At 47.4% G+C, this 60,948-nt stretch overlaps 1 protein-coding gene, 1 non-coding gene and 1 pseudogene across 2 annotated transcripts; 1 reads left to right on the forward strand and 2 right to left on the reverse strand.

The window, feature by feature from the left end:
• Positions 1–11,141: 11,141 nt before the first annotated feature.
• On the forward strand, positions 11,142–11,281 carry LOC115308905. The gene has a single exon (XR_003916600.3). It is a non-coding gene; the product is annotated as a U4 spliceosomal RNA (small nuclear RNA).
• Positions 11,282–35,762: 24,481 nt separating this feature from the next.
• On the reverse strand, positions 35,763–44,137 carry LOC121836979 (regulator of G-protein signaling 8-like). The gene is made up of 5 exons (XM_042292182.1): positions 43,921–44,137; positions 40,016–40,101; positions 38,150–38,283; positions 37,152–37,315; positions 35,763–36,468 (listed from the first exon to the last, which is right to left on the reverse strand). The coding sequence occupies exons 1-5, from the start codon at positions 43,957–43,959 to the stop codon at positions 36,274–36,276; spliced, it is 618 nt and encodes a 205-aa protein (XP_042148116.1). The 5' UTR covers positions 43,960–44,137; the 3' UTR covers positions 35,763–36,273.
• Positions 44,138–44,796: 659 nt separating this feature from the next.
• On the reverse strand, positions 44,797–57,551 carry LOC121836980 (annotated as a pseudogene).
• Between the last annotated feature and the right edge of the window lie 3,397 nt (positions 57,552–60,948).

Raw genomic sequence — 60,948 nt, forward strand, 5'->3', positions numbered from 1 at the left:
TACGCGTCATGTCTTCGCTCTTGCAGCCGGGCCAACTGAAGTGATGGTTGGAACTGATCCGTTTCATAACGCTGGGATCCGGTGACGTCACAGCTGATGGCACCTTCCATTGGTCCGCGCATCGCCCGCCGATTGCTGATGAGAAATTCGATTCCCAGGTTGACTCAGCGAAGGGAGCCAGACCTCGGGTCGTAGTTCCGTGGGTGCGTTGATATCTGGCAGGGCAATCCCCGATGTGCGCGTCAGCAAGCAGGAGCTTAGCGCAAAAAAGAACGATCTGATTAGGTGTCATGTCTTCGCTGCTGCAGCCAGGCCAACTGAAGTGATGGTTGGAATTGATCCGTTTCATAACGCTGGGATCCGGTGACGTCACAGCTGATGGCACCTTCCATTGGTCCACTCATCGCCCGCCGATTGCTGATGAGCAAGGCGATTCCCAGGTTGACTCAGCGAAAGGAGCCAAACCTCGGGTCGTAGTTCCGTGGGTGCGTTGATATCTGGCAGGGCAATCCCCGATGTGCGCGTCAGCAAGCAGGAGCTTAACGCAAAAAAGAACGATCTGATTAGGCGTTATGTCTTCGCTGCTGCAGCCAGGCCAACTGAAGTGATGGTTGGAATTGATCCGCTTCATAACGCTGGGATCCGGTGACGTCACAGCTGATGGCACCTTCCATTGGTCCACTCATCGCCCGCCGATTGCTGATGAGCAAGGCGATTCCCAGGTTGACTCAGCGAAAGGAGCCAGACCTCGGGTCGTAGTTCCGTGGGTGCGTTGATATCTGGCAGGGCCATCCCCGATGTGCGCGTCAGCAAGCAGGAGCTTAACGCAAAAAAGAACGATCTGATTAGGCGTCATGTCTTCGCTGCTGCAGCCAGGCCAACTGAAGTGATGGTTGGAATTGATCCGTTTCATAACGCTGGGATCCGGTGACGTCACAGCTGATGGCACCTTCCATTGGTCCACTCATCGCCCGCGGATTGCTGATGAGCAAGGCGATTCCCAGGTTGACTCAGCGAAAGGAGCCAGACCTCGGGTCGTAGTTCCGTGGGTGCGTTGATATCTGGCAGGGCAATCCCCGATGTGCGCGTCAGCAAGCAGGAGCTTAACGCAAAAAAGAACGATCTGATTAGGCGTCATGTCTTCGCTGCTGCAGCCAGGCCAACTGAAGTGATGGTTGGAATTGATCCGTTTCATAACGCTGGGATCCGGTGACGTCACAGCTGATGGCACCTTCCATTGGTCCACTCATCGCCCGCCGATTGCTGATGAGCAAGGCGATTCCCAGGTTGACTCAGCGAAAGGAGCCAGACCTCGGGTCGTAGTTCCGTGGGTGCGTTGATATCTGGCAGGGCAATCCCCGATGTGCGCGTCAGCAAGCAGGAGCTTAACGCAAAAAAGAACGATCTGATTAGGCGTCATGTCTTCGCTGCTGCAGCCAGGCCAACTGAAGTGATGGTTGGAATTGATCCGTTTCATAACGCTGGGATCCGGTGACGTCACAGCTGATGGCACCTTCCATTGGTCCACTCATCGCCCGCCGATTGCTGATGAGCAAGGCGATTCCCAGGTTGACTCAGCGAAAGGAGCCAGACCTCGGGTCGTAGTTCCGTGGGTGCGTTGATATCTGGCAGGGCAATCCCCGATGTGCGCGTCAGCAAGCAGGAGCTTAACGCAAAAAAGAACGATCTGATTAGGCGTCATGTCTTCGCTGCTGCAGCCAGGCCAACTGAAGTGATGGTTGGAATTGATCCGTTTCATAACGCTGGGATCCGGTGACGTCACAGCTGATGGCACCTTCCATTGGTCCACTCATCGCCCGCCGATTGCTTATGAGCAAGGCGATTCCCAGGTTGACTCAGCGAAAGGAGCCAAACCTCGGGTCGTAGTTCCGTGGGTGCGTTGATATCTTGCACGGTCATCCCCGATGAGCGCGTCAGCAAGCAGGAGCTTAACACAAAAAAGGACGATCTGATTACGCGTCATGTCTTCGCTCTTGCAGCCGGGCCAACTGAAGTGATGGTTGGAACTGATCCGTTTCATAACGCTGGGATCCGGTGACGTCACAGCTGATGGCACCTTCCATTGGTCCGCGCATCGCCCGCCGATTGCTGATGAGAAATTCGATTCCCAGGTTGACTCAGCGAAGGGAGCCAGACTTCGGGTCGTAGTTCCGTGGGTGCGTTGATATCTGGCAGGGCAATCCCCGATGTGCGCGTCAGCAAGCAGGAGCTTAACGCAAAAAAGAACGATCTGATTAGGTGTCATGTCTTCGCTGCTGCAGCCAGGCCAACTGAAGTGATGGTTGGAATTGATCCGTTTCATAACGCTGGGATCCGGTGACGTCACAGCTGATGGCACCTTCCATTGGTCCACTCATCGCCCGCCGATTGCTGATGAGCAAGGCGATTCCCAGGTTGACTCAGCGAAAGGAGCCAAACCTCGGGTCGTAGTTCCGTGGGTGCGTTGATATCTGGCAGGGCAATCCCCGATGTGCGCGTCAGCAAGCAGGAGCTTAACGCAAAAAAGAACGATCTGATTAGGCGTTATGTCTTCGCTGCTGCAGCCAGGCCAACTGAAGTGATGGTTGGAATTGATCCGCTTCATAACGCTGGGATCCGGTGACGTCACAGCTGATGGCACCTTCCATTGGTCCACTCAGCGCCCGCCGATTGCTGATGAGCAAGGCGATTCCCAGGTTGACTCAGCGAAAGGAGCCAGACCTCGGGTCGTAGTTCCGTGGGTGCGTTGATATCTGGCAGGGCCATCCCCGATGTGCGCGTCAGCAAGCAGGAGCTTAACGCAAAAAAGAACGATCTGATTAGGCGTCATGTCTTCGCTGCTGCAGCCAGGCCAACTGAAGTGATGGTTGGAATTGATCCGTTTCATAACGCTGGGATCCGGTGACGTCACAGCTGATGGCACCTTCCATTGGTCCACTCATCGCCCGCGGATTGCTGATGAGCAAGGCGATTCCCAGGTTGACTCAGCGAAAGGAGCCAGACCTCGGGTCGTAGTTCCGTGGGTGCGTTGATATCTGGCAGGGCAATCCCCGATGTGCGCGTCAGCAAGCAGGAGCTTAACGCAAAAAAGAACGATCTGATTAGGCGTCATGTCTTCGCTGCTGCAGCCAGGCCAACTGAAGTGATGGTTGGAATTGATCCGTTTCATAACGCTGGGATCCGGTGACGTCACAGCTGATGGCACCTTCCATTGGTCCACTCATCGCCCGCCGATTGCTGATGAGCAAGGCGATTCCCAGGTTGACTCAGCGAAAGGAGCCAGACCTCGGGTCGTAGTTCCGTGGGTGCGTTGATATCTGGCAGGGCAATCCCCGATGTGCGCGTCAGCAAGCAGGAGCTTAACGCAAAAAAGAACGATCTGATTAGGCGTCATGTCTTCGCTGCTGCAGCCAGGCCAACTGAAGTGATGGTTGGAAATGATCCGTTTCATAACGCTGGGATCCGGTGACGTCACAGCTGATGGCACCTTCCATTGGTCCACTCATCGCCCGCCGATTGCTGATGAGCAAGGCGATTCCCAGGTTGACTCAGCGAAAGGAGCCAGACCTCGGGTCGTAGTTCCGTGGGTGCGTTGATATCTGGCATGCTTTCATATCCACAACTCATAAGAAGTGCTTAGGTGTACTTCGAGCTTTTTTGGACCATTTCATTTATACGTGATTTACTTCAGAAACTCTGTATGTTTAATAAGAAACAGATACATCAATAAATGAATATAAAGGGGTTCGGCATATCGTACAATTCGTAATCGATTTTTAGCGGAACCAAGTCAACAAAATCTTTCCACACGGAACATGCTAAATGATTCATTCGCTTCACGCCGACTCTAGCAAGGGAAGTAAGTGCACAAATACATAACTCATCGCTTTTATTAGCAGTCCCAAGAGCATAATACGAGTGCGAGGCACACATAGGAAAAAAATTAAGTCTCAATTTCCGTCTAACGTAAAATGCACGAATTGGCATAGCCTGAAACTCACTGTGGGCGAGACATTACCACTCTATTTGGAATCTGACAAGATGAAACATCCCTAAATATTTTCCGAAATACAGTCGTTCAGAAAAAAAAAATATTGCTAGTGCAGCATCCATCGACAGGCACAACAGAAACAGAAGCCCAATTTCAGATAACATAACAATATTTTAACTCATGAAAAAGCCAAACCGGCATTGCAACAGTACATAACCCGTGTTCATTACATATGGCACACAACACACCCCTTTAAAATTTTACGAACAAAAGCTGAAATCAAGTACACAGTGTTCTAAACAGGTGGGACCAGCATTAAGCAGGACGTAAATAGACAAATGAAGGTTCAACACAAATGCCACGCATGTACGCGCAAGAGGGCTTTGTGTAATTAAGATACTGATGTCATATACAGTCATATTTCGTTAACGTAGAGATCTACATTCAACAGAAAAAGCATCCATTATGTGAGCCGTTCATAATAACCAATCGAGGTCAAGATCACAAATAATAAACAACCAGCGTTCCACAAAAACCTAGCAGAGCATATCCACGACTTCGACTTGCAAACTTCATCACCTACACTATGCATACTGAAGGTGAAGAGGCCAAAAAAGTACGAAATGCTTTCTCAGATTTTCACATTGTTAGTTTTTGAGTCGCTAGGCGAAATGTTAAGTGCTTGTACTTAAGATGGATTTTCTATTTACTGCTGAGCGGTGCAACATGGCTAAACAAACAGCGCTCATCTGTTCTGAGCCTACTAAAACATAGTCAATTTTCAGCTCTTGGCGAGGTAACCTTACAAGATAGTTTTCATCGGAGCATAAAATAAATCTATGCATTTTTGTCATTGCTTGAATGTGACAACACAAACTGAATTGGCATCGAAGAAAATATTCTTTATATATCTTGTCTACATTTCATGAGGTTCGCTCTGCGAAGCATTGAGGGCAAAGTTTTACTTTGTGACAACAAAGTTTTTAACTCATGTTCGTTCTTTTTAACTGAAGCTGCACTTTCTAACTGGGGAAGAACTGACGGTTCTTATAGTGGCCGGTAATATGTAATTTATAGCGATAATTGTAGCTGCCGAGTTAATATTGAAAAAACAATGTCCTCGCGAATATTATTTTTTTAGCTTCACTGAGTGTTGGCTTCGAGTTACATGCCTTGGGTCATATGGAATCCGAAAAAAAATTGCGGTGGCTTAGTTTGGCTATGCCAGGATGTACAGTCTCCGGCAATATGAAAGACCCACTGGGAGCGCGTGGCCGAGGCGGTGGCTGGTGGGGGCGCTGCGAGCGCTCTGGGCAATTCCATTCTGCTTCGAGGAAAGGACGCTCACTCGGGCTCAGCTGAAGCGAAACGCGCTTATCAGATTGTGCTGAGCCCCGAGTGAGTGTCCTCCCCTCGAAGCAGAATGGAATTGCCCGGAGCGCCCGCAGCGCCCCCGCCAGCCACCGCCTCGGCCACGCGCTCCCAGTGGGTCTTTCATATCGCCGGGGACTGTACGTAGTGTGAGCTTATGCGCACAAAATGAGAGGCGCTATCAAGGAGCTCCGGTGCAGCGTCAGACTTGGCTACTGCACAACGGAGGCACACAGCTTTGGCACGCGGCGGCGCCAGTGCGTTTGCCGTGGCTTTGACGTCACTCCTCTGGAATGCGAAGACCGGCGAGGCGCGCGCGGTGGCGGCGGCTCCGGCACGCCAGCTGTGCGCCGTGTGACGTCACTGCTCCTCGCGCTTGCGCAGACCGGCGAGGCGCGCGAGGTGACGGCGGAGCCCGCGCGACGGCGGCTCCGCCCCGCCAGCTGTGCGCCGTGTGACGTCACTGCTCCTCGCGCTTGCGCAGCACGGAGCACGGCTCATTACGCGAGCCACGCGAAACTGCTTAACCTCGGCCAGTGTAGCTCACGCTACAAAACTGAGCGCCAGGTTTTTTTTTATGTTTTCCCATTGTTGGCGGACCAGAGGACACAGCAGTAGCTTTTGTAGGACGTCATCTAAGCACGCGAGAGGAGAATAAGATACATCAATTGGATCCTCAACGACGCGTTCCCTCAGTTCATATCGAAAGCATCCAAAATGATCGGCGGCCAGAAGATACGATAATGCACTGTATCAAAAACGCTAATGCGTAGAAATCAATCCGTCGTATCCACGGATCGTCACATTCGAAATTTCGTTTCACTGAAAAACGTTCCGCGTTAGTTTCTACCACACACCTTGACAACCTTTCGAAGTTTTGTCGATCGAACACAACTATTCTGTATTCGCAGGAAACTATTTGCGTCTTGCCTAGATTGGAAGGGGGGGGGGGGGGGGGGGGAGCTTTTTCTTTGATTTGATTGTTCGCTTTCTTTACGCACTTGAAAAAAAGAAATTGAGAAATTTTGTTTTTCTTAATTATATTTTGATCAAGGTAACATCATGCTCTCAAACTTTCGCGTTCTATCCCAACCGCCAGCGTCGCATACTCGCGAGTTTAAGCTTTCTGCGATGCATAGTTTGTTTATTCGGGCAAAAAAAAAAAAAAAAAACTGTTCTCGTTTCTTGGAAAATCTCTGTTTTTGGGTTATGACTTATGACGATAGCAGCGCGACGTGTATATGTGTTGTCAAAAGTTCACAGCGCGTACACCAACTCATGTTTACAAACAAACCCGAGCGCCCCTAGCGGACGCCACCGGCGCCACGCATGCGCGATGGGGGTGTGGGCAAGAAGCTCCCCGTCGCCCATAAACAAACCATTGAAATGCGATGTTGTCAGCGTCGGTGTGAGTCCCCCTGCCCTTTTTCGCGTTCGAATTGTTGATTCTACGTCTTCCTGGCAATGTCTGACTACTTGAGCGGCCTCTGCAAAATTAACGAGGCTGGGTACATCGTAAAACTTCGCGTGAATGATGTGACGGAAATAAACAGCGCGCAAAAAATACACAAGGAAGAAAGGAAGGTGTGAACGACACAAGCGCTGAACTGACAACTAAACATTTATTGAAAAAAAAAAAACACCACCGAAATAAACCGCACTATCGCTTCAGCACGTGTGAAGATAGGTAATTTCTTTTTTTGTGAAGAAAAACCGATGTTTGGCTGACGCATGCATCTTGCCCCTCTTTTGTTATTGCATACGCTTCCCATAATTCCCGGGTAGTTTTATCTGTGCCCCTCCCGATGATGGTGATGTTATTGAATTAGGGCTCGCATTTACAGGCAGCACAATGCAGAGGCAAGTGACCCCCAGCGGTCGACCGGAGTGTCCAGTCATGCTCACGTGCCCTCGACCAGTTTGGCCGATGTACACTCTTCCGCAGCTCAGTGGTATCTTGTAAACCACCCCCACCACACAATCAACATTCTTGTTCCTGTGCCTTACGGCACATTGGCTCCTGCTCCTAGCCTTATCCGCAATTCCAGGGCAGAGTTGCGCCAACTTTCGTGGCGCCGAAAAAACAACAGGGACGTCAAACCGCCCGGCTACCTTTTTCAAATTGTGCGAGAGTTTGTGCATGTAGCGGAGTACCCGGGGTCTCTCTTTTTTCTGACTCGACCCTCCCTTAATCTTTTTTAGCAACGTCTGCACCACTGCCAGAATAACTGACGCTGGGAAGCCGGCATCCGTCAGCCGCTGTACCTGCATCTTAAAACTTTCGTCCTTGTGTATTTTTTGCGCGCTGTTTATTTCCGTTACCATGAACCAACTCGCCTACATCACGACACTAATGATGTGACATGCGGCGATTCATTCCACGTGGACGCCGCAGAATGTACGCTAAAGCCTGATTCGTATGATGAGATTTCGCTCGCAATTTTCAGTCGCGACGTCGCTCGGGCTGTAAAAGCGTGAACCGTAGCTGAGATGGTCGATGTCGATACTTAAAATCGCAAGCAGGATCGAACCAAGTGAATCAGGCATAACAAATCGGTGATAGCCGCTGGTAACAATTATCCACATCTCCATGTATCTACTGTTTACATCGAGCCTGCTTACCAGCCTTCAAACCTAAGTCTTTTGAGGCCTGCACTTCTTATCGCAAGTACCGGGCCCACGTTTGGTCTACGGGCCGGGTTCGTCTAAAAAAGCAGACAACAAGCAGAAACGTTTGAAGAGCAGACGACAGTTCGAACGATCAGGCGGCCGTTTGAAATTGAAGACGCACTGAACGTAGTCCGCAGGTGCTCCATACAACCTGACGGTTTTCCGGCGTTCAGGTTGGAACAAAACAAATGCATCCGATGACCACAAGTATCCGCGAATTAAACCCAAAGTGCTTCCCGCCCAAGCAATCATGGTCCGACGGCGTCTGGTTTTCCCTTTTCACGGCACATATCTACGTTCTCGGACGAACTGAGCACATGAAAACTGACCTTCAAAACTTTCTCGACTGTTTTGGTACAGCCTCAGTCGCGGCTGTGGGACGAAAAGGCAAGTTTTTGTCTAGTTCCTTTCAAAACAACGTAGGAATCAGTGTTGCCAGATGGTCCCACCAAAAACCGCCAAACGACTGGGAGGTATCATAGAGTTATTATAATGTACGCTGGAGGTTCAACTGGCGCTAGTGTCTATGCGACTTCCGGGAGGCAAATTGAAGCAGACAGCAACCAGTCTACTTTTGCGGTGCTCCTGTGCATTCCTATGGGAAAACGCGTGTGAAATTTGTCTCTTCGCCGGAAAATAACATAAATAACTTTTATTATTTCGGTTGTACCGGATAGTGTGTACATTTATTAACATTGTAAAAGTGTAATTGCTTTAATTACAGCATTTTTCTTTACCACTGAACGATGTTAAGCTTCGCTATATTTCAGGCCCAAACCTATGTTTCATGGCAGGTATGTAAAAACGAGCGACGATTCTAAGCAAACTAACGATCGAAAATAATGTAGAGTGTGTTCAAGGTTCGCTAGCATTGCAGTGGCGCTTATATATTGCTAATATGCCCGTCCTGTCACTCTATGAAAATGACTCCTTCGTGCTTCTTTACGACGGTTAAAAAACATTTGAATATAAGAAATAAAGTACGTGGACTACGAAAGGTGTGCCTTTTTATTATTTCCTATGCCGGGCAGTATTTATCGGGCACCTATTCTCTGACTTCTCCCTATTTGCAAAGATTTGGAGCGTGCGCAGGCGTGCGGTTGATGATTGGAACCCAGAACATGCATCTTTGCACATATTCATGAGCAGAAAGAATAAAGAAGTACTTAATTATTGCAAAATTTATTTTGATCACCTGCATGCACAAGGAGTTACTTATCCAGTGTTACTGCATAGTTCTTGCCGCCTCTCTTGGTTTTCCACGTGTCTTTCGTTCGTTTGACACGTATATCCCTTATGGTGGAAAGCGCCGGCCCCGTGTTCGCGCTAACAGTGTCCGACAGTGCACATAAATACATGTACGAAGCGGTTTTAGCACCGCTTTTCATGCCACGAATTTCAAATAAAAACGCCGTAACTGACCAATTATTTTGTCTGCGTGACTGAGAAATGTTTCAATGTGCCTAGTACGTACGAAATACTCGTGATATTTGCTCTTATAACCGAGCGCAGCGAGAAAATGCACTCGCTTTTTCCCATAGAAATGCATTACCGGAAGTCAATTTCGGACTGGTTGCTGTCTGCTTCAATTTGCAGCAGCACGCTAGCGCCAGTTGAACCTCTAGCGTACATTATAATAACTCTATGGGAGGTATAGCCCAAATATAGCCAAAGCCGTAAAAAAGATATAGCCCAAAATAGCCAAGAATAAAAACAATGATTTCGAAGCTTTATATTGACAATTTCTCATACTCATACAATACACGTTACAATCTCTGCTTCAACCCTCGGATGCACCACCTTTTCTGTACATTAAGTTACTTGTAAATTAAAAAAAAAAAAAGAAATTTGCGGGAGGGTGAAAATCTTTTTAAAACTGGCCCTTCGGTTTTCAAAAGTACAAAACACACAAAGACAGCTTTATTGTGAAGCCCGGGAGATATGATCGTACAGTCAAAGAACAAAATACAGAAGCAGAACAGTCAGAACACTGGGTGTTTCAAACCAGAACCACAATATATCAGGTCCTTACCGATATCCCAGCCGTCTCCTTTTCCTTGTGAAGAATATCACCCTTTCATACATAAAATTGAAAGAATAAAACACCGAGTATAAGCACGGGACAACCATTTTCTTTCATTTAGCTTGTCCTCTGAAATTATTCTTTCAATTTTATGTATTCATTCGCCTTCAACAGTCCGCACCCATTCATATTCACGCTATTTCTGATTGCGTTGTCCTTTCTTGGGGTTAAAACGACTGGAAGGCAGTCAAGTGTTTAGCGGTGAAACTGCGGACTCGTCATTTTTACAAACTTGTGTGCCTAAGGATTCTCACAATGGGCACCAAAGCAGCATTTGGTGTGTTCACTCTACGTCAGAGCAGAGCATATGCGTCCGGGTTGGAGGCGCGCTACCGGGCCTGTGGTAAAAGTGCAATATGCTTGGTTTGCTCCACTGCGCTGTAAGGAGGCCACTTGAACTCTGCAAGCATTGCTTCACTGCGCATTGTGAAAACCCCTAAGTTTGTCGAAGTTTAAATGCCTTTCTTCATCTTTCTCCTCTCGATTAGCCAAAAAAGAAACAATTTTTTTTTCGAAACTGAGTAAAAGTTCGGAAATTAACTAGCCGAACCTGAGGTTCGACAAAAGTTCGCCGCATTCTTTGAAATAGCCCCAAATAGCCACATAGCCAACCACAAAATTTTGACGCCGACTAGAAAAAAAAATGCCGCCCAATTTGGCTATATATAGCCCAATCTGGCAACACTGGCAGGAATACACGTCTCACATGGGGCCTTCCGCCCACAGCCCCAGACCGGAAGTGCGCCCGACGCGCCACCACCACACCGTGACGTAACAGAGATGAGTTCCTGTATAGAAATGTCATAGCCTACATTTCCATTTTTCGAGCATAGAATAATGAAGATATTCCGCAATTGAACTCAGACATAAGAGATCAGCATACACTGCACTTAAAAGTGTACTAAGTAGAACTACTATGTACTACACGAAACCCCTTCCACGGTAATACAACTTCTATGGCGTCGGTCAGTGCGTACATGTGATTGCGCGTTTTGACGGGATCGAAATTTCTACCAACAGGCATTCAACTTTGCGCAGAGGCAGTGTCATACCCGATGAAGCTATCTGAGGGGCGACTATTGCTAGTTGAAAACTTTTCCCAATACCCCGCCGGGACGTCGTGCGATACCGACGGCCATGGCAATTTTTGGCAAGCCCCTCGGGGCTCCCTCTTTTCAATCCAAAATCAGAATTTGTTCAGTTTACGGGATTAATGTGAGTGTTTGTTTATGAGGTTTCGTATTTTCCTACGCAATGTGAAAATTAATTTGGACATTTTATAAGAACCTCTTCACGAAGTAAATTCGTGATTGAGCGACGCCATTCTCTAAACACATTTCGGAAAGTTCCGGAAGAACGGCCGAACATCGGTGTGTTTCGGATAGGTCATGATAGTTTCGGAGCATTGCCGTAGTGACCAGACCATTCCCTAAATTCTCCTTGATGCATGGGTAATTTGGAGTTTTCCGGCATTCCGCAACGCTCTCCGCAACCCGCTACGAGATTCCGGTTACTTTAATGAAGGCCAGCGGCGCGCAGGCACAGTAGGCGGCCTTTTCGTTACGGATAGCTTAGTGGAGGCAGGTAAGCGGTTTACGAAAACTCCCTAATAGCTCGACGACGTGTGTGGTGTTCGTTTCAAGCGCCGGAAACGTTGCGGTTTACGTTGACAAAACACAGGTGGCATGTGGAAGGGATGTTGTTGGAAGACCTGCATCATGCAATCGCGAATATGCTCACGTGCTGCGAACCTCCTGTGCCATATACGTGTATCACGTTGTCACAGAATTCGACTATTTTTTAAATCTTTTTTCGAAGTTTTCGCGAGGGAACGCATCCGGTCGTGGGACGCACCCTTGCCCCGCGCGTTGAGCGGCGGGGTTCGGGCACCGTCCGTTTTCTGTTTTATGGCCCCCTGGGCCCCCCTCGTCCCGAGGACGTTTCTCGCGAGGTTTTTAGTTGGTAGCGATGGGTCCCTCGGCTTCCCGGAATGTTGGGAATGGTTTCCAGATGTCCGAGTGGGGGTACGCTTTATGGTTCGCTGGGGTAGGCTCGGCTTGCCAGTGTGACGTGTGTTTTTTTCTATAAGTATTTTGTTGTTGCCACTGCAGAGAAACAATTATTTTTTGGGGGGGCAAGGGGGAGTGGGTGTCTGCCGCTGGAATTCGGGAAAGTGAGGACCTCGGCTTGATTCCGAGCCGAGTCAAGGCAGTGTATGCGAAGACTGGACCGGTGGGTGGACGCGACGCGAAAGTTGGGAGCGACAGCGGGTGCGGCGGAAGGGGGAACGCGGGAAGAGCTTGGAGCGGCTCTGCAGGCCCCCAAGTGTGTGTGCTCGTGGGTGAGTGTGGTGCCGAGGAGCATCTCACGGAGCATCCAAGCACGCACAGACTTCCCCGTTTCGACCAGCGCCGCAACGGGCCCGCGTCACCCACACCACTCTCCGGACCCAGGTTCGCTCACTCACTTTAGTAGAATTGTATAGCATTTAGAGTCATTATTGTGTTCTACATTTTTTTTTTGTTCGTTTGTTCTTGTGTACTGTCCAGTGTGGACAAAGCCTTTAAACCGCTGCTCTGCCGGTTATTATTTTTTTTGTTTTGTTTTGTGAGTAGCGTCTGCGCGATAAGAAAAGCGGTGTGATTTTTTTTAATGTGAATTTCATTATGTGTAAAAGCGCCGCGCGCGAGAAGGGCAGAGTTAGCGTTTGATTATTATTTTGTTTGCGTTTCGTGTGTGCGTTGTCTTGAACGTGAGTCAAGTAAATCCTTCGTTATTTTTAACGCAACGTCTCCGTCTCGTTCCTCGCCCCTCACAGTGAGTCCGTCCACCAGGGCGTGGACCTATCGTCCGGTCAGCGGTCCTAACAAAATTATAAATTTTGTTTGCATGGGGATCATTTGGATCTTTTATTGTTAATTTTCCGAACCTGTGACACACGTTTATAAGAAAGAAACATTGTAGGTCTACGTATACAGTTGGTTTGCAACGAACTTAAGTGCATCATCAACGGGTGTACGTACGACTGTTTTTCACAGCAGCACAGGCTGCACACAAATTGACAGACCTTTGCGAAGCTAAAGCTGTTTGCACAATACAGATTAGTGAGGTTGAAACAAGCAATAGTAATATTACTGTCCGAAATCTGTGTATATAAGCATGACTGATAAGTTGATTGCATATATAGTATCAAAGGCGCAAGGAACGCTTCCAGTACAACGACGATTCATAGCGATATTGGCGCGACTGACTCAGAACAACCCTTTTGAATATTTGAAAGTACCGAATTCGCGATTGTCAGGACATCCGATATCAATCAACCAATCGCCTTGAGAGCGTTTTGTCCTTTTTGTGTTAGTATAGATGCTGGGCCGCCATTGGCACCGAACATCAGGGGGGTAAAGATGGGTGAGGAGGAGTGGCAAATCCCGTGCGCCGACATCCTGGGTCCCGAGTGAAAGATAGCGAAAGAGAGCGACAGAACACGAGAGAAAGAAGCCAATGTTGCCAGCTGAAGGACGACACTCGCAATGGTAATCGCGAAGACTGAAAACTGTCATCAATATAGACAGTAATAATTTAACGTTGTAAACTGAATTCTGAGCTATTCTAACGCTTATACACGGACTCATCTCTGTTACGTCACGGCGCGGTGGTGGCGCGTCGGGCGCATTTCCGGTCTGGGGATTTTGGCGGATTTCCCATGTGAGACGTGTATTTCTGCGTTGTTGTGAAAGGAACCTGACAGAGATCAATTTTCATGTGCTCGGTTCGTCCGAGAACGTGGGTATGTGCCGTGAAAAGGGAAAACCAGAGGCCGACGGACCATGATTGCTTGGGCGGGAAGCACTTTGGGTTGAATTCACGGATACTTGTGGTCATCAGATTTATTTGTTTTGTTCCAACATGAACGCCGGAAAACCGTCAATTTGTACGGACCACCTGCGGATACCTTCAGTGCGTCTTCAAGTTCGAATTGCCGCCTGATCGTTCGAACTGTCGTCTGCTCTCTCAAACGCTTCTGCCTGTCGTCTGCTTTTTTAGACGACCCCGGCCCGTAGACCAGATGTTGGCCCGGTATCTGCGATAAGAAGTAAGTGCAGGCTTCAAAAGACTTAATTCTGAAGGTTGGTAAGCAGGCTTGATGTAAACAGTAGACACAAGGAGATGTTGATCATTGTTACCGGTGGATATCACCGACTTGTTATGCCCGATTCACTTGGTCCGATTCTGCTTGCGATTTTCAGTATCGGCGTCGACCTTCTCAGCTACGGTTCACGCTTTTGCAGCCCGAGCGGCGTCGCGACTGAAAATTGCGAGCGAAATCTCATCATGCGATTCAGGCTTTAGAGTACATTCTGCGGCGTTTCCACTCGGAATGAATCGCCGCATGCCACATTCTTCACGCGAAGTTTTGCGGTGTAGCGAGTGTCGTTAATTTCGCAGAGGCCGCTCAAGTAGTCAGGCATTGCCAGGTAGACGTAGAATCAACAATTCGAATTCGAAAAAGAGCTGGGGTACTCACACCGACGCCGACAACATCGTGTTTCAATGGTTTGTTTATGGGCGACGGCGAGCTGCCCACACTCAATCGCGCATGCGCGGCGCCGGTGGCATCCGCCAGGGTCGCTCCAGTTTGTTTGTAAACATGAGTTGGTGTATAAAATGCAGTATACTCATTACGCTGCATTAACTTCCCTTCTGTCGAAATCTCAAAAATCTGGTGGTTGCGCGGTTTCGTATTCTTGCGGCGCGGCCACCCGCGAAGCCGGTTATCTGGTTTAGCTTAGTGTTGACGGGAGCCCGTACAAACAAAAACTACTGAACTCGTTCTAATGGATATTTGTGTATACTGTATAAACATTCATTTAAAATTTCAAACGCAACGTGTCCAACCTCGCTGAGATAACTGGAGGCGCACGGCGTGTCAGTCCTAAAAATAAACGTACCGCCGGTATACAATGACAGTGTTGCCAGATTGGGCTTAATATAGCCAAATTGGGCTACTTTTGTTTCTAGTTGGCGTCAAAATTTCGTCGTTGGCTGGGTGGCTATTTTCGCTTTTTTTTAAAGATTCTACTAACTTTCGTTGAAACCTCAGGTTCGACTAGTTAATTTTCGAACTTCTTACCGGCTTCAAAGAAAATTGTTTCGCTTTTGTCCAGTCGAGAGAAGAGAGAGGAAGGAGAAAGGCTTCAAACTTCAACAAACTTCGGGGTTTTCACATCGCGCAGAGAACAAATGCTTGCAGAGTTCAAGCGGTCTCCTCACAGCGCAGTGGAGCAACCCAAACAGTTTGCACTATTACCACAGACCCGGTAGCGCGTCTTTTATTCGAACCTAGTCTGAACTCTCTAAACGCTGCTTAGGTGCCCATTGTGAGAACCCTTAGGCACCCAAGTTCCTAAGAATGAGAAGTCCGCAGCTTCACCGCCAAACAATTGACTACCTTCCAGTCGTCGCCCACAAGGACAGTGAACAAGAATGGGGGACACTCATATCCTACACAAAGAAAAAAAAGGGGGGTGGGATATTAATTAGGACTTCAGATATTGGGGTTCAGGTTTGAAACTCCCCGCGTTCTTACTGTTCTGCTTCTATATTTTGTTCTTTAATTGTATGATCATATTTCCCGGGCTTCACAATAAAGCTGTCTTTGTGTGTTTTGTATTTCTGAAGACCTAGAGAGGAAGGCTCATCGCCTGCACGGATTTTCATCCTTCCGAAATATATTCTTGAAAAATTCACAAGTGACACGAAATGTGGCGCATATGAGGGTTAAAAAAGTGAATGCAACGTGTTTTGTATGTGGGTGAAAAATTGTGAATAAAAGGCTTAAAAATATTTGTTTTTAGTCTTGGCTATTTTGGCTATATTTGTTTTACGGCTATACTTCCAAGTCGTTTGGCGGTTTTTATTTGGGCCATCTGGCAACACTGGCTACAAAGACGTTCAGGGGTCTGAAAAAGCCGATATTTCAAAAAAAAAGAAAAAAAGGCTACCGCAAATTGCTTGTAAGAGCCGCGACCAGTTTTTATGAGAGACTTGGCGCTTTTATTCGAAAGTGCAAGGAGTCGTTTTATTCACTTCATGCCAAGGAAGTCACTCCGAATGCAATAATTATCGGGTGTTATGAGCGGGACTTTGTAATGAGCAGGGACCAAGCGTTATCTCTGAGCATCATTAAAACGGTATGCATGAGAGTAAATACCTACTAACGCAGTCTAAAATGCTAAGCCAGTAGAGAAATTCCGAAACACACAACACGCTTCTTCGTCTCCCGGCGGCATCGAATGACTGGCTCGAGAAGCATGACGACTCCGAAGGCTTTTCCTGTGCAAAGCGCACCGTCTCGGCATCCTTTTTACACCCCTCGTGTCAACCTTCATCGGCTGGGGCAGTAACATTACAGCAAACAGGGATTGCCTACCTTGAACTCAAACCACGAACACCAAACCAATCTTGCTCGAAGTCATACCTCCACTTTTCGGCACCGTCGTTGTTGTTCGTGAGACCCACCTGTTGCTAGTTGAGATGGTGATTTTCTAACACTTTCCGTGTCACTCATGGGACTTCAAACAACTTCGCGGACGACAACGTTGTCACGAGAGCGTTCGAGCCGCACACAGCATCGAACCCAAACCGAACCGATGAAACAAGTGGTCACAATATTTACTTTTCCGCCGCTCGCCGCAACGGGCGTTGATCGTTTTTGCTGTCCCGCAACGCTTTCCGCAACCCGCTACGATAGCCGCGACTCTACAGTCAAGACCATAGGCGCTCAGGCGCGGTAGCGCAACACCTCCTAGGAAAAAGGCCTCTTCTCGTGACGTCGCAAAGGAAGGCCATCGGGGGCGCGCGTCGAAGTGAAGGCAACGCGCGTGGATCGACTGTCGTAACGCGTTTTTAGTCACATACGCGTGTCATATTAGCTAAAATGAAAGCTGAACACAGCAACGGGTCTAAGAAACACTTTATTGCACGGGCAAAACATTACATCGCTAAATAATCTATACGAAATGGCACGAGGTATGCGTAGAAGACGTCTATAGAAAAATGTGATTGTTTTAAGTCGAAAACATTGAGCCACGCAATTATTGATGTAATAATGCATATTTTATGCAGATATATTTCGACAAAGGGGCGAGACACGCAGTGATTGGACACAACAATACAGATGAGTTAAAAATCAGGTAGACGTAGCCGACGCGGACACGGCTCGACAAGTGTCGCTTACGATCAAGTAAGCGATGCTATCGCGTGCAGTCACTGAATTAAAATTAATGTAATTTCGATAGAATGACAATATAGGGTCGACAAATCAGCTTGCGACGCTCATATAATCACTCAGGACAGCGAGCTAATTACATCCCGTATGATTTAATCAAGATATATTAACTTTTCTGTGTGGCAGGGGTACTAAACTTGCTATTTACAGTTACCTAATTTACTTCTTCCAATGGGCTCGAGCTGCCCAAGAACAAAATATAACCTATTTTGTATACAATATTACTATTACCTTAATACAGTTAAGATTTTAGTATAAACGCGGTAAAGACAACAAATAACATTAGTATAAATAAACACATAAGCACAAACAACGCACTTTCAATAATCACGCAAACTTGTTATTGACCTTCCAGTAAAAAGTAGAATATTAATTACCACGCATGCTTACATATGTCGACGCGATAGCAAACGGATAACGACGAAGAACAAAATTCCATTCTGTCACGAGATTAAAAAAAAAAAAAAAATCCACTGCAGCACTTTACTTGCGTCTTGACCAAGAAAGCCCGTAAACAAGTTGTTCCTCACCTTTCGATCGTATCCATACGTCCCACACGATCCATCACGAAAACATTTGAACACGAACTTCTAGATTCTAGAAGTCTCTCTCTTTCGAGAGAGAGGTCATCGGCCAGTGTCATCGTTGACTAGTTGCCACACACGTCACTCAAACCGTAGCAGGACTTGTTTCGCGAATCCACGTAAATGCCGTAGTATTAAGCAAAAAAAATAAAAAAATAAAAAAATAAAACTACCCAAAACTGCGGTGACGACAAAAAAAAACAAAAAAAAAAACGACGGGTAGGAGGATTAAAAAAGCCGCACACACACACACACACAAACACACACACACACACACACAACACACACACACACGAGAACTTAACATTGTCGACCCATCTCTTGCTCGTGTGCGCTCCCTCCCTGCGGCGATGACTGTATTTTTTTCGGTTCCTTTCCCTTCTGAAATGTCTCAGCGTTCCTTTGCAGACAATCAGCAGCTCACACACAACGTAACTTTACCAGAATCGGAGCCCGTACGAGGGGAAAAGATGTCGCATCGTAAATTCGCAGCCGGTTCATTCGAAAAGTATGGGGAGCTGCGGGACTGCGCGTAGTCCCGCGGTGACAGGGACAATCACAAATATAAATTTGGTACTTTTAACCTTGGTAACGCGTTTTATATTACGTTTATATTATATATATATAATAAATTTTTAAAGACAGCGCTTTTAAAACGTGTATTAATGTCGGATAAACGCGCACGAACATTACCGCGCCGCTCGAGACGAAACATTTTTTTCACGTCGATATCCGTCGAACGCTGAAATTTTCTCACGTAGTTGCGCCGTGGCCTTCCTACGTACCCACTCGGAGCGCTACGGCCTTATTTCTATGAGATGTTGGGTAGCGGCTTGTTCGTTGCGGAGGGCATAGCGGAGAGGGAAACGCGGTCTACGAAATCTCCCTAGGGCGTCTCTCATGACAGTGGCGCCTCTAGCGGACTCGGAGTCTACGGAAGCAGACGACGCACGTCCAGTGGCGCGAACGTCACAGTGACGTAGGGACGCCTGTGCGGGTTGCTAGGGATACTGCTGCGCGCTACCGCGCGGCGCCCGTTTTCATCGCTCATGTGGCACCTGCTTACGCGCCTGCGCAGCGAGCGCGCTTCTTGGGAGCCGCCCGGCCGTCCCGTCGTTACCGCCGTTTCCCGCGCCACAGCCGCCGTCGTCGTATCACCGGTTGTGATTATTGCGTCTTATAGTTTCGTTCACACAACGTACGCACACTGATGCGGCAGTTGTGCAGACGGCGTCGAATGTCGTAGACACTAAAACGTGGTGGAGAGTGCGGTGTGCCTGGCACAATGCCGACCCAATCCCGCCAACCTTTGCTTAGTAAATCACGTGACATCTCGTACCAGACAAAAGACGGACCGGAGATAGCAGCGGAGAAGGAATGGTTTTGGTGATTACAGTAGACGCCACAAAAACTCGTGCGCTCCCTATGACGTGACACCGCTGTTTCCGAGACCGCCACAAGCGGCAGCAGATCGCAAAATAGGGAGGTTTCGTAGACCGCGATTCCCCCTCAGCTAAGCCCTCCGCAACGAAGAAGCCGCTACTGCGCCTGCGCGCCGATAGCGTTCCGGGTATCGTAGCGGGTTGCGGATATCGTTACGGGACGACGAAAATTATCTGCGAAAACTCCCTACTATCTCCTTAAACTCCCTAATAATGCGTTTTTTTTTTCTCTCGAATACATCGTGGAATGACAGTATTTTGAAAAAAGGTGGCGCGTTTTCTCACAATGGTTCCAAGAAAAACAATAAAAAGACGAGCAGCAAGTTATTGGCATTTTAAAATTGTTGTACTTCCCTTTAAATCTGTGGAAATGTAGAACTTCCAAGATAGACCACAATGTATTGGGTATCAAGCAATGTTGACTATGAGTTAGACACTTTTTATTTACCAGTGTCCTGAAATGACTTAAAATACAGAATTTCCATTCACATTTTTTTTTACTACACTGTTGCACCATGTTTCTATTACAGCGCAATAATTTCAGACCGCATGTTCAGTGCGATTAACATTTGCTTTACACGTCGTCTCGTTTTCAAATCCCTCGATGTTTAACACAGCATGCCCGAAATGCTCGATTGAACCATAAGTGCCTTTTAGCACAAAACGTGTTCATCAAACGATTTCTAATTTTTTTATTGAGTTCAGTAACGTTTTACTGAATCAGTTGTCAGTGTAACAGCCGGCTGCAACAAAATACTTACACCGAAAAGTTTTACGCGTTTATAGGGAACCATATAAAAAGAGCAGTTCCCGGCAAGATTTAAACTCAGCAACTGCTTTGCCGACTGGGGTATCCAGGGTCGCCGCTTGGAACGCAAAGGCGGAGACGTTGGCGCGAAGGTGCGGTCTCCCGCTTCGTTATTGAAACGTTTTATTTACACAAAAATGAATTCAGCCACCATCTCGCTTGACTCTGACCGTGGGTGTCAGAAATAAGAACGAATTTTCGTTAGGCGGTCCCGGTCACAGACCCTTGTTTTCTCCCCTGCAATGCATGTCACACGTTCTGGGTTTTTCAGCCTTTGTCAGCATGATCAAGCTTCCATAATTTATTTCCAATAATCTTCCCTGTATGACTTTCCAGCATATCACCACCCAGGCGAAAAATGCTGACTCATTGGGTTGGGTACGCATGCTCGGCGTCTTATAATCCGAATAGGAGAGCTACTGCACATGCCCAGGACGTCTCTCAAGGCGCAGTAGACAAAGATGGCGTCGCGCAAAACATTATGAATGTGATGGTCTGTAACTATATCATCAACTCAGACATTTGGCGTAAAAAGTCGAAGGGGTTGTTCACAAAAGTTGCGCTTTTGTGCTGTTTTGTTTTGTCTCCATATGGCTTCACTATGGTTCATCGGCCTCTAGACTAGCCATGTTTTGTAGGACAAGCCTCTATTCGTCTGGAGATGTGACAAAAAAAAAAAACAATTCTTCTAGAGTAAGAATTGTTTTATGACAATAGCTATGGGGTTAATAACGTACATTAATTTTACATATCTTCCTGCAGGGTGAATATTCCGCTCCGGAATCTACGATCATTCGCTGAGGCATTCGACTGTGAAGAGAACTCACCGATGAACCCCGAAAGAAAATGCTTCTTATGGTAATATTAATTACGTATAATAAACACCCTAAAAATAAAGATATCGTGTCGATTGGGTCTCACTTTTCCCCCTTAATATCTTCTTGCAACGCCTACACACACACACTGCAGACACACGTCCGACGCTCCGGTGCGGCCACAGCTGTCTTGTCCAATGGTCGTTCCGACGGTTCGCACGTCGGATTGGACTTTTGACGCGGATGTATTTCGCGCAGAGGTTTTTCCAGGAATTAAAATTAGGAGGTGTATCTGGAAAGGGGGGGGGGGGGGGGGGAGGGGGGGGGGGGGAGGCACAAGGAGGCCATTTTTTTTTCTCTATTCACTTCACTCGTTTTCCGCTATATTTTTTTTTTGCTGCATGTGGACAGAGATGCACGCGTTGTGCCCTACAGAGGTTCTGGAACTCTACATTCAACTTTGCAGTTAAATATTTTATGAAGCATGCGTAATTTTCTTAAGAAAGTACAAAGTAAAGTAAAAAGCAACGTCAGAAAATATCATTCGCAGTATCAATACTGTGATACCGCAATGAATGTAAATAACGAATATATATCCAACGGGCATGCATTTCCTCTGTTCTCCTTCAGGCCAATGCGAGGAGGAGCCAAGTAGCTAAGCAGCGCGGAGGAGAGGCGATGAAACGGCTTGTGCTCGGATGCCACTGTAACGTATTAGCTCCAACTAGGAACCACTTTTAGGTCAGCGCGCTCAAGAAAACAACGGTTTCGCCGCAAAACAAATATTTTATTTTTCTTAGCGGAAGATGTTTGTAGGGGGTGCCCCACAAACTAGGGGAGGGGGGGGGGTACACTCTTCCGCCCCCCCCCCTCCCCTCCTTAGGGAGTGGGTAGGGAAAAACCACAGGTTTCGCGCCGACAGTTCGCACGTCGGGTCGTACAGTTTTGACGCGCATGTGTTTCGCGCTTTGAAGGCCACGCGGCGTACGAGGGCACTAAGCCGACAGTGCCCCTGACGGGAGACGCGCGAAGATCGAGCAGACTCTTGCCTCATTGATGGCCTTCTTCAAACACGTCCCACCTCTTGCGCCGTAGTGCAGGGTCTTGTAGGCCGAATGTGTGGCAACTGATAGTAAATTAGATGCGTGCCAAAAATAAACACTGACGCGGAGCTTGTATAGAGAAGGTACGTATGTCGCATTCTGCTAAAATCTGGAACGCGCAGACGTTGCGTGAGTGTGTAGAACTTCTGTGCGTGGGTGTGTATAACCGAACAATCCACTTGAGTTCCCTTTAGAGATTTCGGGCTACCAGCATACTGCACTGGCTAAATTTCTCATCGGGCTTCTGCTATGTAGACGACTGACTATTTTTGCCAATGTTTTATACGGTTTGATGATCGCATTTATCCACAAAATTGAATTAAATCGTGTAATACTAATTATAACCCCCTACAGCTAATCGAATTGCGCTTCTTACCAGTAAACTTTAATATTTAGATTGATAACGCGGCACTACACTTGGTTTAGTTTTCGTTTCAACTGGGAGATAACGAGTTGTGTACAAAAAAAATTTTTGCGAGCCTCCTTCGTCGTGTAAGGCTATTTTGCCGTACAGAGCATTGGCCTTTCCTAATTGAGAAGGTGCCATGTTACCTTCATCATTAGATTTACTTACGATTTCGCAAGGTATATACTGCGTCGAAACCAGACGCCACCCCGGCCCATTTCCACGAACACTCACTCCTTCCAGGCCCGAGACAACTGCAGCGCAGTGGTGTCGAAGTCGAGCCTCGGCAATATATATGGTGGAAAAGATTTTGTTTCTGTATGTGTGTATTTTGAAAGATTACGGAATCAAATGAACTCTGACCCGGGAATTTGTTTGAACACGGCGATTCGGTTGTACTGGAATTTAATCAGTCCGTGTCGCATCTCCCAGCACGTTCACCTCACATCAGAAAACTAACGCAGGGAGCGAAACAAGATACAGGTGTACAAAGCCGTTCCTTCGTCCCGTGGCAAAATAGGATTGCTCAATCGTAACACAAGCTCGTTGAACTTCACGATGTTCAATGAAACACTCCTCGCGTAGCTCGGAAACCATGGTATCCGTGATCAAAGCCGTACCAATCGAGGAACTGGCAGCGGTAGTTTACACAGCATATAGACGCTTTCAGCGCGCGCCAGATTGAGCCGCCATAGCCGACCTTCTCTTGTCTTACCGAGATGCCGAGCCACTGAAGCGGACTTTGACAAGCCTCCACAACGGCCTTGGCTGGAAAGAACGACACTGTAGCACCTTAAGTGGCAGTAACCTGTCCGGCTGTCGCAATGATGAAGTGAAGCGAACGGAATAAGAGGAAACAAAAACTGAAGGTCGGTTATGGCGGCGCCCACGCACAGCTGCCTGAAAGCGTCTATAGCATAAGATAATCATTATCCAAAAAGACGATATGCAAAGCCGCTGTACGTGTGGTCTAATAACCGTGTGCAGGGCCATTTTCCACCTTTGTTCCAGCAGCTGACGTACGTGTTTTCGAAGCTCCTGCGAAGCTAAGTAGTTTTGTCGGTTTCTGCTGCATCTCAGACATCATCTTGTTCGCGCGTGTGCGTCTGGTGTCGGACTAACGACGACGACAACCAACAGACAGTCTCGAGAACAACGCGCGAGCAAATCACTGAATGGAACTGATGGCCTAGTCCAACTAGCTGCCGATGCCCGGTCTGTTGCAAGAGCACATCTCCTGTAAATACTTGTACATAGATTAAAGAGCACTAGTAACGTCTCTAATAATGTCTAGCAATGGCGACGAGTACCGAACCACCCTCTGAAGTCAACGGACGCAACTCCGAGTCTGCGGTGATGACGTACCAAGTACCACAGTTCGACGAGACGAAAGATAAGTGGACTTCGTATATTATCCGCATTGAGTCCTACTTCGAGGGAAACGGCATCATGGACGATGTAAAGAAGAGAGCGCTTCTCGTTTCGGCACTGGGCTCAAGAGCAATCGACATCTTGAGTTGGCGTTGCGCGCCAAGGAAGGTTAAAGAACTAACCTACTCTCAAGCGATTGAAATTCTCGAGGAATTTTACGCACCGAGACCGAACGAGATAGCTGAAAGCTTCAAAATTTTCACGAGGGTTCAGAAAGAGGAAGAGTCGGCTCAGCAATTCATCGTGGAACTGCGGCAGCTGGCCGATAAATGCAACTTCGGCGACATGTTAGACCGCATGCTACGAGACAAGATAGTGTGCGGAATTCGAAATATCGACGTTCAGAAGGCACTACTTTCCAGGCCCAAGTTGACATTGCAGGAAACTGAGAACATCGTGCTGGCGGCGGAGGCGGCGAGACAAGGTGTCAAACTCATGAAGCCTTCAGACGTGAAGTCAGAGCCGGAACTGCACAAACTGGCGGGTAAGCAACGACCGGGACCGTCACGCCAGTACAGGAAGGAAGAACGTGGACCATCGCTAGCGTGCGAACGGTGCGGCAGCAAGGAACACTCCGAGATGGCCTGCGCGTTCAAGAATGCGAAATGTTTCCAGTGTGGAAAGAAGGGACACCTCGCACTAATGTGTCGCTTTAAGGGCAAGCGACAACAGAGGACGTTCGCACTAACCGAAAACTCGGATTCAGCGCTGGTCTTTGCTGCTGGGAGCTTACAACTACAGGATAGAGTATAAGCCTGGGCCAGACAACCAAAACGCCGACGCACTCAGTCGACTTCCACTGGAGACTTCCGAGGAAGCAACCGATGAGCTACCTGAGTATGTCCATTCGCTTCAACAGCTCGACAATACTCATCTTTCGTCACAAGTGCTCCGCCAACTGACCTTGAAGGATGAGGTCCTCCGTACGGTGAAGTCCTACATTCTCAGAGGTTGGCCTCGGGAGAGGAAAGTGTCTGATCCACGCATGCAAGCGTATTTTACTAGGAGGCTAGAAATGACCGTAGTCCAAGGTCTTATCTACTGGGGCCACCGAGTCATTGTTCCTGAGCCCGCACGAGACCAGATGCTGCAGCTTCTGCACGAGACGCACCAGGGTGCCTCAGCAATGAAGTCTGTCGCACGTACAATCGTGTGGTGGCCTGGACTTGACGGTGAGATCGAACGTCTGGCGAGCAATTGCCACACCTGTGTACAAGCAAGGTCGATGCCGCCGGCGAAGACTCCGGTTAATTGGCCTTTGACTCAGGAGAACTGGTCGCGTGTTCACCTGGATTTCGCTGGTCCAGTAAACGGTGCGATGATCTTGGTTGCGGTGGATTCGCACTCGAAGTGGATAGAGGCAATCGCTATGCAACATGCCACGACCGAGTCCACAATCACGGCATTACGCGAGATTTTTAGCCGGTTTGGCATACCGAGAACCATCGTGAGTGACAATGGCACTCAGTTTACATCCGAAGCGTTTGCCATGTTTTTGTCCAACAACAACGTGAAACACTTGCGCACAGCTCCGTACCACCCACAATCGAACGGCCTCGCGGAGAGAGCCGTACGCACCATCAAGGAGGGTCTCAAGAAACTTCAGACCGGTAGTTTGTCTATGCGCCTCGCAAAGGTGCTATTCAACTACCGTAGGACGCCATTGGAGGATGCAAGATCTCCGTCCCAGCGGCTTTTAGGATACCAAATCCGCTCCCGCCTGGATACCTGCCTTCCGCCTCCTGTCTCTTTTCCTCTCTGCTCAGAGGGAGATACTGCGAGTAAGCTTTGCCCTGGCGACTCCGTCTGGGCACGCAACTTTGGGGAAGGGGAAAAGTGGCTTCCGGGGACAGTTAAAGAAACAACGGGTTCCCGCATGATCACGGTCAAGACGTCAGCAGGAGAGCTGAAACGGCACATGGACCAAATTCGTCCAAGAGAGAGCACGGCACCTGCACCACCGGGGAGCAAGACGCCACCGGTGAGCAAGACGCCTGAACCACCCCATCAAGATGCAGCCGCACCAGCGCAGCCTGACGCAGCGGAAGACGAGGCCGTCCCAGCTGTTCGGCGGTCGACAAGACCCAAGAAACCTGTTGACCGATATTCACCTTAAAGGAGCTGTGCAACAATTTTTGTACTGTGCACAAATACCGCTTAAAACGGATCCCTAACGTTAATGACCTATGAAACACCCGTCCGTTTTTCACCCCACGCAATAGAAGTCCCAGAAAAAAATTTAAGAAAAACGAGCAGCTTTCACCCCCTCAACTCGCCGCCAGAACAAGCGGCCACGTGATCTGGAGCCGATTATATGCCGCCAGTGTTGATCATAGCCACGCGCTCGGGTTGGCAAAGCACAGGGCACGCGCTGAGTTCCAGACATTGTTATGGCTCGGCTGTTGTCGTCGTTGCAGCGATTGGACACGGGCCACTACCCCAATGCTTCTCGAGCTAGTAATTATCACGAGCCCAAGTCGAGCGCCCACGCAATGCTCGGGTCCAATCTATGAACCGCATTCAAATATCGTCACTTGGGTGTACTGCGAACCCCGAGTTACGTCATCAAATTTTGCAAAGGAGAGATTGAATGAAAATGATCGCTTTTGTCCTTGAAATTACACCGCAACAAAGGAGTTTCTTGGCCAATGGCGTTGCGCGCGAGTATCCTTGAGTCCCAGGTGTGCCAGTAAGCTCGTGTAGAGATAAAAACATTCCAATTGAATATCGTTGCACAGCTCCTTTAAGGAGGGAGGAATGCTGCATCTCAGACATCATCTTGTTCGCGCGTGTGCGTCTGGTGTCGGACTAACGACGACGACAACCAACAGACAGTCTCGAGAACAACGCGCGAGCAAATCACTGCAATGGAACTGATGGCCTAGTCCAACTAGCTGCCGATGCCCGGTCTGTTGCAAGAGCACATCTCCTGTAAATACTTGTACATAGATTAAAGAGCACTAGTAACGTCTCTAATAATGTCTAGCAGTTTCTTTCTTTTTTTTTGTTTTGTTTTCCTTTGTGCGTTAGTGGAGGTAGATTAAAATAAGGGTAGGGGTGTGGGAGTAGGGTTAGCATAGGCCGCGGGACGTTTAAGGGGTGGAGTGAGTGGGGGAGGGGGAGGGGGGACGTTACAGGGCTGCGCTTATATTTTTGGCGAGATAGTGTTGTAGCGAGTGTAGTTACCGGGTGGCTGTGGTGTAGACCTAGCTTGTAGTTCGTAGTTTCGAGTTAGTAGGTCTTTTTTTTTTCAATCTCTTTCATGTAGTAGAGCCGGAAGCGGGGTAGTTTTCTTGGTACATAAGGGTGGAAGCAGGGTAGATCAGGTTACACGTGGACTGAGTGCTGGACCATCGTAATTGGCGAAGCAAACTGGTAGCGCGGAGGGCGCCAGTACGAACACATGTAACGTGGCAAATGTATAGGGAAGGATTCAGGGAAAGCGAGAAGCGCGACGGGCAAGCGGAACAAGGATGAGCCGCTAGTAAGATGTGACGGATGTGGCCGCTGGTGTTACTTGTACGAGATGGACCTGGACGCGCTGCCGGAGGCACAGCTGGAGCAGTTTCAGCGCCGGGTATGCGTCGCAATGGGAGATGAGAGGGAGAAACGAGTGGCGGTGGAAGAGACATGGATGCGAAGATTTGAGGAGATGTAAGCGAGGATGAAGGATGACGAGGAAAGGCATAAGGCAGTGGAGCAGAAATTGGAAACGCAGGTAGAATAAATGAGGGAGAAGGTGACGAAGAAAGGGGACAGGCTGGAAGCTCTACGGGGGAGTGGTAAGCCAAGCTGAAGAAGGCAGCCGAGAGTGTAGGAAGGGAAAGGCCGGAGTGGTGGATCGCTGCGGAAAACAAATTGCTGAAATGGAGAGGGGCAAGACTCCGCTTTGGGTAGATACTTTCGTTAGCTGCATGGACGTGTCCGAGTTAAAAATGTTTTAATTAAGCGCCGGGCATCCATATGTTACATTGTCCAATTTCAGGGCATATTCAATGTGGAGGTGGAAGTGTCAGTACGTACCGAAATAATTCTTACCTGTTGTTATCTGATATCTTATTCTAAATACGATAAGAGCGCCACCCTTTGGCGGCGAGGTGAAACATGAAAGTTGTTATATATGGCTAATGCTAGAGTCACTGAATGTTCCCAGAGTACCGAAACTCCCCGGCTCAAAATGCCAAAATGGCGGCTCAATCTTTTTTTTTTCCTTTTTTTACAGTGGTTATTATGAGCTTTTAGGATACATGTTTTGTTTTTGTTTTTTTCTGCGTAAAAACAAGTAGAAAAGGCTCTTTTTGCAGACAATTTTATTGGAAATTGTTACAAAATGACAGGCGCGTGATGTTTTCTGAAATCTTTAGTGTACGAGGTTTAGCGGCACAATTAATAGTGCTTTTATACAACCATGTCGCACCGGTGGTTTCAGGCAGCGCGTCTGCGGACCCCCGTACTATTCGCGGCTCCAAAAAAACTATTGGGGGCGCGCTGGTCAGGCAAAATGGCAGACGAAAGGACGTCGTTTTCGTCGTTTAGCGCGCGGACCACCATAAGTTTCTTGCGCTGTAGCGTAAAATCAGCGTTGCATATGAAAGCAAAGCGATTTTTCGACGGTAGAAACCTTCTTCTAGTCAGTGAGTAGGAATGACACGGCAGAGGCATAAAAATAGTTACTGGAAACGATGTTTCTTTCTATGCTACCTACGAGAACCAAGCAGCGATAGCAGACGACGAAGTGGAAACGACCTCCTATCCTGAGCTGCTCGGGGTTGCCGCTACGCGGCGTCGATTTCACTGGAGTCGCCCATAACCCCTGTAGACTGAGTGGCTTCTCTACGGACCACGTAGAGACTCCGTGCAGACTTTGTATGGCTTCTCTGCAGACCTCATAAGGACCATGTGTAGACCCTGTACGGCTTCCCCGCGGACCCCGTAGGGACTCCCTGTAGACCTTGTATGGGTTCTCTCCAGGCACCCTATGGATCCTTATAGACACCTTATAGAGACCGTATGGACTCTGGGTGTCTTACCGGGTGTCTCAAGTAGCGGCCAGGTTCTTTAAATCGACCGGAAAATTCGGTTTCTTAACCTATATCGCTCTACAATTTAGTGCAGCGTTGCCCACATCTGGCGCATTTTTTTCTATAAAACTTTCAAAGAGCGAACTTACCCGAGGAAAAAGTGAAAAAAGAAAGAGGCTTAACTCCTATGGAAACGCAGCGAAGCCACCGGTCTTTAAACAATAGGGCGCCCTATTGATTGAAGACCAGTAGCTTCGCTGGGTTTCCATAGGAGTTAAGCCTTTTTTTTTTCTTTCTTTACTTTTTCCTCAAGTAAGTTCGTTCTTTGCAAATTTTATAGAAAAAAAAAGTGCACCACCTGTGGGCAACACTGCACAAAATCGTAGCGCGATTGGTTAAGGAACTGAATTTTGCGGTCGATTTAAAGGGGTACGGAAACCAAATTCTGGAGCTCATTTCTTTGTTTCAACACGACGCAGGTAGCAGCACAACCACAGAAACATAAATATTGCGCTAGAAAACGCAAGAAAACATATTTTAAAGTGAATTAAACGATAATCAAAAACCACCTGGTAGTTGGTTATGAAGCTTCAATGGAATGTCGTGACGACAACATGCCTCTGAAAGCAGCGCCGCAGCGGTATGTCCGCTCACTGGTATAGATTGCCTAGGCCTGAACGCAATACCGAGGCGTCTTGGTGGAAAGAGCCAAAACGAAGTGAGCCACCTTGGTTTCAGCTCTCGCGCGACGTGCAAACGCGTGCTTCGGTTGTTCTCAGGTTTGGTGCGCGTGCTGGCCCCGCGATCTCTACAGCCCTTGGGTACTTCGACAAAGCGAGATTGCAACGCGTTGACGCCTCCAAGTGGCAAAACTCGTCACTACGGTACGCTTGGTCGTCCGAGGCATGATGACGTCAAGACGTCTGCCGGATCTCCCGAGATGCATCGCGCTCCTCCATGGCTGATTTTGAAGCGCTCGCCAAAATCGCGGCATTTAGAGCATAAAATATAGCCATCTGCTCAAAATACGACCGTGCGATTATTCATTACAGGCTTAGCTGATCATATTGAACTCATTTCTTGATGTTTTCTCTATATTTCAAGTTTCGATTCCGTATCCCTTTAAAGAGCCTGACCGCTATTTGAGACACCCGATAGTATAAAGAGGGTATAGGATGACTTTAGATCGTCACTTAAGACGTCCATAGAACGTTCATTGGCCAAAATTCTATAAGGCGGCCATAGGATGACTTCAGGAAGGCAACACTAGTCGCGGTCCGCTTATGTTCTTCCTTATGTTCTTCCTTTTGTTCTTCCTAAGGACGCTGCTCTATGGGACGTTCTCGGAGTATCCATACATATTTTTAGAAGGGTTTACTGTTTGAAACCAGAACTGGAGTACTCAGAACGATAATTTATGGGTTAAAATTTGAGGATACAGATACGGTTTGTTGCATATGTGGAATGGCGACCGAAATTATGGAATACCTAGTTTTGAGGTGCAAGAGGCTTAAACCTGCCCTCCCTAAGGAGAGAACAGACGTAGAGGGGGCTCTGGGTTTCAGTGGAGAAGGTGGAAGGGTGGATTATAAAAGGGTTGAGGTAACGAAAAGGAGTTTAGAACATTGGTAGAAGAAGACTGGGGATGAAAACTGAAATTGGTAAAAGCAACTAGCACAACTGGAGACAGGGTGGGTAGAGGAAAATTGGGACTCCATCCCGCATGGCTCCGGCCCAAAGTTTCAACCCTGTCTCTCAGTGAATCTGCGTTTGGAGGAAACTCCAACAAGGTTGACCAGAGGAAAATTGGCGACTCCCTCGCCGGTCGGAGAAGGTAGGGTACGTTTTTCTTCTTATTGTTGTTATTTTATTTTGTATTTGCCCGATTTTCCGAAGGCCTGGAGGTTCTTTGCCCTAGCCAAGTGATAGTTGCAGGTATGTAGAGAAAAAGAAATTGGGTGTTTAAGTGTGGGAGGTAAACGTAATCTTAGGCTAGGTGGCGCAATCTACCGCCCGTTTCAAAGGGCATAGTCAATATCATCCATCCACCATCTATTGTAGAGTCAAGTTTCTTGAGTTCTGGTATGTCGAGATTTCGTGGGCATGGGACGCTCTGCCAGTGATTGTGATTCAGCAAGTTTGTGATTCTCCGACTTACGATTACTCAACGTGGTCGAAGAACTACGCCCTCGTGCCTTTTAATTCTGAGGACATTTTCAGTTAATTTCGTTTTGCTATGAAGGCGCAAAAGTATCTTTGAGCTATAAAAGCATACCTCCTTTTATCTTATCTTCACGTGACTCAACGTTAGTTTTCTTTTCTTTCTTTTTGAGCTGTTATTGGCGAATGCTTCAATCGATGAAAAGCTTCGAGTTCATGTAGAAACAAGCTGTGCCATCGGTATTTGATCTAGTGGCAACATCGAGCACAGGTGACGGATGTGGAGCCGGAAACAAGTATTTGTTCAGCCCTGGCAGAAGGATTGCATTAGAATATCAATTTTGCAAAACGCGACTTTCCTAAAACTACCCCCCGAGTTCTCTTGCTATAAAAAATATATATATATATATATAATCGCGACTATGACAAAAAAAAAAAATAGAGAGAGACCGGAAAGTAAGGCTGGCATCGCCGGTGTTGCTCCACTCGACGTCCGCAGTTTCATTTTTTGCCGCCGCCGCCATCAAAGTTTTAGCTATTGCGATGAGCCCAAGCGAGTGATGTAGTCGAACGTGGCATTCGGCAAAACCGATAGCGAAATCCCGCCTCTGTGAGAGTATTGCAAGCAAAGAGACACACCGCCCTTGTCTTTTGAGTTATCCACTCTACACATCCGCGTTCTGAATCTCCAAGTACAGTTGATCAACAAACACCGCTGTTTAATTCTAGAGGTGCTTTTTACAAACCTCGTTGACCGACGCCAGATTAAGTGTGTACGAAGTGCTTCTACGCGATAAGAAGGTTTTCTGGTTGTCCTAAGGAATTCATTATTTTTAACACGCGACATTTAAATAGACGACCGTTGTTATTTTAGCTTTCGTTCACCGATGCGAGTCTTGAATTATGAATGGTGGCATAGATTTGTAAATCATTTCATAGCCTCCTCTATACTCACAAAGCCTGGCAGTTTGACGACGCAGCCATAGAGTTCTCGGTAGCAGATTTGGAGCGCGAGGATCTGGTAGCACAGAGCATTTCTCGGGGAACCTCGTATTGAGCGCACGGCTTTTGCAGTGGCGAGGTCCCGAAACATGGTTTTCAAACCCGACCAGAAAAGAAGCGGTATCGCGAGGAATGCGAGGAGCATAAGCGGACATTCCATCGCTCGGGAGAAGTGTGTTTTGGCGTCTCGCCGCAGCGGGGTGCCCGTCACTTGGCTCTCCTCTCATTCGTTGTCTGCCGCTCCACCTCTTCCGTTTCGGCGGCCGCTTTTCGTGGCGATCTGCCAGGCTTTGTCGGTATATATATAGGAGGCTATGGTTGAATGCACCTTTTGCTAAATTACCCAAGCACCAAGGAGCACGCTGCGAGTGTAGTTACACACGCCGCACGTGCTGGCGTCTGCAGCCGTAACTGTTCTAAAGCAAATGCCCAAAACCATAACCTCCTAGACACTGACAAAGCCTGGCAGATCGCCACGAGCAGCGGCTGCCGAAATGAAAAAGGTGGAGCGGCAGACAACGGATGAGAGGAGAGCCACGTGACTGGCGCTTTGCTGCGGCGAGACGCCGAAACACACTTCTCCCGAGCGATGGGATGTCCGCTCGTGCTCCTCGCGTTCCTCGCGCTACCGCGTTTTTTCTCGTCGTGTTTGAAAACCATGTGTCGGGTCCTCGCTGCTGCAAAAGCTGTGCGCTGATGTCCAGGTTCCCCGAGAAATGCTCTGTGCTACCAGATCCTCGCACTCCAAATCTGCGACCGGGCACTCCATGGCTTCGTCGTCGAACTGGCTTTCTGAGTGTTTGGTTTAGTATAAATAAGGGAATGAACATAAAAGACAAGGACGGACAAGACAAAGACGATAAAGACGTTACCCTTACCAGCACGCTCCTCATTCCAAGTATAAGTTTAGCTATCGCGTTCCACTCTTAAAGGCGAACCTTAAGCGTCCTCCTGTAATTTTGGTATGAACACCTCTTTAAATGGCACGGACAATTCAACAATACGCCCTTGCTACCTCGGAGCTTTTGACAGATGCCTGATTGGCGGGCCTCTTATGCGTACTTTTTGGTCTATTCAACTTCAGTGGCGAGTGCAACACTGCTGCCTCAATTGTCTTTTTTTTTCTATCCGTCTTCTCAGCTGTTTATCCCGATCATGTATAAAGGCAACATCTCCAAAGTAAAAAAAGCCTTCGTGCTAATTTTTTTTTGCGACACTAAAGAAGGCTATCTCAGATAGAACATGAGTACTGGGTGAGCGTCCGGCTGGAACTCTTTCAACCAGCGAGAGCAGGAACCCCAGCAGGACGCTGACTTAGCACTCGTATCCAATCTGCACCCTACGGTGACCTTTTTGAGTGACGTAGCGAAAATTCAGCTCTAAGGCTTTTTTATTTGACTAAGGCTGGCTTACACATTTGCGTTTGTCTGTGACCGAGCATGTAGTGATCTTTTGTGATCGTTTGCGGCGAGAGAACACGGCACAGATCGCTGGCATGCATACACAGCATAGATGAAGCTAGAGACACTGAATGTTCTCAGAGTACCGAATTTCATTCGGTCCGCTTACCTGAAGTCAGTCCTCGCAGAATCCAGTTCTGACTGGCTGGTTTAACCCGTGGCGCTAGTTATCAGTCGGCCATTTTGGATATAGGCCTAAAACAACAAAGACATCTATAAAGCGTTTCCGCGTTACCACGGCTATGGCGGCTATACGCGCGGGTGGGAGCTATGGACATCGATGACTATGTGTTAGGACAGAACTGAAGATGCGTTGATTTTCTCTAGATTTTTTATATCAAGTAGCCGCTTATCCGGTTCGCCAAAGAAGTTTGCCGTCTCGCTTGCTCTTTCCTGTTGCGCTGGTGCTGCGTTTCAAACTCTGCGCCTCAGACGCTAAGCATAACACTCGACTTCGATGTGTTTCAAGGCGAGAGAAAGAGAGGCGAGGCAGCGAAGAGCAAGTCACGCGCTGCTCGGAACAAAGGAAAGAATTTTAATAAGGAATGAAAAATGTTTCAAAATTCCTGTGACGCGAAATTAGAGCGCAGCTCTTGAGGAGGAGGAGGGGAGGGTACGGAGGGGAGGGTATGCCCTCCTTCTCCTCCGTACCCTCTCATCCTCCCGTCCTCCTCTGGTCCTTGTCCTCTCCTCCTCTCCTCCTCCTCTCTTATCCTCCTCTCCCCTACTCTTCTTCTTCCTCCCGCTCCTCCGTACCTTCCCCTCCTCTTCCTCCTTACCCTCCCCTCCTCCTTCTTCGTACCGTCTCATTCTCCTCCTCCGTACAATTCCCTCCTCCTCCTCCCACAGTTTCCCCACTAAATTTAGCTGAAAAATTGATGCCACGTGACTTCAATAGCAATTCAATTCCCAGCTAAATTTAGGGGAGATCGAATTTCTGTTGAGGTTACGCGACGCCAATTTTCCCGCTAACTATAACGCGGTTACGCCGACGCCGACGCCGCGAAACCCGGAAGCGGACGCCTAAGAGCTGCGCTCTACAACAAACCAGTGTCGCCACAGGCCAAGAACGTAGGTCGAAGAGCTCACACGAGAACAAACGCTACACTGTACGCGCTTCGCTTCGACCGCACAGGGCAGCGCCATGTTGGGGATCGTGACTGCTGCGCCGCGACTCGGGTTTGAAGCGAAGCTTAAGAGTTTCGGTACTCTGGGAACATTCAGTGACTCTAGATGGAGCCACTCACCTTGAAGAGAGTTTGAAATTTAATGGCGGAACCTCCTATGCAGATTAGTTTGGAGACCGACGACCAGTTCGCGCTTTCCACCTTTTTCCCCTCTTCCTCCTCTCCCCCCTTCTACCCTGTCCACCATTGCCTGTTTCCTCCTCTTCCACGGTGAGGAGGATATTCTGCCTTGCAAAATTTCGAATCTGGTCGTCCCCCTTTAAGGTGCACATGCGCTGCATTGCCGCGAGGCGAGGAGGAACGCTGGCGGAAAGGCGGGGACGCTTGCAGAAATTTTTTTCACCTCTTCACAACTCGTATTGCGAACGCGGCCCACAAACCACGTGACCTCGATTTGTCAGTTGGAAACAGTGAAACCTTGGCATACGCTGAAAGACGGCGCCATCTGTTAGACAGCTTGGGAACTGCGTATAATTTGACTGGAGGTTTTGCAATATTTGCGAGGTCAAATCTATAGAGAAATTGTCTCTAAGAGAAATTGTCAGTTGTATAACATTCATGTCGTATTACACCTGAGACATAACATTGTCAAGGGTGTTTCAAGCCCATGGCGAAAGAAGGATGCTTAAAAATGAGGAAATAAACGCAGATTGGAAGTGTTCCAAGGCTGTCCGATAGGTGGCGACAAAATGGTTTCTTGTCGTAAGCGGTCACAGGGAATCACAGCAAAATCATTCACCGTCAAAAGCAAATGCGTGAACCAGACTTCACATAAATGTGAAACAAAACGGTCAGGCCTAAGTGCAAGTTTCGTTTGTTAGAAATTACGCGTTAGCGTTTTTTTTTTTATTGTGCGCACATAACGACCGTGAGTGCTGTGATGAAATGAATAAAAGCCACTCTACTCTTATGTTCATTGACATTTTATTTCTTTCTGAAACTCATTGTGCCTTCGGGCTGCGTGGCCACAAATGATACAACGAAAAAAAACAACAACAAAAAAACGACTTCCAAAGTAAAGAGTCAGTCGTCTTGCATCCCAGATGTTTGCGGCAGTGTGAAGTATTGGTTGCTTTCAGCTACTCGGTCTTGGGAGTCGAAGAGGGGGTGGAAGCTGAGAGCGCGGTCTCTATATGATCAGGAAATGAAACAATCGTGGATTGAGAGCTCTTCGTGGCAGTGCTTCTGAGGGATATTCTTCGCTCGGCGATTCCGCAGACATACTGCAAAGTTAAATAGGAATTCGGCACAAAAAAGAAAATGGATGTCGGTGGGGTAGTAGATGTAAAACAATAGTTTCAGGCAATATTGTCTGCACAGGTGCGCTAAAACACGCCGGGTTCTAAAATGGCAGTATACGTTGACATGTCTCCTCCCTCTTTCCAAAAAGGATTAGCATAAAGGCACAGTTGGGGAACGTCCGCTGCGGATGGTCGACCGGGAGGGCCTTTTTAAGGGCTCTGGTCTTGGTGCTCCTGTGGCTCCTCGCGACAGAGTTCCAGGTAGAGGTCGCACTGGAGGAAGCGCAGGTACGCGTCCTGCTCCATCAGTCCCTGCACGCGACGTTGAGCCCGGTCCAGCGACTGCCGGTCGGGGTGAGACAGGCTGTCCATCACCTGGCTCCGTGTTAGGGCATCCAAATTAACCTGAAACAGGCAAGAAGAGACAGCCTTATGAGTGGGGTACTACGGTACGAGAACAATAGAGCTTGATCTACGCAGGCTCGGACGCAACGCAATACAAGCAATGCCGCTGATTTAGATATCTGCATTTGAGCGTGGCGAACTGCGGTACAACTTGGTTAAACTCCTTGCATCTACGACGCGTTACGTGGTCCTCGGTTGCCATGGAGACCATATTGTCCTGAGCACTCATAGGCGGTCGTAGTTCAGTTGGTGGCTCTCAAACGCAAATGTCGGAACTGAAATTTCGATGTTATTTTCCTTGTGCTTTAGTGAAGTATCAGCAACTTCGTTACTTTTCAAAAAAAAAGAAAAACGGAAATGTTTTTTTTTTTTTTTAATTTCCAAGTACTTGTCAGAGTGGGTTTTCGATGACGTCGAACCGCCATTTAGTAATTAGATTTCAGCACAGTAGTACCAGAAACTAGCTGGCGTTTTTTTTTTAGTTTCTTTTATTGCTTTTACTCTAAAAGGTTTTGTGCAAAGGCAGAAACAATCTACTGCTTCCTCTGCCCCCTTGCCTTGGTTTAATTAAGCGTTTAACTTTGTCATAGCTGTTCAGTAATCTCAGACTTTATAATAAGCCCGCCAGCGTCTTAAAAAAGAAAATGCAACGAGGGTTCCCTCTTTATGTTTGTTCGACGTACCTCTTTGGGTGCTCGAGGAGCAATGAACTCATTGAAGATTCGCTTGGCTTTCACGGGGAGCTTGTTGCACCGGCACTTCTTGAACTCCTCGCAGGCAAGCCAGAACTCGAGGTTTTCTTCGCTGAATTCCCGGGACAGGAACACGTGGAAGAGTGCCAGACCATCTGGAAATTGCACATTCCGTTTGCATTATTGGACTGAAGGGACATGAACCGCCTATACTGCTGCACAATATATGATTTCGATCACCACACTAAAATTTCTTGCCATTACTAGCCTCTCATTATTTTAGTCGTACCATCTGCATTATAGTTCGCTTGGTAGTGTGATGATAAAGGCTGTCCTTTTCAATATTTGTTTTAGGTTCCAAGGATGATGAACTGCTCATTATATTATTGCTCTCACAAGGCCAAAACCTCTGCATATTGGCAACCATATAAATGCAGAAGGAACGTTTGGCCGAAGCCAGTGAATGTTCTTAGTTTGCCTACATCTCTTTGAGAAACTCCATGCCTCTATTCTTCATCCCCTCCCCCAAGGCTGCGTGGCACAGCTGTCCGAGCACAACATCGGTGCAATTTCGTGTGCTACTCAGACCGGATGTTTACGAACGCAAACTGTTATCCTATAATGGGCTGCCAAAAATTAGCGCTTTTCACCTAGCTAATGATTTGGTAACAGCCTTTCAATTATAGAAGGAAAAAAATTATATCGCTTGTATCTGCTAACCCTGTCGTGCTCTGTCCCTATACTCTGTCAGTCCGTTCCTCTTGTGAACACCGTAGTGCGTGATCGCCCGGTCCGTATTTAAAGCAAGACTAAGTTAAAAAAAATGGATATATATATATATTCGCTGCAACAGCGTTTACGCGGTACGAACAGTACGCACACTGGGCTTTATATGCTTCTTGAATATCAAAATCGACCGGTTTGTTCGATAAAACCCGTCTTCCGAATAGAAGCCAGTTGGAGCTCCCATGCAGGGGAGCGATCCTTACATTTTGATGCGGCCAGGTCCGCGAAGGAGAGCGCCCATTGCTTGGCTTCCGCCGATGACGGGCGCACTGAGGCCCGGGCCGATGAGTCGCCGAACCGGCGTTTGAGAAAGCTGAGTCGAAGCCAGAGGTCAGGCCTAGAACAAAATTGTCACGGCTCAAGCACAACAGGCTCTCCCTCTCTCTCATGTTATATTCTATCAATTTAAAGTTCGCTGGTACAACCCTAATAGAATATAGGCGCTTCTAAGAGGCGACGTTTTCCAAAAGAAGTTTCGAAATCATCACGTCGAAACAGGGCGTCCCCAGTTCTTTTTCTCTTTCCATTTAAACGTAAACATAAATTGCTCATATTAATCTCGATTGATATATGTATTAGTGCATCCGATGTGATATAATTCTGTATTGCATTGTTGAATGGCGAATCTGTCTTTACTTATTTTAATATAAAATCAAGAGCTGTAAGACCCAAAATATTCTTGGTGAGAGACTGTTCGTCGGTGTGAATGACAGGAGACAGGGTGCCTGAGAGTCGGTTCGCCTCTACAGGGCCTTAGTTAGATAAACAATAAATAAACATTGAGGCAGGGCTACCTATGCCTCAGGCAATTACCTGAACCCTTAGCAGACAGTGGTTTGCATTATCTGCTGAAGTCTCGTAAATTCAATCCCAGTGGAAAAAACGCAAAAAAAATGTGCCCGTAAAGTCACTATTTTACCTGGGTTTTAGGGCCCTTATCAAGCGAATAGATGGCTGCCATACCCTTTACAATGTTAAGGAACTACACATTTTTACTCAGTCAGCAAGAGACATGGCTAACCGAGAAAAGTTCTGCATCTTCCCTCATGTTTACTTTTTACTTCTTACATTCGTGATCAACAAGCTTGTTCCGTTTCTAATTCTTGCGTGATATGCTTTTGAAGAAAGCTTCATTACAAAGCCTCCGTGAATATCCGGAACATGCAAACTAACGCTTTTAAGGCACATTATAGACGGCCCGTAAACATCACTTTCTCAACGCATTGAGCAGATATTTACTACACAACTGCAAGCAGGAGGTGGAAGGAAAAAAAAAAAAAAACTTCGTTCAAAAACAAAAACAAAAAACAGATACATGTTTGTGGCAATCTACGCCGCCACTTGGCAGACGATGCACGCGTAGTGAGAAATACTGTCGGCAGATGGCATACGGTACGTTGTGGGAGCGCCGGCTGATTCGGGTTCTTTGGCGGGATCGTCTGCTATCATAACCCGAATCGGCCGGCGCTCCCTCGACGCGGCTTACGCCATCTCTCGGCAACACTTCTCACTACGCGTGCATCGTCTGCAACCTGGCGGCGTAGATTACCCAAAAGAAGCTTTTTTTTTTTTTTCGTTTTTTAACCACGTAGGTTTTTTGTTGTTTTGTGCATTGTAAACATTCACCACCTGCTTGTACCTCTGTTTATAAATAGCAAAACAAAACCTTAAAAAACTTTTTTTTTTTTTTTTTTTTTTTTGCGGGCTGATTGAAGTGCTTTAAAAGCGCTAGTTTAAATGCTGTAGTTTTCTTGATGCGCCATATTGTATAAAACAAGAAGATTTAAGCGCCCGTCTCGTTGCTTTGGCTTCGGTACCTGGAAGGCGAGCAACCAATGTGACTTTTATTTCGGGCTCGCTTTTGTTTAAGAGCGTGTTTTCCTATGTGTCTGCGTTTGCTTGTTGTTGTTGTTTTCCTTTTGTACATATGCACGAGTGTATTTCTACCTTCACACCTCACTATGTACCCCCCCTGCAATGATGCCTCCGGGCACTGCGGGTAACCCGAAATAAATAAATAAAAAAATGGTTCTCTATCCAAAAAAACTTAGTTGCGAGCAGTTACTTACAGCGCGTTTTTGTGGATCTTTTCCGGTCGATGACCGCCATAGTCTCCTTCAGGGTCAGGACTTGTAGATTTTCTTTCCTGCTGCTGCTGCAACGACAAAGACAAAAAACAACCATTGAGCGGCTAAAATCTAGCGACAGCTGAAGATCGTTGAAGGCTTTGTAACAGGCTTATTTTCGTGCCTTCAATCTCCGCATTCACAGGCTGCGCCAACTTCTCAGCATATTTCGAGTGCTTCTTTTGGTCTCATGGTGACGAAGCATACGGGAAAAGCATATTAGAATCCAGCAGGTAATGAAAACATTCCGTCACTAAGTTGGTAACTGCGAATGTCTGCGTAGAATACTTTATGCTCGCATAAATTCCAATAAATAGAATCGTACAACTGCCATTGCCTCTCACATGAGAGAAGTGTTACGTGAATGGGGACCGTAATGACATTTTACATGGTGTTTCAAATAGCGGCCAGGCTCTTTAAATCGACCGCAAAAATCGGTTTCTTAACCTACCGGGCTACGATTTTGTGCAGGGTTGCCCATGTTTGGTGCATTTTCTCTATAAAATCTCAAAAGAGCGAACTTACCTGAGAAAAAAGTAAAGAAAGAAAAAGGCCTAACTCCTATGGAAACGCAACAAAGCCACCGGTCTTCAAACAATAGAGCGCCCTATCGTTTGAAGTCAGGTGGCTTCGCTGCGTTTCCATCAGAATTAAGACTTTTTATTTTTTTAACTTTTTTCTCGAATTAGTTCGCTGTTTGCAATTTTCTTTTAAATGCACCACCTGTGGGCAACGCTGCACAAAAACGTAGCGCGACAAGCTAAGAAACCGATTTCTGCGGTCGATTTAAAGAGCCTGACCGCTATTTGAGACACCCTGTAGATGCTCAAAGCTTTCTTACAGGAATTCTGTAGTCCTTCAGAAAAAGACCAAACAGGGATCGCACGGGTCTTTTTAGTTTATAGTCAAAATGTTTTTTTTTTTGTCAAATTCGGCGTAAAGCTCAAGATATATTTCGCACTCGCGACGATGCATACCGCATTCATTGCATAAATCTTCACTCCCACCTCCGTTTATTTTCTCATTACTTAGAAGCTTCATATGAGCCGCCGTATGCAGCCAGGTATGGTCCACAGCGAGCTCATTATGACTTTTTTTATTTCTCGTCCGGAGAAAGCTGTCCCCTGCAGTGGCGCCAGAGTCCAGCCTGTCCGCATGGTTAGGCTAAACTATCTCTCTACTCCAGACAAATTTATTTTATCTTTTCTGACGAACGCACTCTCACTTCTTGCTAGGACTTTCACACTCGAAATTAGCGCTTTTCTGTCGCGCGGGCTGGTGCGACGGAACCCTAAAAGTCGACGACCTTTTCCATGGTAGGAGCGCCATACAAAACTCGTGAACTCGAATTTCAGGTACTTTTTCGACCAATGCACCATTTTCTGATTTTGCGAACTGAGAGCTATACCCACCGGGGCAATCAAGTTTGGTTCGACGCTGTAGCGCCATCTTATGCGGACTTTTCGCAACTCTGAGACGGCCCGTGGTCGAACTCGTTGGACCCGATCTCGAGCTCGAACGTCCGAGTACGGTATCCGAATGTGACGCAGAGCTCATGTCCAATCGTTCAGTGGCACGGCCTTCCCCCGGCTGCCCTTTTTGGCCACCAACCGCGCCGACTAGCAGCCGACGGTAGAATTTAATAGGATTATATGAATATACTATAGTCGACAGAGGCTTCACTTGTTCGACTATTTGTGGTGGCACGTTGTTTCGCAGAACCAGCGCTCCCTTGGAGCATTCAATGAGGTGCTTTCCTCAGCCCGCAACAAGGTATAGCAGTCCAGACCCATGTGACGGAAGCGCGCAACAGATTCTCCGCATGACGGAGGTGAACCACCCCCAAAAAATCAACGCTTATTCCTGTAATGCCGTTCGAACAGCACAGCTTTTCATTTCGCCGATGAGCGCCACACTTCCCTCTCTCCCACGAGAGAGGCGAGCCGGTTGTCGAGCGCCTTGGCCACGAGGAGCGGGCCTGCTAGAGCACAAGTCCGTTCTGATAGAAAACAGAAACTCCAAACACCTCCGAACTGAGCGTCCTTTTTTTTTTTTAACGTTGAATACCACGCGTTTTATATATCTATGTAAAGTGGGCCGATTTAGTGGTTTATAATTCCCAGAAAGTTTATAATTGGAATTGTACACTTAAACTTACAAATTAAAAAAGAAAGTGAATTACTCGAAAGTAATGACTAAACTAATTACACCGAACATCATTAATTTTATTTTTATACAAAAAAAACGTTTGCAAAAAAAAAAAAAAAACAGAAAAAGAAAAACGAAATTTAACTTTTTTTACATGCGGTGCGTAATTTTCGCCGTAACGATTTGGCCGATGCTTCAAAAAAAATATCCGGTAAACTCCGAGCAGAAAGGGACTGTGTTTCCCTCACTCGTGGGTCACATAAAACGCTGCTTGGGCACGCTCGCGGATAGATCGAAGCTCGCTAGGGGCGCTTCTGTTTTCCTCACTTTGGGTTGTGCACGTGCTACCCACGGGGTTATGTTTTAATTTAATTTTTCATAGTGCATAGAAGCTTGGCATTGCACGTGCTTGCACCGGCACAGGAAGTTGAAGTATCCTTCCTCTAAGATAGGAAAAAAAAAAAAAAAGAAAAAGATCCACCAGGCGGCGATACCCAAACTTCTCGCCGTGAATATTCCATTTCACTTTATGTGCGAGCGCACCTCAAGCTACACACACGAGCATGTTGCCTCCGAACGACGTTTGCGCAGCACGAGCACGCGTGTTCATGGCAGGGACGCTGAAAGTCCCAAACTCGTTCTTGTATATAGCTTCCGCTACGCTCGCACTTTGGGTGATCACGGTTACCTCGAGTCAGCGCTTTTGCATTTTGCATCCCCGCAAACTTTCAACTGAGAAGAAACAATTGCCGCCATAATATTGTTATTTGCAACGTCAACATAATATTTCATCACCATTCGTCTTGGTACTTCGTAAAGAAGCCGTAAGCAAGAAGTTAGCTGAATTTTTTTAAACTTTCCTATTATAACTGCATTCTTCGTATTTGTTGAATAGCACGGAAGGACTTAGCTAAATCTCCAATTTCGTAATTTCTGTACCACTTGTGCATCCTAGAAGTTCTGGCATAAACAAGTTCGGAAGCCCTGCCGAAACCACGCGACAGGAGGTCATTCGGGAGGCATGAAACAGCTTGTGTTTGTAAACGGGAAATGCGTCTGTTGACAATTTTCACCGAGTTTTTTTTTTTTTTAACTTTCTTTCGCAGCTTCGTCTTTAGACCGCCAGGCGCTGTCAAAATCTGATTAGCCCGGGAAAGCTTGCGAGCAAAGCCGCCTTCGCAGCTTTCTCGTCTTGCCACTAGGTGCCGTCGGTTTCCCAATTCGGCGTAAGTTCGTCTGCTTCTTTTGCAGGGGTTATGGTGGCGTCAGAACGCCGAATTCTAATTGACTCTCATTGAAGGATAGTGGGTAGACCTCAAAGCAAGTCGCCCTGAGGTCTACCCAGTACCCTTCGATCGTAGCCAATCAGAGCTCGGCGTTCTGACGTCACCCCCACCCCTGCAAAAGAAGCAGACGAACTTACGCTCCGCATAGTGCCACTTCATGAACGAGCGAAGTCGTAGCAAGAAGTACGAGCGTGTTGCGCTAAGCGATGCTTTCACTGCACGCATACGCGTGCTTGGCCGGGACGCTGAAAGCAGCACAGAATTTGGAGAGACGCTGACCCGTGCGCGTGCGGTCGCGCAAAATAAACTGTTCTCTGCGTGGCCACGTGGGCGAGCTGAGCTGCTGAGTTAGAGCTTCGAGGGTACCGCCAAGGCCGATGAGCAAGGTGGGACGCGGTCTCGCTGCCGGCTCACCTGTCGTGCGGAGAGCAGCGACTGGGACACTTCGGGCATTCTGATCCGAGTGGTGCCAGCTGAGGGAGTCCGCGCTGAGCCGGCTGGTCCGCCTTGATAACCGAGCCTCAGGCAGCGTCATCAATCGATAATCGCGGGCTCTTCTGACGTCATTCGCTGACGTCACGATCGTAGCCGGGCCCGGGGCCGCGGCCCCTGGCTAGGGCACCTCGTTACGGTCACCTCTCTCCCGCTCTCCGTCTCTCTCTCTCTCTCCGCTCACAGCTCGGAGGTTTTTCATTGACTGGCTGCGCTGACGTCTCGGGGAAAAGCGTCGGCCAACACGGACCGCTTCTCTGGCCAGCGGACTTACTCTCTTCGCGCTGCTTTGTATGCCCCGGGAAGTTTAGTAGGGCATTGCGCTAGATTACACTTCTAGTGACGTTAGAGGCGCTCCGGTGCCCGCTCATAGCCGGCAGAGTTCGAAGGAGCTACGCTCGTAGAACTCGATATGAATATCGATAGGAACGGTGCACTTTAACGTAGTTGTGTATTGGATTTAGTGGTTTCACTTGACGCAATTACAATCAGCTATGCACCATTACAATGTTTCCGAACTCACAGCCAAGCTTGGCGTGCGGTCTCCCCAGCCCAGCGCAGGCGGGGTCGTTGCCCTCCGAAGCGAGCTAACCACGCGCCAGACACGAATGCTAAAAATGTTACCGACCAAAAACTCTTCCTCAAACCTGAAAAAAGAAAAAAAAAAGTAATTAGATTATAAAATATCGCCCTTTATTATTGTTTTGTGGATAAATGGGAGGGAGCGAACAAGCTTGTAAAGTAATATCCTATTACGCTAGGCTGATTCACAAGATACGCAGTTGGGTACCCCCAATTTCAGTGCTTATGAAAATCTATAAAACTCCTATTTTGGAGGCGGAGGAACACTTTGCACTTTGTGCAGCTAATCCTGGAGTTCCCGAAGCATCCTTAGCTCTGCCCTTCATTTGAGATTGAAGTGCGACGTGCTTTGGGAAGTGGTATGTCCGGTTAAGTTTGGCCGGACAGACCACTGGTGGCAAAGGCGAAATGAGTTGTCGCTTGGGCGTCGTAAAGCTCGACGAATCTTTCTAGCTGCCTTCAACATCAGAGGCATCCCCTTGCTTTCGTCGCTTAGGAACCTGTCGCTTTTCGCTTCCATTCGCCTAGTGAGGCGATGGCAGTTTTGCAGAAAGAATAAGCGATTCTGCAATTTGGATCTTGAAATTTAGAAAGTCAAGGACTTTCTTTGGCGCGCGCCATGCTGAGTGCAGTGTTGCTAGTATTCAACTCACCCAATGCACATAGAAAGATCAAGGAAGCGTGCATATACCCTGACTGTCCACTTCTTTGTCCAAATTTTAGTATGGTATTAGTACATGGAGTGGTCGTTCACTACAGCACCGTCCACGTTCATGTTGTATGCCCTGACTGCTGTAGGCTGTGGTACGTCAATGTTATCTTTCTGTTCTTTGGATCACCACTTACTCTGAAGACATCCCGTTTGATGTCGAGAGAACGAGCACTAATTTCTTGTCCTCCAACTTCGTCACACACACCTTGTCGTCACTTTGAACTACACATGATGAATCACCTCTTTCAGTGTGTTTGTTCTCCGGAAGTTTCTGCGTGCGTCGCTCCCCCTGTTCGTGCGCTCAGAACCGTTCCTGCAAGGTGAGCATTTCCGGATCTCAGAAGCTCGGCCAGTTTCAGCCTAGCATAGTACGTTTTGGTGAATATTTGAACTGTCTGACTTGTTGGGACAGTATCAAAAGGGAGCTTGCGCCACGGCTCCTCCAACTCCAAGTTCATTGCGGCGATTGAGCTGGCAGGGTCGCTTTCTCAGTATCAATCTTGAAATCAAGCACAAGGCCTTGCGTCGTCGCAGGGTCAAAGTTATTCAGACCAACTGGGTTTCGCGTTGATGGAAGATACTGCCGGGGTGGGTGCCGTCCAGCGAATGGTATAATTTGTTCATCCATACACAAGGTTTGTGGGCGTGGTATTTGTACACAGGTCGAACGAAACGAATCGAGAACTGGCTGAACGTGCAACAACTTGTTGTGTTTTTCGTTATCTGTGAGCGTCTGAAGATCAACAAAGTGAGAAACGTTTTCTGAGTTCGAAAAACGAAAAACCTGTCTCTCGTCACGTGACTACTGATCAGCGGCAACGAGAGTGACAGGGACCAATACATCCGCGGCGCTAAGGGTAGGCCCATCAAGCTCACGAACAAGTGGATCCCAGCCAAAGTCCGCATTTCTCCTCCGTTTGTCGCGACTGAGCGGTGATCGCGTGTTTGCACTAAATTAAGATTTGTCTGGTCAGCACAAAGTTTCCAAAACTGTTTGGGGAAGTACTTGAAAAAGTACGACTACGAGTTCTCCAATGCTTCGCGTCTTTCCCCAGTGCATCGACTTCAAGATATGTCACCGTCGCAAAACTAACAAAACAGAAAAGAAAAATCAAGAACCTGACAACGTTAAAATAGAAAATATTTTTTGGAAAAGCTTCCTAGTAGTTGGATTCAGGGTCGTCTGTATCCTCCATATATCAGATATTGTGGGGTCTACATCGTCATATAAGTCGGATGTCACTTTGTTGGCGAGCTGAGCAATCTCGTCGTCTGACGATTATTTCTTTGAAATGTGAAACCTACACAGATCGGCAGACAGCAGCGTGCATTGCATGTCATGGGCGAGCAGGCATATTTATTTATTTACTTTTTTTTTATTTATGTTTATTTATTTACTGATACTGCTCGGCTCGTCGAGGCTCTAGGAGAACGTTGCCCTTGCAAATTTAAGCGGCGTTGGAACCGTAAAGCCGGCGTCACACTACTCATACACCATACAAAAGACAGTCTGGTAACATGAGGCACCACGATATCCGTCGTTCGAATGCCGCGTGCCAAGTCTCTTTCTTAAACTTATTGCCATCTGGCATTCGAAGCACGAATCTCGCATGCTGCGACTTCCAAGCGTGCTTTTTAGCGTGCCAGAAGACGTACAGTGTCCATGTTACCCAACGGTAACGCTCTGCTTATAAAACACCTATAGTGACCGGAAATACCCGATTAGGAACCTCTTGAAGAAGTTGCCCAATTGAAACCAAATTAGTTTTTGTAGTAGTCTTTAAAATATTCCTCTCTCAGAGAATCACTCTGTCCCTACATTTACTTATACAAGTTCGTGTTATTTAGAGTTAATACGATAAAAACAAAAATTCACGCCGCTCAGTACCCGGGAAGCCGCTACTTTCCAATGCACGTGTTGTGAGCACAGTCAGACGGCTGGTGCCATTTCTTGGAAGAGATAGAAACCAAACCTTACCTAATTGGGTACTCTCGGTTTTGTTGCTGAAACTTGTATGTCAACCTTGTTTTACAAGTTTAAACAGAAGTACCTAAATGAACTCTTGAGGTATGAGGAGAAGGTTAAAACGGCTTACAGTCTCTAACAAATTTCTGCAGCAATGGATCCAAAGGTGGCGGTCGTTCTGTGATCAAGAAATGTAAGTAAAAATGACACGATGTGCTCTTCGAGCGTGGGCTAGACACATAGAGTTAATATAATGTACGCAAGAGGTCCGACTGTGCGGTTTTAAATTGAAGCAGACGGGAATCAATCTGAAATTGACTTCCAGGGTAATGCATTTATATGGTAGAAAGTTAATATGTTTTCTCCTTGCGCTTGACTGCAAATATTATGAATAATTCGTGCTTACAAATAGCTTGGCACATTTCTCAGTCACGTAGACGAAAATATTCGTCAGTTGCGGCGTATTTCTTCCAAATTCATGGCATTAAAAATGTGAGAACATGCAATTCATACGTGCATTTATATACACTGTCCGACACTGTTAGAACGAACACAGCATCGGCGCTTTTCTGCAGGGAGGTTGGCGTGACAAAGCGCTAAAGAGCATCATGAAAATCGAGACAGACGTCAAGAACTACGCTCTTACACTGGATCAGTACCTACCTGTGACGTGAGCAAGGTGAGTTGAAAGCCTAGTAATTAATTCGACTTGCCATAACGTTAGTTTTATTCACTCTGCTTTTCAGGTATGAATGCAAAAGTAAGTTTGTTCTGGCGTTCAAAACTCATATCTGCATCGAAGACAGGCGCCGAAAAAACACAAGGACAGGAAGATACGTAAACACTAGTGCACTCGCAACTAACGCTTATTAAAAAAAAAAAAAATCCCTTATATAGCCGTGAAAAAACCCTTGTTCACGACTAGGCATGGTGTAGACTCGTTTTTAGAAAATCAAATTCTTTTGTCAATAAGGTTATAGAATTGTCACTTGTGCACATCTTGCCCTTTGCTCTGATTTCAAACGCCTCGTGGAGCTCCCTGGATATTTTATTTGGGTATCTGGCCAGAAATTTTGTGTCTTTAAATGACGGCGAGCAATGGCAGCAGTTGCAGTGTGTTGCCAGATGTCCAGATGGGGTTGCTCGTGTGGCCGCGTCATGTTCACGTGCGCGATCGTTGGAGCATCGGCCGGTCTGACCGATATATACATACCCGCTTGACATTGGAATTTCGTAAACAACTCCCGTTGTGCACTCTGTGTATTTCTTGCGGTGTTTAGTTTTGAATTTATCGGCGGCATCAGTGGAAAAATTGATTTCGCTGCACAGTCTTAACAACTTATTAGCTGCCGAAAAAAACAAAAAAACCCGGTACGTCGTACCGGTCGCAGACCGGCGAAATCCGTGGCTACGAGCACTGAAATGTCCGTTTCGTAGGTGATCATCTGGCTTCACGGTGACACGGCGCTGCGGTGGGCAAGGCGTCCTTAACAACTCGGGAACAAGCCTCCGATCGATATCGTCACCTATCTGCACCGTCATCAGCGGACCACGGCGCGTGCCGATTCCATCTACCGCCCACGTGACCAGCCTCATCGGAGCCCTTTGCCTACTTAAGACCCTGTCGCTGTGCGACACGCTGCAGACCGGCGAAATGCGTGGCTACGAGCACTGAAATGTCCGTTTCGTAGGTAAGCCCTACTATCCTTCATTTTTTTTTTTTGCGACTTCCGCGGTTCATTTCGCCGGTCTGCCTGTGTTTAGTTTGCCTGTGTTTAGTTTGAAATGGGTGAACAAGGAGATTGCCTGTCCTGTCTGAAACCAGTCGCATCGGACGCCCTCTCCTTAAAGTGTTTTGAATGTTACAACGTGTATCATGTGGGTAAATGTTCCGGTGTGACAAAGAATGCCTTGAAGGCCATGAGTCCAGAGGATCGGACGGAATGGCAGTGTCAGACTTGTAAAATCCACACACAGCGACAGTCTATACCCTCCCGGAAGCTCTGGACAGTCATCGGGTGGGCTGGCACATGATCTTAGATTCGAGAGGCTACTAAAGCAAAACGAATCGATCAATCAAAAGTTGACTGCCGTTCTTAATCGAATAAATGCTATGGAAAAATCGCTAGAGTCGCAGACTGGGAAAAGTGACGCGCTGATGTACAAACTAGAAAACCAGAGAAAGACTATTGATGGGATTGAAGCAGCTATGGATGCACAGTCAGCATGGCAAGATGAGCTCATTGCTAAACTAGAAAGCCAAAATGCAGCAATAAGTGACTTAAAGCACAAAGTTAGTGAGCTGGAAGGAGCGATAGCTAAAAGAGACGTTGAAATCTGTCAGCTCAAAGTAGCGGTTGATAACGCTGAACAGTATTCTAGACGTCAAAACATCGAAATTCACGGAGTAAGCCAGCAGCCCAACGAAAACCTCCTAGATATACTTAACCACATTTCTTCCAAACTGGTACTCCCTAAGCTAACCTTACAAGACGTTGAGGCAGCCCACAGGCTGAAAACAAAAGAAGGCAAAACTGCACCTATTCTGGTAAGGTTCAGAGACAGGAATACAAGGGATAGCTGGGCAAAAAAGCGATCTACCCTTCGTAATGAAAGAATCTACATCAATGAAAACTTGACTCGAACACTAAAGAATTTACTGTGGGAAACAAAGAGATACGCCAAAGACAAGGGTTACACGTTTACGTGGATCAGGAACGGGAAAAGTTTTGTTCGGCGAAAGGAGGGATCCGCTGTCATTCATATTGAAAGTGAACGGGACTTAGTGAAAATTAGGTAATAATGGAGTCCTCATTTGAATCTTTCAGACTTTGGGACACTCACGTAACTGAGTTGATGCAAATAGAAGGTTGCAAGGATCACAGGCTAAGCTTAGTGCATTTAAACGTAAGAAGCATTCATAAGCACTGGGATCAGTTGATGATGCTTATGACTAACCGATTGCAAACCCTTGACATACTTATCTTGAGCGAGGTAAATACAGATGAGTCAGCGTGCACATCGTTTACTTTACCGGGTTTCCACTCCCACTGTTTGTGCCGAAAGGGGAGAAGGGGTGGTGGCTTAATCATGTTTGTAAGCGATGCATGGTGTTCAGATAATTTAGATGTCTCATTCCAGCATGCAGAAACACTAGTTGTCAGGATATATAAAATTAATATATCCTACGTGATATTTGCCCTATATAGGCCACCAAGTTCCAATGTGCAACTATTCTGCGACGAATTTTCTGAAGGACTTAAGAAATATGATAATAACGAGCACCTAGTTATTGCGGGCGATTTTAATATTGACGTTTTAGATGAGGCAAGGCCGGGAGTCTCACGCTACCTGGACACTCTTGCCTCCTTTGGTTTAGAAAACACAATTAATAATTATACGCGGGAAGAATATTATGGAACGAAACTTACGAAGTCATGTATTGATCACATAATCATTCGAATTTCTAATTTACACTCACTCTCTGGTGTAATAAAACAAAAAGTAGCCGACCATTACATTACGGTTCTTTTAGTCCTAGGAGAAAACACAAGCGAAAATTCAACGCCGGATGAAGCCTATAGGACTATTTTAAACAGTAAGCTCATTGACAGCCTTATTCAGCAATTTGATTGGAAATCACTTTTAGACTACAATCACATCATTGCCTACGACACTGTGGTTGACAAATTTCAGGATATTTACGTGAAAGCTACGAAAAGGGTGAAGTTGAAAAGAAGAAAAGCAGAAAATATTTGGATAACCGATGAAATATTAGAGTTGTGCCACCAGAAAGAGAGACTCTGGAACAGATGCAAACAAAATCCAGCTGACAGCCTCCTCAAAAGAGAATTTCGCGAATTTAGAGATAGGGTTACAGCAAAAATACGTTTAGCAAAAAAGAAATATTGTATTAACCAGTTCAATGCGGCCAATAAGAACTCGAAGAAAACATGGGAACTTGTAAACCAGCTAACAGGTCGAAAAACGAGGAATAATATTGATGACACTATTCTGAAACACTTCCGTGGATCAAGTTCATGGGAGGGCCTATCGGAATCCTTCAACAATACTTTCATTGACTCAGTAAAAAAACTGAAAAGTAACATACCCGTGGTATCATCAAAAGGTGTTACAACCCCAGTCACTTGCGCTAATTCAGCTTACCTTCCAGATATGACAGAGCATGACCTCATAATGATTATAAATTCTATGTCTTTGACAAAATCTCCCGGCATTGATAAGATAAGAATTCGAGATATACGCTATAATTTTAATAAACTAAAAGAAATCTTGCTTAAAATAATAAACGACGTTCTCCACACCGGTGGTATCCCCAAAAAGCTTAAGGTATCTATTATAAGGCCTCTGTATAAAAAGGGAAAGCAACAAGACCTTGGAAGTTATCGGCCTATATCTATCCTGCCTGTGCTGATGCACATAATTGAAAAATGGGTTCATATGGCTATGAGCAGTTTCTGTGAAAAATTTTCTTTACTAAGCAAAACTCAATACGGTTTCCGTCAGCAAAGGAGTACACTAATATTGCTTGAGGACTTCTCTGACTACATTCATGATGCCATAGATAATAACAAAACCGCGTTAGCCCTATTCATTGACCTATCAAAGGCTTTCGACACCATTGACCATTCTTTACTTTTACAAAAACTAGAAAAACTAGGGTTTAGAGGTCCGTTTTCTAAGTTTTTCGAGAGTTATTTCACGGATAGATTTCAAATGGTAAAAATTATGAACCACGTACGTGAGTAATAAAATTTCAGTCGATTGTGGAGTACCGCAGGGTAGTACATTGGGACCCATGTTATATAATGTTTACACCAACGATCTCGGTTGCTTGCCTTTTGCTTCGGAAATTTTCCAATATGCAGACGATACAGTGTTATTGCTACCATCTGATAACTATGAAAACTCAGTTTCTCTACTTCAAAAAGACGTTGATACATTATTGCTTTGGTTTGCTGTTAACATGATTTCTGTGAATGTTCCTAAGACTAAGCTTGTCTGTTTCCGTAATCCGCATAAACGTGTTCAGTTGTCTCCATGTATTCTCCTTCATACAGCTCATTGTCATAATTGCAACTGTTTGCCTCTGCCGTATAGCAGGTCTGTTAAATACCTAGGCATCTATTTCGACGAGCACATGTTGAGGAATGAACAAATAGATTACATAATAAAACGTTTGCGTGTAATATCTGCCAACATGTATAAATTAAAATTTGTCAGCTCTTTAAGAATAAGATTGTTAGTTTTCAGATCACTAGTAGAATCGACGTTGCGTTACGGTATCACTGTATATGGTCATTGTTCTCGTTCTAAAATGACTGCGATAGATCGGGTATTAAAACAGATTGTGAACCATATCACCTATGGAACTGGGTACGAAACATTAGAAATGGAGGAAAAGGTGGCAAAGCTGGGTATTTTATTTTTTGAAAAATTTCATATCTTTGCTACAATCACGCAAAACTTTTTTAATAAGACTTTTAAGAATAAAGTGGCCAAAACCAGAGTCTTAAGACATACAGAAAGATATGTTGTCCCGAAAGTATACACCCACTACGGAAAAAGAACAAGAAATCATTATATTCCAACATTATTTAATAGACTTCCTCAATTTTTAATAGCTATGACATCCTTAAAAAAAATAAAATTCAAACTTAAAACCTGGTGTCATTCTTTAATGAATTAATTGTAATATGTCTAACTGCATAACTTCTAAGTGCCTTTTTTCTGTTGTGCAATTTGATTCCGATTTCCTCATGTCGATGCGTTCCGTCGTTTGCCTGGCCCCACACACAAGCACACCCCTGCTTTTGTGGGCCAGATCACTGTTTTTGTATATATTTCCTGTGAATAAATATTACTATTACTATTACTATTACTATTTTAAGGTTGTGTGTTATGGAGTGCACGTACGGAATTACAACTGGTCTAACTGTGTTTTTTTTTGTTTTGTTTTTTTCACGAGGTTGCCCTTGTATAACTTTTATCTTCACGATTAGGCTTTCCGCCACCTCCACCAGAAGACTCGGAGGGAAACCAGCCCTCTGCAGACGCGCTGCCTGTTTCTTGAAGCTTTCTTGCGCAGTGTGCACACGTGATTTTTTAATGGACGCCTCAAGAAACATTGAAGCAATCCCTCGTTTGACTACCTTAGAATGGGCTAAGCTGTATGGGAGAATACCCTTCTTGGAGCGCGACTGGTACGTAAAATAAAAATAAGAAGAAGAAGAAACCCAAGAGAAAACCATTTTTAGCGTTTTAATAAAACGCTAATTGTGGTGCATTATTTTTCACGCTTTATTAGCGCTGTTGAGTAGATATTGAAAGATTCGTATGCAGTGTTTCCATGTTTACAAACTCACAGCCCAGACTGCTATGATTTTTCGTCTTTTTCAAGAAGTAAGCAAAGCACCCGTCATACGCACGAACGCTGGGGATCGCAGTCGAGGAGGGTTCTTAGCACATGCTTGCGTGCATCTCTGTTCCTGGAGGGTGCGTCCAGCCTTCGAGCTGGACGATATCGAGTGCCCGGTGGCGAGATCGTATTGCTACCAAATCCGGGCAGGACTAGGCAAGGTGGGCGATGGTGGCCCGGGATCCGAGTTTGCAGCGCTAGCACAAGCCCGAGGACATGATTTGGCTCTATGTGACAATTCGTGCATGGATCGACCGTTGTGGCTGTTCTGATGTGCAGAAGGAGGACTCTCGCTTGACCACCCAACCCCGACGGTAGAGGGTCAGGGTCCTCGGGCAGCAGTTCCTCGAGCCGAATGCGACATCCGTTTCTGATGAGAGTGCGGTGCCCGTCCGACGTCCAGTTCCGCGTGATCGTTGAGGGTGGTGGACTGGCGATTGCATGTACAGAGGCAAGGCGCGCGTTCACGCCGCTCTGCGTATCAGTGTTCTGATTGATGTGAGAGACTAGTCTCCTCGTCCGAAAGGAAGAGTAGGGCAAGGGCGATTTGAGTATCCTCTTAATTTCCAGAAATTCCGGCGTGGCCAGGACCCCTTCGATCGTGACGTGAACTCCCTGGCCGCGAAGTTGCGATGCGAGGGTCTTAATTTTTCGGGCCAGCTTGGAGAGCTGGCTCTAGCCTTGCATTCTTTGATTGCTTCCTGTGAATCTGAAAAGATGCGGAGGTTCGCACGGAGGGCAGAGGAGGAGGAGGACAGAGCTTCCTGAGCTGATGCTAAAGCCAGGCGAATGGCGTGGAGTTCTTTCTTGATCAAGGAAGGGGGGGGGGGGGGGGGGGGCTGACGTCGTGGTATGACGTGTTGCTCATACGGGAGAACGCCGGAATCGTCTTCCTTGGTTGCGGGCCTTCGAGACAGACGACGTCAGTATATACGGCAGCAAAGAAGGAGAGATCCCAGCTGCTGACTGTCTTTATGTGCGCCCGACCTTGACGAGCGAGCTGTTGAGCATCGCCCTTTCGGGGCTTTGGGCGAGTGGTGGATTTGTCAGCCAAATCTTTCCATGGTGTGATTGTGGCTGGATAGTGCAGAAGTTTGGTGGTCGTCTTGCTGAAAAGGAACAAAATGTTTCGGCGCCTAGGGGGTGAGTTGTAGTTGCTTTTTGTGAGCGCTCATCGTAGTCTGGACGATATCCCGAAGGGCGTTGATTCCAGACGTTGCTCTCAGAGTGTTGAGAGGGCTGAAGTGTGGAAGTCCGGTGATTACGCGCCGAGCACGGTTGTCGAGCGTATCTAATTTGGTCCAATGTGCCGTAGAGAGCCAAAAATGCCGTGCTCCATAGCAAACTCGCCGCACCACGAGTGCTTTGTACAGTCGTTTGGTGATGATGTTGGAAGCACCCCCTCCAGAGCTACGAATTCGGGGGATGGCGTTGAGGGACTTATTAGAATTTTCTATCGTTTCCTCGACCCAGGAATCGGCAGCAGCCCTCTCGTATTTCCATGCCGAGCACTCGCACAGAAGGGACTAATGCGTCGTCCGGCCAAGACGAGATGAAGTCGCTCCGCTATTTGAGCATCACGGTATACTTTTTGACGCGACACAAACGTAAGTGGCCTCCTCGGGGGAGGCACGAAGTCCCACCCGGAAGAGATGTGCCTCGACGACGTCCAGTGCTTGTTGTAGTACCTTCTCCTATTCTAAACCGCAGGTGTGATGAGCCCAGATCGTCAGGTCGTCGATGTCGGGAATCTCGGCTAAGGCGTCCGGCAGGGCGGCCATCACGACATTAAAAAGTGTCGGGGATAGAACTGATCCTTGAGGCACTCCTATCCGATTCGGTCTGGATTTGTTTTTTTCTGCTTCTCGGCCAGTGGCTAATGAGAACGTGCGGTTGGCCAAAAAGGCTACGAATAAAATTGAGTGCGCGGGCAGAGATGCCGAGACCGGCGGCGGCTGTTGTAATGGAGGAATGCGGGACGGAGTCGAAAGCTCGATTGACATCTGCGGCGACGAAGGGGCCGGCGTGATTTTGCCGGCGACCTTTGGTGTGGATGATATGGTGGGAAATGAGAGCCATACTTCCTGCGTACCTAGGCCGGTCCGAAAGTCGGTCTGTATAGAATGAAATGCGTTACTGTTTTCGAGGTACCAATCTAGTCTGGCGAGAACCTTCGCTCCATGGTTTTGCACACGCAGGACGTGAGCGAGATGGGGCGGAATTCTTTAATGGTGTTGCGGGCCTTGTTCCCCTTTGAGATAGACACGACGATCGAGTTCTGCCATGCTTGGGGGAGCTCTCCAGATACCCAGATTACGTTAGTCCAGTCAAGGAGCTGCAAGCGGGTCTCATCAGGGAAGTTCTAAAGCATGGCAGGGGTGACGTTGTCCGCCCCGGTTCCGGATAGCATCTTGCTTTTGCGGATTGCCCAATTCAATTCCCCAAAGAAAAACGGCCAATCTATACCGTGGTTGGGCACAACGATTTCGGGAGAGTAGACGGGGTCTTTCAATACGAGCTGAGTGGCTGGCTGTGGGAAGAACTCGTCTCCGAACAGATTAGCAAGTGGTCCCGTCAGGCTCAGCTGAAGGGGGGCGAGAGTATGGGTTGCCGTCTTGCTCTTCTTTTTTTCCCATGAAAGCTAAACTAGCAGCCCAAAGCCGCTTATTTGACGTTCTCTCGGAGAGCGACGAGCTGTAATCAATCCATATGGTTCCGGGCGTACGGCGCCACAATCCATGTGGCGCCGTACGCCCGGAAGACTTGGGCAGGGACTTGCTGGGAGTTGAGGGGAAAATGGGTAACTTGCTCCACGGCCTCCGCCACGCTCTTGCAGTCCGTCCAGAACAATAGGATGTTACTCCCCTCGATCAGGTGTACCATGAAGTCCTTTGAGATTGGAGTGAGTTGCATTTGGAGCATATTTGTAAGATTGGTTTGATAGATGTTTGGGAGCGCGTAAGACTGTTTTGTACTCAAACTCCCAACGCTTCGGTTGCTTTGCTCTCGACGGCAGGTTGCCACCGGTGTTGAGATAGACGGGGGAACGACAGGTTCCTTTCGCCTTCTTTTCTTTTTGTACGTGGCCATGTGCCAGTCTTCGTTGTTTGTGTCTGGGTCGAGTAGCACTGGATGGGCGTCATCTGGTGTGAAGTTGGCTGTGGAAGTATGCCTCCACAGAGGTTTCAAGCACCGTTGCCTGGACGAGCGGCAGATTTCTTGTCGTTTCGTCATGCCCGCCACAGCGGGTGGTCACTCTCTGAGTCTTGCGTCTTTTGTTTAACGATTGTTCCGTGAAACAGTTCGGACGGACATGAATGTCAAATCGTTCTCCAATAGCAGATTGGAGGGCCTGGCGTTGTAGATGTTGAGGTAGATCCGCGAGGGCGTTACGCACGAGCTGCGTGGTTTTATTTAGTTGTTCTGTGGAGGGAAGAGAACCGCCTCCAAACTAGATGTTGCCCACCTGAAAGCCCGGTGGGTCAGTGAAGTTTAAAGTAATTATTTCGGGCTGCTTGCTGGGTAGAGCCAGAGTCGCCACGGTGGAGACTATGGTTGTGAGGTGAGCCTGGGTAGTCTTCATGTCCTCCGTTGAGGGAACGGAACCCGATTTGTTGTTCGGATGTAGCCTTCCGAAAGAAGTCTAGCGGAGCGCTGCGAGGACACGACCTTAACGTCTTCCTCAGCGAACCATCCACGCAACTCGTTTGTTCCGGAAGAATTCTGCGCCATCTATAAGGCAAATGCTACAAAAAGGATGCCAGAAAAATGCATGATTAGACCTACCTCAAAGCCTTCTTAGTAAACCAGTTGCATTTTTTTTTCTTGTTTTGCGGTTGTTGGTGCACTTGCATTATTTACGTAAATAAGCTTGTCGAACTGAGCGCAAGTTCGTCTGCTTCTAGCGCAGAGGTTGCTGTGACGTCAGAACGCCGAGCTCTGATCGGCTCCGATTGGAAGGATAGGCGATAGACCTCAAGGCGGCTGACATTGAAGTCTACCCTCTATTCTTCCAATCGGAGCCGATTGGAACGATAGGGGATTTTGTTCACGCTGTTTGTTTTGTGACTGGTTATTGGGGGGCTCTCATCGGCGAGTGACGCAATCTGATTGGCTGCGACTTTTCGCATCTATACTTGGTTTCAGATGAAGTCCAAACGAAGCCGACGCTACGAGCTGGTGGGACCAATCAGTGCCAACAACGAACCATCATGGCGTTCGTCATGCTTCTGTGTGTGTTCTATTATCGCTGAACCAATCATGAAAAAAATGGCCTAGTGACTAACGCTTTTGACGCTCCTTGATTGGTGAAACTACCTCGTTGCGTATAACCACAAAAAAAAAAAAAAGTTTCAATGCGGAGCGCAAGTTCGTCTGCTCCTTGCACAGGGGTTGCGATGATGTCAGAGCGGTAAATTCTTATTGACTGATATAAAAAAAAGATAGTGGGTAGACCTTGAGGCATTTAGCTTTAAGATCTACCCACTATTCTTCCAATCAATGCTAATCAGAACTCGGTGTTGTTTTGACGTCACCGCAACACCTGCGCAAGAAGCAGACGACTTGCTCTCCACAGGCAGCTTAATTTTCACAGAAAGATTGCCCGTTCACCCACGTCTGAGCGAAATTTCAGGTGTTTTGTGATGCGATGGTGTCCTTTCTTCATTCCTGTGGACTCAAAGCGCTGGATTTTCATATTTTGTTTTGAGTCTGGCCTCGCGTTGTTTTATTTTTTCGTAACCGTGTTGCCGGTCATTGTGAAATGGAATAACAACCAATACGCAGAAAGCATCAACACGCATCGAGACAAGTTGACGTTTTGGCAAGCAGCGAAAACATTTAATTCACCAGTTTTCTCGCATAACTCCTGATTTGAGGCCAACCTCTCCCCATGTTCGTTACAACTACACGCTACACGTTCTTTGTAAAAACACACCTGTAGTTCCTGAATAACTATTTTAATTTCTCGCTGCTTCCCTCAGATGGCACGCGTGGTTACCTTTGCCAAGACAGTGGCTAATAATCTTAAAAAACAAATAGAAGACGTTTACAAATCTCTGTAATGCGAAATTAGAGCGCAGCTTTTGAGAAGGAAAAGGGGAGGGTACGAAAGAGAGGGTATGGCCCACCCCCCGCAGTTTCCCTGCTAAATTTAGCTGCAAAATTGACATCACGTGACCTCAACACCAATTCAGTTTTCCCACTGAATTTAGCGGGGAAAATTACGTCGCATGACTTCGTGTCACGTCACCCATGAACAAATTTAGTTCCTCTGCTAGATACAGCGGAAAAAATGACGTCACGTGACCTCAACACCAATTAAAATTCCCTCCACATTTAGCGGGGCTGTTACGCCAACGGCGACGGCGACGCTGCTAACGCGAAAAAGGGCGCCCTAAAAAAATGATATCTATTAAAAGTCCGAAAATAAAATAATACAATCACTTAAAACGCAGCATTATAACTGCGGCTGTCGACATTCACCCAAATTGCGAGCCAATAGTTGGTGACAGGTCAAGAAGGAAGTGGAAGCTCCTCCCACCTCTTTCCAGTTTAACAGAGCGAATGCTGGAGAGGAGGCGACCTCCTCTCCAGCGTTTGCTCTGCTAAACTGGAAAGGGGTGGGAGGAACTTCCACTTCCTTCTTGACCTGTCACCAACTATTGGGCAGGAGATCGAACTATAGGGGGCGCTCTGACCCGTTTGTTTTCCCCACGCTCGGTGTTTACTGAACATAAGGCCTGTGCACATGCCGACAGGCCTTATGGGCATGTCCATGTCATCTTCTACGATAGAGGCGAGCTTGACCCACTTCGACTTTTGTGCTGAGCTGGGACCGTGCATGCTGCATTGTTCATGCAGGCCGTAGTGGAAACAAAGGAGCCTCTCTTCCCCCTCACCGGAAAACACGAACTCCAACCAAACGCTGACGCCGCGTTTGGTTATGTCGGCCGAGCACTGAGTCATTGTATTTGTTGTCCCCATCCGTGTAGTTCTAAAGTTGACCGCTTAGGGCGTCACGGTCTGTCCTCCTCCCCAATAGGGTATGTAGGTTTGTTTCGTGCTGCGCACCGACCCGACGCGTTTCGAGTCCCGTCAATCAGTTGCTCCGCGTCCTCTTTTCTGGACCCAAGTCAGCCACGGCAAATGCAGGTTGAGCGCGCTTTCTCTAATGCTCCAGGCAAATCTACACGTACTTCGTTCAAGCAGTCGGCGTCGAGCATTAGCCAGGACAGGCTCATCCCGCAGAGCCCTGCACCCTTTCCTCTCTAGCAGAGCGAATGCTGGAGAGCAGGCGACGAGGAACTCGCCTCGTCTCCAGCGCTCGCTCTTCTAAAGTGGAAAGAGTGAAGGGCCCTACGGGTTTTTTTTTTCACGTCGCACACAAGCGGCCGGTGTGTGCACAGCTTAGCAGCAAGTGCGGCGTCATAACTCGTGTTCTCAGTGATTGGACAACGAGTCCGTGCAGACCCGTTTACGTAGCACTCGTCTCCAATCTGTGCCTCGCGCTGGCCGCTCGTAGATGACGTAACCAACCCCGGCGCTACGGCCCTGTTACGTACGTGTATATTGGTACAACAATGCAGCGAACTGCGCCTTTGCACGGCCGCCTCCTCCCACGGTGGCCTTTCCGGTGAGCGTGCAACAACTCACGTAGGCCCCGAGAAGGAAGCCAGCGGGGGCGAGGGAAACGGGGTCAGGCCTCAGGTGGAGGAGCTATTTCGGGCGAGCGGGAAGCGTGAATCGGGGGCTATCTTTGGAAGGCGCGCCCGCTGACGTCAGAGGTCCCGGGGCCGCCGCCAGCTCCGCTGCGCCGCCGCCAGGACACCAGTTCACGGCCCCGTGGCATTTCCCCAAAACCGGCCGCGGGTCATTGCCTTCTCCCGCGCGCTCGCGGGTGCGCTTGCGCTTCCGGGACCGGGAAATTTTTGGGCCGGCTGCGCGCCCCGAGCGAAACAAAGTGCGGCTGGCGTATCGTAAAAGGGCTGGCTGCAGTGGCCATCTTCCCTACCTGTTTTCCTCGCACTGTGTGTAGTATTTTCCGGATCGCGGACTATGCACCCATGCACTGTGTACAGACGAGCCCGGTTTGCCCATGCCGGGTCTGGGCACTGCAAGTGGGCAGGAACCAGATTGCGCATTATGTCTATTGTCTATCTATTGCGAATCGAGGCTCGTTTTACTGGGGTCAAGTGGCACCACTGGCAGCCATTGCTAGACACCAGAAAATGCTATGAATCCTGTGAGACA

This window comes from Ixodes scapularis, unplaced genomic scaffold, assembly GCF_016920785.2.
Source record: "Ixodes scapularis isolate PalLabHiFi unplaced genomic scaffold, ASM1692078v2 PGA_scaffold32__2_contigs__length_656809, whole genome shotgun sequence".
NCBI lineage: Eukaryota > Metazoa > Arthropoda > Arachnida > Ixodida > Ixodidae > Ixodes > Ixodes scapularis.

Bases quoted from the DNA above. Each gene is read 5' to 3' on its own strand.
- LOC121836979 (XM_042292182.1), bottom strand. From the start codon at position 43,959: ATGCCCGAAGTGTCCCAGTCGCTGCTCTCCGCACGACAG. The intron at 38,284-40,015 runs GTAAGTAACTGC...ATTTTGTTCTAG, and splicing joins AAGATCCACAAAAACGCGCT to GCCTGACCTCTGGCTTCGAC. The intron at 36,469-37,151 runs GTACGTCGAACA...TGCCTGTTTCAG, and splicing joins CTCCTCGAGCACCCAAAGAG to GTTAATTTGGATGCCCTAAC.